Source organism: Trachypithecus francoisi, unplaced genomic scaffold, assembly GCF_009764315.1.
Source record: "Trachypithecus francoisi isolate TF-2019V2 unplaced genomic scaffold, Tfra_2.0 Lachesis_group10, whole genome shotgun sequence".
Lineage (NCBI taxonomy): Eukaryota > Metazoa > Chordata > Mammalia > Primates > Cercopithecidae > Trachypithecus > Trachypithecus francoisi.
The window spans coordinates 10,701,627-10,761,098 of NW_022681455.1; the positions used below are offsets into that span (position 1 = coordinate 10,701,627).

General features: G+C 43.1%; 3 protein-coding genes across 12 annotated transcripts; 2 read left to right on the forward strand and 1 right to left on the reverse strand.

Annotated features, from left to right (window-relative positions):
- Positions 1-862: 862 nt before the first annotated feature.
- Positions 863-24,059, reverse strand: CUNH6orf52 (chromosome unknown C6orf52 homolog). Of its 6 annotated transcripts, none has more exons than XM_033216201.1 (5): positions 17,680-17,710; positions 15,724-15,805; positions 15,203-15,293; positions 11,447-11,492; positions 863-1,043 (listed from the first exon to the last, which is right to left on the reverse strand). In XM_033216201.1, exons 2-5 carry the CDS (start codon positions 15,792-15,794, stop codon positions 901-903), a joined length of 351 nt encoding a protein of 116 aa, XP_033072092.1. In that variant the 5' UTR covers positions 15,795-15,805; positions 17,680-17,710; the 3' UTR covers positions 863-900. The 6 variants fall into 6 exon arrangements, with proteins under 6 accessions (XP_033072092.1, XP_033072089.1, XP_033072090.1 ...); XM_033216198.1 differs by having other exon boundaries at positions 15,203-15,383; positions 17,680-17,697; XM_033216199.1 differs by lacking the exons at positions 15,724-15,805; positions 17,680-17,710 and adding an exon at positions 23,947-24,059 and having other exon boundaries at positions 15,203-15,383.
- Positions 24,060-24,062: 3 nt separating this feature from the next.
- Positions 24,063-37,584, forward strand: PAK1IP1 (PAK1 interacting protein 1). Of its 5 annotated transcripts, none has more exons than XM_033216191.1 (10): positions 24,063-24,267; positions 26,505-26,667; positions 31,275-31,395; positions 31,471-31,545; positions 31,966-32,033; positions 33,077-33,222; positions 33,317-33,414; positions 35,933-36,032; positions 36,767-36,890; positions 37,046-37,584. In XM_033216191.1, exons 1-10 carry the CDS (start codon positions 24,184-24,186, stop codon positions 37,258-37,260), a joined length of 1,194 nt encoding a protein of 397 aa, XP_033072082.1. In that variant the 5' UTR covers positions 24,063-24,183; the 3' UTR covers positions 37,261-37,584. The 5 variants fall into 5 exon arrangements, with proteins under 5 accessions (XP_033072082.1, XP_033072084.1, XP_033072083.1 ...); XM_033216193.1 differs by having other exon boundaries at positions 31,981-32,033; positions 37,046-37,543; XM_033216192.1 differs by having other exon boundaries at positions 24,136-24,267; positions 26,502-26,667; positions 31,981-32,033.
- Positions 37,585-47,968: 10,384 nt separating this feature from the next.
- On the forward strand, positions 47,969-56,809 carry TMEM14C (transmembrane protein 14C). Its single transcript, XM_033216212.1, has 6 exons — positions 47,969-48,283; positions 49,916-49,979; positions 50,306-50,382; positions 51,262-51,363; positions 54,305-54,392; positions 56,293-56,809. Exons 2-6 carry the CDS (start codon positions 49,960-49,962, stop codon positions 56,342-56,344), a joined length of 339 nt encoding a protein of 112 aa, XP_033072103.1. The 5' UTR covers positions 47,969-48,283; positions 49,916-49,959; the 3' UTR covers positions 56,345-56,809.
- The last annotated feature ends 2,663 nt before the right edge of the window (positions 56,810-59,472 follow it).

Consider the following 59,472-nt stretch of genomic DNA (forward strand, 5'->3'; position numbering starts at 1 on the left):
CAGAGGAAGCTCCTTTACAGTGGCCACAGCCCTCCTGGCTCTCCATGTAGGATTCAGGTCTTTGAACCTGGTTAGCGCAAGGATTAGCATCTGTCAAGCACCTTCAGAGCAGAAGAGATGTCAGATTGCCTTTGCCCACAGTCTAATCGACTTGCTTCTAAGCAATCAGTCTTCTAACAGTCAACTCAGTCAGATCAGTCCCAGGGGTCACTAAAGTATCCATCCATAGCAAAGCAATAAAACAGGCCACAATGATCATCTTCAGGACAAAAAAAAGACATTTTATAAGGAGCACAGTCAATATACACATTGGCGGGCTTTCATGAGGGCCTAATTCCTCTGTCTTAGAAAGTTGACAGGCTGTTTGGATCAAGCAAATTTTTTTCCATGCTTAGGAATCTTTCTGTTCAATTGAGTTTCTACTGCCACATCTAGCTCTCACATGGGGCCAGGAAACGGAGATCAAACATCCAGTTCTAACTAACATTTTCTAGACAAGACACAAGCAAGAAACCATGCATTGCCTGTGGATACAATTTCTCTCCATGAGAGTTTGAAATTAGCGGAAGCAGCAAATCATATCAGAGTAGCCAATGCCACAATCAGTTCAGCTCAAGCCCACCTCATATTAAACCTGTTTCCAAGGGTTTTATGGCACAGTTTGCTCTACCATGATCACCACGTGAGCTCTTCTGGCACTTACTTAATATAACACTTCCAGGAACAGATGTGCTGGTAAAGTTTATTTACATTAATGTTCTCTCATGTCAATCACACGTAAGCCCTGGAAGTTGGTTTTTATATACAGAATCCAATGCCTTCCTGGGAGAACTACTTTTTTCCAAAACAAAAGAAGACACAATTAGTATGATAATTGCAGAGTTTAATGAACACCTTGCTTCACTTCAGGGTCTCATCTGGAATTTCGGAGTGAACTGTGTCCAGAGGCTGCCAGTGGCAATTCATGAGGGAGTTGTAGAGTTCTTCACTTTTCACCATGAACTCTTGGTTTGATTCCTCAATATTCAAATGAAGATGTGGATCTGCAGAAGCCAATAATGGATATGAAAAAGATTGTTTTTTACAGGACACATACTAGAAATAGTTTAAAATTAGAAAGATTTTAGAAAGCATTTGCAGGAAGTATTGCAGATAGTAAAGGTTAAAATTCCTAAATTGCGTATTTCCTTTCAATAAGACTTGAAAATAGAAATTTAAGCTATAAAAGTAGTAGTATCATCAAACTCAATGAGCATCCAGCTGACAGAAGAGATGGAGAAAAAAAATGGACAGATTTGAGATGCCTGGGGGATGGATTCAATTTGGGAGGAAAGGGAAAAAGGAAGGTCAAGAATGACTGCCATGTTTCTGGCAGGTGCCAGGTAGATACAATGCTAAACAATGAACCAAGCCAAGGGCTCCTTGGACAGGGGTTTGTAAAAATAAACATGCTACTTTAACTGCTCAGTTAACAGACTAATGTAAGTGAATAAATTTTATACAGCAACTAATTCAGAAACACAGGAGGACGTGGCCTTCCATCTCTGAAACCTGGAACCCTGTGACGAGATGGTGTTATGTTATTGCGAACGTATTAAACCTGGATTTTCAGCCCAAGTTGCCAGGTTTCCAGAGCTTTCCAAGGCTTTCAAGGTCATTAGTTTTTTTTAATGTAATCTACTTTTTTCCTCTCCTTGTACTGAACGTAATTGAAGAAGCCTTTTATGTTTTCCTTTGTAATTTTTGCAAGCCTCACTTCCTTGTGGATCATAATTTGCTTCCTAATACTCATATGGGTTCATGCTATTCATCTGTATGTCTATTAAGGACTAAATCTTTGCCCCACAAAATTCTTCTATTAAAAGCCTAACCCCCACAATGTGAAGGCATTTGGAGACAGGGCCTCTGGGAGGTTAGATGAAGTCATAAGTGTTGGGTGCTGCTCTGATAGAAGTAGTGCCCTTACAAAAAGAGACAGCAGGCAGGACACAGCAGCTCACACCTGTAACCCCAACACTTTGGGAAGCTGAGACCAGTGAATTGCTTAAGTCTGGGAGTTTGAGATCAGCCTGGGCAACACACTGAAACCATATCACTACAAAATATAAAAATAATTTTTTTTAAAAAAAGAACAGCAAACTTGCTCATTCTCTCCTACAATGTATGCATAAACAGGTCAAGTGTGGAAACAAGAAGGCTGCTGTCTGCAAGCCAAGAAGAGAGCCCTTGCCAGAAACCAAATTAGCCAGACCCCATATATTGGATTTCCAGCCTCCAGAATGGTAAGAAAATAAATTTTTGTTTAAACCACCCAGTCTATGGTATTTTGTTACAGTAGCCCTAGAAGACCAATGCAGTACCCTTCTGTATTTATCATTTTAGAACCAAAATGGTAAAATAGGCTTTAGTCATCATATTAATTTCATGAGCTACTTCTCACTTTTCTTCACTGGAGTCATTCATGATTGTGTTGTCTGATTCTTATTCTTTAGAGCTTCCCATCCCTTTTGAGTCATCTTTCCTTTGAGCATTTCTGGTCATAAAAGTAGATGTTTCCCTTTTTTCCCCCTAAACATTCTGAAATTTTCTTATACTTCTGTCCCCGGTTCCTTTCCTTTAGCGTTATGGGCAGTTGTCTGCTAATGGGTCCCTGACTGCATGCCCTGGGTGGGGAAAGAGGAGTTAGGATTATATGCTTATGAGCATGCTCTCCACTTAACCTGTGGCCAAGAAAACAGACACAGTGTGGTCAGCTCCAAACCCCGGATTATATGATCTCTACCCTTCCAGTGATGTTGACCAAAACTATAACAGAAGCCTATTCAAGACAAACTAATTATATTATCCCTAAACCTGTGCATCTTCTAGACCAGTGTTGTCCAATACAGTAGCCACTAGCCACATGCAGCTATTGAGCATTGCTGGCCCTCATTGAAATGTGATGTAAGGATAAAATATATACCACATTGAAAGCAGAATGGTGGTTGCCAGGGGATGAGGGAAGGGGGAGTGAAGAGTTGTTATTTAATGGGTATAGAGTTTCAGTTTATATAATGAAGAGTTCTGGAGATGAATGGTGATGGTTATACAACATTATGAATGTACTTAATACCACTGATACATTTAAAAGTCTATTGCTTCTTGGCCTTTTGGCTAAGATCAAGTGTGATACATTTAAAAGTCAAGATGATATGCATATTTCACCACAATAGGAACAACTTAAAAATCTGCTTGAAGGTAATGTCTGTATAGCCCTCAGAATAAGGGTCCCCTCAATCTGCAGGCGAGGGGGTGGCCATTAAAAGAAAAATGATAGAAGAAATATATGCTCCATTTCAAAGACTTGATGGAAAAAAAAGTTGTTTTTATATTGATTGCATGTTGGAATAATATTTTGGATACTGTCTTAGTTTGGGCTGCTAACAACATATCAGAGACTGAGTAGTTTGTAAACAACACACAGTTATTTCTCACAGTTCTGGAAACCAGAAGTCCAAAATCAAGGTGTTGGCATAATTGGGTTCTGGTGAGGACCTTCTTCTGGGTTGCACACTGCCCAGAAGTCGTATTTTCACAAGGCAGAGGGCAGAGAGAGGAATCAAATTCCCTCGTGACCCTTGTAAGGTCACCAATTCCATTCATGAGGGCTCCACCCTCATGACCTCACCTAATCCTAATCATCTCCCTACAGATCCACCTCCTAAAACTATAACATTGGGAGTGAGGGTTTCAACATATGAATTTGGCGAGGGGGAGGAACACAAATTCAGTCCATAACAGATATTAGGTTAAGAAACATTATTAATTTCACCTATCTCTTGAGTTGGTTAATTTGGCTACTAAAACATTTAAAATTACCCACACGGATAGCTTTGTATTTCTGTCTATTTTTTAATTTCTAAATTTTCAAACTGACAGAGAAAACTGTATTTACCACATATAACATAATGTTTCCAGTATATGTTCATTGTGGAATGATCAAATGATCAAATAACTACCTCACATAGTTATCATTTTTGTTGTGGAAACACTGAATATCCACTAAGTATTTTCCTTTATTTTTCCTTTTTTTTTTTTTAAAGACTAGTCAAATGCAGCAGTAAGAAAGAGTAGAACAAAAAATTCAGTCTGCAACTGACTGAACAACCAATTGCAATAACTCACCTTCGAATTAACCTGTATTTTTCACTATAATATTTCTTCATTAACTATAGTCACCATGCTATAATATATAGTATATATGTTATATATACTATAGTGTATATATACTGTATATTATATAATATATAATATACATATATATATATATAATATATATATATATATATATTTTTGAGACGGAGCTTTGCTCTTGTTGCCCAGGCTGGAGTGCAATGGTGTGATCTCAGCTCACTGCAACCTCCACCTCCTAGGTTCAAGCAATTCTCCTGCCTCAGTCTCCTGGGTAGCTGGGATTACAGGCGCGTGCCACCACACTCGCTAATTTTTTGTATCTTTAGTAGAGACGGGGTTTCACCATGTTGGCCAGGCTGGTCTCAAACTCTTGACCTCGTGATCCACCCACCTCGGCCTCCCAAAGTGCTGCGATTACAAGCGTGAGCCACCGCGCCCGGCCTACAATAAATCTCTTGAAAGGTGTTCCTCCTAGCTAACTGAAATTCTCTATCTTTTGACCAACATCTCCCTATCACTCTCTCCCTGCAACTACCCCAGCCTCTAATAACCACCATTGTATGTTCTACTGCTATGAAATAAGCTTTTTAAGATTCCACATGAGTGAGATCATATGGCATTTGTTCTTCTGTGCCTGGTTTATTTCACTTAACATAACGTCTTCCATGTTCATCCATGTTGCCACAAATGACAAGACTTCATCATTTTTATAGTTTAATAGTATTCTATTGTGTATATACATATTTTCCTTATCCACTCATCCACTTATGGGCACTGAGTTTGATTCTATATCTTGGCTATTGTGAATAGTGCTGCAATAAACACGGAAGTACAGATGTCTCTCTAACATACTAATTTCATTTCCTCTGGATATATGCCCAATAGTGGGATTGCTGGATCATATAGTAGTTCTACTGTTAATATTTTGAGGAAACGCCATACTTTTTATAATTGCTGTACCAATTTACATTCCCACCAACAGTATGCAAGGGCTCTTTTCTCCACATCCTACCCAACATTCATCTTTCGTCTTTCAGGCTGTCCTAGACCTGGTGAGCTCTTTCCGGGTTTGGCAAAGCCAGACGCTGACCGGGCTGAGGAGTGGGACCGGCAGCACTGGACCACCCTTTACCAAGCGCAGAGGTGCCCTACCCGCCGGCTCTCAACAGGGCGAGCGGCCCTTCCGCTGTGCAGAGCGCAACCTGGGGATCCCGGGTCCTTGTGCGGTCACTTACCTGGCCCCACCTATCCGCTGAAAACTGGGTGGACGGCCTCCCAGGGTCCCGGCCGATATCGCGCGGGGCAACTTGTGCGTGTGCGTTCACGCAGGACTGCTGCTCACCCAGCAGTCCACGATTAGGGCTATTTTTGTATTGTTAATAGAGATGGGGTTTCACCATGTTGACCAGGCTGCTCTTAAACTCCTGACCTCACGTGATCTTCCCATCTCAGCCTCCCAAAGTGCCAGGATTACAGGCGTGAGCCACCACACACTCGGTCATTTTTTCTTATTTCTATGAAGAATGCCATTGGTATTTTGATAGAGAGTACACTGAATCTGGCTGGGCACAACGGCTCATGCCTGTAATCCCAAAACTTTGGGAGGCCAAAGCTGGTGGATCACCTGAGGTCAGGAGTTCAAGACCAGCCTGGCCAACATGGAGAAGCCCTGTCTCTACTAAAAATACAAAAATTAGCGGGGTGTGGTGGGCACCTGTAATTCCAACTACTTGGGAGGCTGAGGCAGGAGAATTGCTTGAACCCTGGAGGAGGTGGTTGCGGTGAGCTGAGATCAAATACCACTGCCCTCCAGCCTGGGCAACACAGTGAGACTGCCTGAAAAAAAGAAAAAAAAAAAAAAAAAAAAAAAGCGGAGCACGGTGGCTCAGGCCTGTAATCCCAGCACTTTGGGAGGCCGAGACAGGCAGATCACGAGGTCAGGAGATCGAGACCATCCCGGCTAACACGGTGAAACCCCATCTCTACTAAAAAATAGAAAAACTAGCCGGGCGAGGTGGCAGGCACCTGTAGTCTCAGCTACTCGGGAGGCTGAGGCAGAAGAATGGCGTAAACCCGGGAGGCGGAGCTTGTAGTGAGCTGAGATCAGGCCACTGCACTCCAGCCTAGGCCACAGAGGGAGACTCCGTTTCAAAAAAAAAAAAAAAAAATTAGATTGCATTGATTCTGTAGATCACTTTGGGTAGTATGAACTTTTTAATAATATTCATTCTCTCAATCCATAAGCATGAGGTATCTTTTGTATCTTCAGTTTCTTACATCTACACTTTTTAGTGGTCAGTATAGACATCTTTCACCTCAGTTAAATTTATTTTTTTTGTTGTTTTTTTGAGACGGAGTCTCGCTCTGCCGCCTGGGCTGGAGTGCAGTGGCGCAATCTTGGCTCACTGCGAGCTCCGCCTCCCGGGTTAAATTTACTCTTAAGTTTTTGTTATAGGTATTGTAAATGGGATTATTTTCTTGTTATCTTTTTCAAATAGCTATTAGTGTATAGAAACAATTTTGTGTAGTAAAGTTACAGGATACAAAACTAATAAGTTTATTAGACCTAATAGTTTTTGGCAGAGTCTGTAGGGTTTTCTTTACAGGCATACCTTGGAGATATTGCAGGTTTAGTTCCTAACCACTGCAATAAAATGAATATTGCAATGAAGCAAGTCACATGAATTTTTTGGTTTCCCAGTGCATATAAAAGTTGTTTATATTGGCCGGACATGGTGGCTCATGCCTGTAATCCTAGTACTTTGGGAAGCCAAGGCTGGAGAATCACTTGAGCTTAGGAGTCCAGCCTGGGCAACATAGTAAGACCTTGTCTCTATTTAAAACAAAAAAAAATTTAAAAGAACAAATTTGGCCAGGCACAGTGGCTCACGCCTCTAATCCCCACACTTTGGGAGGCTGAGGCAGGCAGATCACAAGGTCAGGAGATTGAGACCATCTTGGCAAACATGGTGAAACCCCACCTCTACTAAAATACAAAAAATTAGCCAGGCGTGGTGGTGTACGCCTCTAGTCCCAGCTACTCGGGAGGCTGAGGCAGGGGAATCACTGGAACCCAGGAGGTGGAGATGACAGTGAGCAGAGATCGTGCCACTGTGCTCCAGCCTGGCAACAGAGCAAGACTCCATCTCAAAAATAAAAATAAAAAAACAAAAAGAATAAATTTGTTTACAATGTAATTACCTTAAGAAATAGTTTATTGCTGCCGGGCATGGTGGCTCACGCCTGCAATTCCAGCACTTTGGGAGGCCGAGGTGGGTGGATCACCCGACGTCAGGAGTTTGAGACCAGCCTGGCCAACATGGCGAAAACCCCGTCTCTACTAAAAATACAAAAATTAGCCAGGTGTGGTGGTAGGTGCCTCTAATCCCAGCTACTCAGGAGGCTGAGGCAGAATAATCGCTTGAACCCAGAGACGGAGGTTGCAGTGAGCCGAGATCATGCCACTGCACTCCAGCCTGGGTGACAAAGAGTAAGACTGTCTCCAAAAAAAAAAAAAAAAAAAGAAAAGAAAAAAATAACTTATTGTTAAACAGTGCTAACAAAATGAGCACATACTGTTGGGGAAATGGCACAGATACACTTGCTCAGTTCAGGGCTGCCATAAACTTCTAATTTGTAAAAAAAAAAAAACCATAGTATTTGTGGAACATAATAAAGTGAAGTACAATAAAATGAGGTATGCCTGTATATCACATCATGTCATCATCAAACAAGGACAATTTCACTTCTTCCTTTCCAACCTGGGAAACTTTTATTTCTCCCTCTTGCCTAGTTGCTCTGGCTAGACTATTATGGCTACTTCTATTATGTTGAATAGAAGTAGTAAAAGGGGGCATCCTTATACGGTTTCAGATTGTAGAGGAAAAGCTTTCAATTTTTCCCCATTCAGTGCAATGTTAGCTGTGAGTTTGTTATATGGCCTCTATTGTATTGAGGTACACTCCTTTTATACCTAATTTGTTGAAAGTTTTTATCATGAAGAGATACTGAATTTTGTCAAATGATTTTTCTGCATCTACTGAAATGATTGCCAAGTGCAGTTGCTCATGCCTGTAAATCCCAGAACTATGGGAGGCTGAGGCAGGCAGATCACCTGAGCTGAGTTCAAGACCAGCTTGGGCAACATGGCAAAACCGTCTCTACCAAAAATACAAAAAATTAGCTAGGCATAGTGGCATGCACCTGTGGTCCCAGCTACTTGGGAGGCTGAGATGGGAAGATTGGTTGACCCTAGGAGGCAGAAGTTGCAGCCAAGATCACACCACTGCACTCCAACCTGGGTGACAGACTGAGATCCTATCTCCAGAAAAAAGAAAGAAAAGAAAAATAATGTTTTTTGTCCTTCATTCTGTTGATGGGATAATGGGATGTATCGTGTTTATTAATTTGTGTATATTAAACCATCCTTGCATCCCTGGGATGAATACCACTTGTTCATGACAGATGATCTTGTTATTGTGCTATTGAATTCAGTTTGCTAGTATTTTATTGGGGACCTTTGCATCTATGTTCATCAGGAGTACTGGCTGTAGTTTTTTCTTGTTGTTGTGTCCTTTTCTGGTTGTGATATCAGAGTAATGCTGGCTTCATAAAATGAGTTTCAACGTATTTCGTCTTCGATTTTTTGGAGTAGTTTAAGGCGTGGCGTTAGTTCTTCTTTAAATGTTTGGGGGCTGGGCATGGTAACTGTAATTCCAAGCTGTAATTCCAACCCTTGGGGAGGCAGAGCTGGGAGGATCGCTTAAGCCCAAGAGTTTGAGACCAACCTGAGCAACAAAGTGAGACTCCACCTCTACAAAAAATAAAATGAAAAATAAATGTTTGGTAGAATTAAACAGTGAAGCCAGCCATCAGGACCTGGGCTTTTCTTTGATGGGAGACTTTTTGAGACAGGGTCTCACTCTGTCACCCAGGCTGACATGCAGTGGCACATTCATAGTTCACTTAAGCCTCGACCTCCTGGGCACAAGTAATCCTCCTGCCTCAGCCTCTCAAATATTTGGGACTACAGGCACATACTACTATACCCAGCTTTTAAAAAAATTTTTGGTAGAGATAAGGTCTCACTGTATTGCCAAGGCTGGTCTCAAGCCCCTGGACTCAAATGATCCTCCCCCATCAGCCTCCCAAAGTGCTTGGGATTACAGGCATCATCCACCAGGCCTGGCCTGATGGGAGACTTTTTATTACTGTTTCAATTTCTTCCTCATTATTGGTCTGTTCAGGTTTTCTATTTCTTCATAATTTAATCTTGGTAGGTAGTAGATTCTATGTGTCCAGGAATTTACTCATTTCTTCTATGTTATCCAATTTACTGACGTATAATTGTTCATAATTGTCTTTTATGTTCCTTTGTATTTACGTGGTATCAGTTGTAATGTCTCCTTTTTCATCCGATTTTGAGTTTCTTTTGTTCTTAAAGGTTTGTTGACTATCTTTTAAAGAAACCAACCCTTCATTTCGTTGATCTTTTGTATTGTTTTTCTAGTTTCTATTTATTTTCGCTATAGTCTTTATTATTTCTTTTCTCCTACTAATTTTGGGTTTACTTTGTTCTTGTCTTCTAGTTCCTTGAGGTGCAATTGCATTACATTTCTACTGACCAGTACTGTACCAGATTTATGACCAGTCAATACTTGAGTGGTTATCACATGGCAGAAGCTGTTTAACCACCTAAAAGTACTTTAGACCTAGCATGCCCACACTTCCTATGAGAAAGGTAACAATGTCCCCACTTTACAGAAAGTAAAGCAGACACACTAGAGATTAATTTGTCTTGAACTACAGAACTAGTAGGTGGGATCTGAACCCCGTGGCAGTCTGTATCCAAAAAGCAGACCTTTACCTCTATTATTTTGATAGAGACAGGGGACAGCCAAATGCCTAGGCAAATAGGGAAGGGTCCCTGAAGAACCTCCAACCTGCCCAAGTCATTGTGCACCGGGAGCTTGGCTAAACATGCCCACAGTGAAAAATTCCATCCCTTAACACATGTGCAGTAAGGGAAATAAATCAATGTGGAGTGGCTCAGACTAAGGGCCCACATGCACACTGGAAGAATGAGGAGGAGTCACCAGGAATTCACACCTTATGCAGGGGAGGGGCCTGGCCTTTTCAGTTTGTGTGTGGTAGCCTGGTATTCAATTTGTGAGGTGGAAACCTATGTTTTGGATCCCTCTTTTTTGTTAAGAGCTTTCCTTTTGCTTAATTAATTCCATTCTCCTCACCCTTCAATGTGTTCGCATGCCTAATTTTTCCTGGTCATGAGACAAGGACCCAGATTTAGCTGAACTAAGGAGGAAGAAATCCTGCATCAATTTTAATAAATTGCATAACTGATGAAGGCAGGAAGAGACTCACACTTAACCTGAAAGAAATCCCAGAAAGTTTAAATAAGCACCCTTTACTCATGTTTAAATCAAAGTACTAAAAACTAGAACTGCTCAATAGCATATAAAGATTTCTTTTCAACACCAATTTGATTTAAACACTGAGCACCTACCAACATGCAAACTCTGAATTAGTCACAGGGGCTACAAAGACTGATAACAACATGCTCCCTTCTTTGATAAAGTCATAAAGGCAGTGGGTGGGTTTGTCTGGTAGGGGCAGGGGTTTGGGCAAGAGACAGAAACGACACAAACATGTGATAAGACAGACGTGATAAGAAAAAGGCAATAGTGTTCTCTGTATTTCTCCTCTATTTTTCTTTCCCATTACTTAAAATAAAAGCAGCAAAACATTTTTTCCCTTCCTCAAATAAGACACATTCAGAGTGTTTGTCTCCAGGCAGACAAACTTTGTTCTTTCCAAAACAAATTGCGAAGTACAGGAAGCACCAAACAGACTGACACTACAGTGCTGTCCTGTCAGGTACCCCAGGATCCAATAATCCTGAGGCCACAGCAATTACCTCATGCTCTCCCCACTTGAAAAACAGAATTAAAGCATAATTTTCCTCAAAGTCTAAACTTACAGAGGAAATGGAGCTTAAGAAAAATGTATTGGCTTGTTATTGTTTGGGAATGTCCCCTTTTCTCAGTCCTTCAGAAAGACCCAAAGAGGTGGCTTAGCTAAAGTTGTTCCCATAGAACCAGTTTCTAAAAACAAGAGAAATTACTGAAGCATATGGCTTAGGCAACCTACATTGGAATTTTCCAATAGAACCTCCCAGTTTCTAGCAAGCTGAGTGAATGAGAAACCAGGAAATGGGGTTTTGTTTCCAACCACTTCTGTACAAGGTTTATGTTACCTTCTAGTGGGTCTTCATCTTGGTTTTCAGCTAGAGGTGTGGTTTCCTGCAACAAAAAATTATCTCATGAGAAAACAATTTCACTTAAAGGTCTAATGTCAATACATACTTTATTGGGAAAAACTCTAGCTCTCAAAAAAACTACCTAAAATAAAAATAATATTGAAAATTAATCTCTTTAAATCAACTTTTGAATTTGATTCAAAGAATCTTTAGGTGACAGTACAATTATGAAAGAAGTAAACTGAGTCACAGAAGAAATGTCACACAAAGAGAAGCCAGCCTAACAAGGGCCTCTGGCCCCTGGATTTTCTGGGACCTAACTAGCATCCTAGAGCCTGAGCTAGGAACCAGACACCAGGGACCCTGGTATCCAGGCTCCTTATTTCCTGTACTACATGCCTGTACCTAGAGTTCTGCTCCTCCTTCCAGAAGACAATCTGTAAAGTCTCCATGAACACGTTTTCCTCATGGTCTTCTAATCACGTCCTCAAACCCATGGCTCAGCTAAGAACCAGGACATTAGGTGCTCAAGAAAATGCAGAGGCTACAGCAAAGCAAACCAATCATATTCTTACATAATGAGAGAAGTAAACTGCAGAGGCACTCCTAAAGTAAATCTTGGTTGGTTAACCCAGACCCTATTGGCTCTACTGGGGCAGCATACGTTTTTATGATTCCTCTATGTAGACCTGTTGGGAACCTGTATTTTTAAGTATGGCCAGCTATTCCAAGGAATCACTCTATCAAGAAAGTGCTAATCTAGCTCCTGGCACCTAATTAAGCTTCCCCTGCTAATAATAATGAGAAGATACTAAGAGTCAAAGATCACTATCTTTTCAGTCTATCTGAAAGTATGCCTCCCCTTCACTCTGAAATATATTGAGGTTTGGAAAATAGGTTATATAGCTACCATAAATTTCAAAAGACAATCTGTGTCTGTTTTAAGACACCCGGCATGGTGGCACGCAGCCGGTAGTCTCAGCTACTTGGAAGGCTGAAGAAGGAGGACCACTTGAACCCAGGAGATCAAGACTGCAGTGAGTTATGACGGCACCACTGTACTCCAGCCTGGGCCAAAGAGCAAGACATCAGTTCCAAAAACTAGTTATATAAAAAGGAAAGAAAGAAATGGCTAAAACACCCGGAGTCCACACGTCTGTAAGTCCTTTCCCATGATACAAGACTAAGTAAGCTCATATTTCCTCCTTTCAATGTGTGTTCTGGTAAATGTGGATGCTCAATAACCAGGATGAGGGAAGCAGGAACTATCTGGAGACAAAGCATTCTCTCTGGTCTGAGGGCCACCTGCCAGTGTATGCAGCTGGCTGCCTTTAAAAAAAAACACATTTATAAAAGGCTTTCCTCAGCTAGAGATAGTCTGGGAAAGCGTGCTGATGGATCACAAAGACCTGAGAATCATTTTGGAGACACCCACCTCCACAATGTCAAAATGTAAAGGAGAGGACTGGAGATCCCCCCTTTAACCTGGGGAGATAAAGGTTATGGCCAGAGGCACAGCACATTGGGGGAAGCAGGGAATAACTAGGACATCTTGGAGAGGACACGCTTTATTAGAGAAGACCAAAATGGGGACGTGTGAGTAAACGAGCGCCACCACGGAGCCTTATCTTTAATTTTGCTCAGCAGCTTCCCAACAGGGAACACCCAGCAGGATGGCAGGCAGATGGCACAGTGGGGTCACCACAACCACAAAATATATTTATATAATTCTTGTATGAAAAAAATGCATATTATAGTAATAATTTGGCTAGTGGGTGAAATAAAGACCCCAGAATGTGCCAACAAAAAATGGACAGAGGAATGGAGAGAAAGGCTAGCCAGGTGAGAAAAAAAGGATGTTCATTTCTTAATTTTCTCAAGAGTGATGAAAAATCAAGAAATACTTTCATTTCTGAAGCTGATAATATACTCATTCCTATACTTCTCTATTTAATGATATAAGGGTAACCACCAAAAGACAGACCGTCTCCCAAAAAAGAGCAAAAAGGGAAGAGGCGAAAGAAAAAAAAAAAAAAAAAGAGTGCCAAAACCTCAGGCAATGTAGTGAAAGACTTTTTTTTTTTTTTTTAAGTGTTGCAATATCAAACATTTGTTAAAAGGGAAAAACCCAAATTGGGTCAAAAGGGGGAAAAAATGACAAGAAATCTAACAAGATATTTTACACAAGAGGCACACCTAAAACAGACTCGAGAAAAATTGAAAACGAAAGTTTGGGCAGTAAAATATCATAATACAAAGCAAATGTAAGTTTTAAAAGCCAAGGGACTAGATACAAAATTCAACTTTGGTTTTAAGGCAAAGATCATCACACAAACGGTGTCACTCCACATATTAGGAGACAAGCCAGGGTGGCGGAAGTCCGTAACATTTAGACTCCAAAGCGTTAATTTCTCTAACATGTGAATATCTTATGCAGTCAAGCAAGAGGGACACAACTCAACAGAAAAACTAGAAAGAGGATATCAAAGTCACAAGAACACAGATGCCAATAAACATTTCAAGAGGTATTTGCCCTCAATAATAGACAAATGCCTCTCTGCCCTATTAGATTGGCTAATCATACACAGACAAATGTAGAGTAGCAAGAACACCCACCACAATAACAAAAAGTGTAAATTCATGCAGATTTTAGGTAATTTGCTATTAAAAATTTTTAATGTTATATCCTTTAATCCAGCCCTTTCACATCCAGAAACATATTCTTGGGGGAAAAAAAAGCAACACTCAGACAAATGCTTGAAGATAAGTAAAAGAAAGCTTGTTAAAGCCCAGAAAATATTTAAAATTGTCAGATAACGGATGAGCTAAAAATCGCTCTATGTCTAAATGAGCTCGCTCTGTTGCTCAGGCTGGAGTACAATGGCAGAGTCATGGCTCACTGCAGCCTCAAACTCCCGAGTTCAAGCAATCATCTTGCCTCAGTCTCCCAAGTAGCGGGACTACCTGCGTGAGCCATCTTGCCCAGACCATAAGTGGGCAATTTTTTAAAGAAAGGTCTCCTTATGCAGAAGCAAGCAAAGAGCAAACCAGTATGTACTGCATAGCTCATTCTTGCCTAAATCATTCCCTAACCACCAAAACAGAAAGACGAACCACAATGATTTAGCAAGAGTACAGGAGAAAGATCTAGAAGACATAGATCCACTCCACAGTACTTTCTTCTAAGTGGGAAGGGAATGGGGATGAAGGAGGGGTGTGTGAGGAGGAACTTTTCCCTTACTTCAATACATCTCTGTGTGATTTGAGAAATATGTCACTTCAGTAATTCAAACTATTAAAATATCTTTTTAAAGTGTGTTTATGTCCAACTGCTATAAAACAAACCCCAAAACTACCTTTTGTCCTATATTAAGTGTTAAAGAGTAAAATATATTGAATTATGATAATCTAAAATTTAGTAGCAAGAATTTAGACAAAGACTTCATTAGCCTTTTGTTTTGTTTCTGGAAGAGAATGGGAAATTATCTGCAAGTGAACACTTCTAGGTTATACATGTCCAAACTCAGCAAATCATATAAATCAAACATGTACCGAGACTTTTTGTGTATTATACCTCAATAAAGCTATACAAAATTTTTCTTAGGCTATCAGCTTTACTCTCTAGTATTAAAACAGGTAGCAAAAGCCATGCTGTGGGAATTTGGATGACAGGACACAGATGTGTGAAGATAAGAAAGTGATGTTTACTATTGGGCACACAAATGACACAAGACTCATTCCAGCAAGGGATACCTTAGGCATAACCAGAGTTCCAGCTGTGTGTTCAGGAGTCTCATGTGCAGAAAAACAGTCCTGTCCATTTCCATCCACTGCACAGCCATAGCTGTAGCCAGAAAGAAGGTATGAGCTGTGCTGTCGCGCATACCAGTTGCCATAGAGGTAACCCTGGTTGGGCTGGAACTCCTGCGTCACTCTAATAGCAAAGGGGAGACTACAGGAATGAGAATCGTCACCAACCAATGCAGAATCATCCACAAACCCCCAAACCCTTTCTTTTCTCCAGGAAGTTTGCAATAAATTGAACATCTGTGTTCAAAGCCATATAGTTTGATACCTAACGTAGATGACGGGTTGATGGGTGCAGCAAACCACCATGGCACATGTATACCTATGTAACAAACCTGCACATTCTGTATATGTACCCCGGAACTTAAATAAATTTTTAAAAAGCCATAGTTTTTAAGTTACCAACAATTACGTAGTAAATAGAACAGTAACAGCTTTCCTTTTCAAAGTAGGAGAAAAACACTCACCTTTGCCAGTAGCAGTAATAGTTATTTTGTTGAGCTATGCCAAAACCTGTAAAACTCTCTCGTTGGGCCATTTATCCAGAAACTTTACAAAAAGAGAGCAGAATCCAGTTTTTATTCCTGCGTCAAAAATTCCAGCTTGCGGGCTAAAACCTCCCAACCCTGACAAGTCTCGCAACTACAGCTGAGATAATTACATTTAGTGGGAATTCCTGGTAGGCAATTAATTGCTTGACTTCCTGACAAATGGGGCACAGGTGTGGGTGGGGGAGGGGTGTACTGAGGCACCTGGGGGAATTTCTGGCTTCCACCTGCCAGCCCTCTGTAGCAACTGTCAGGCCAGGGGGAGTCAGCAGAACCCCAAAGAGGGACAGAAGGGGTAGGTGTGTTGGTCGACAATGAAGGATAGTCTCCACTCCACCCCTTACCATAACACGTAAAACAGGAAACTTTAGTAACTAAAACCTTAAGACAAATACGGCCGGGCGCGGTGGCTCAAGCCTGTAATCCCAGCACTTTGGGAGGCCGAGACGGGCGGATCACAAGGTCAGGAGATCGAGACCATCCTGGCTAACACGGTGAAACCCCGTCTCTACTAGAAAATACAAAAAAAAAAACTAGCCGGGCGAGGTGGCGGGCGCCTGTGGTCCCAGCTACTCGGGAGGCTGAGGCAGGAGAATGGCGTGAACCCGGGAAGGCGGAGCTTGCAGTGAGCCGAGATAGAGCCACTGCACTCCAGCCTGGGCGACAGAGCGAGACTCCGTCTCAAAAAAAAAAAAAAAAAAAAAAAAAGACAAATACATTTCTCTCCTCAGTTCCCTGCTGAGAATAACTACTGGAACTAGCACCTACTGGCTCTTTCTTTTTTTAATCCCATGCAGGTTGAAAGCATCATCCAACTAGCTGCAAAATTAAGATGCAGAGAAGAATGTGCTCCCTCGCTCCCTTCCCTCCTCTCTTCCTTTTCTCTTACACCCTACATTAATGAGAGTACACGATACAATTTTAAAGAAGTATTTATCTGGTTCAGTATTTTTTTTAAAAGCATGATAAAGCTTCCCAAACTTTGATGTGCATTCGAATGACCTGGACTTGTTTAAAATGTAGGTTCTCTAACTTGACAGATTTGGAGTGGAGCCTCATATTCTGCCTTTATTAGCCAGCTGCCACCACTTTAAGTAGCAAGGTTACACAGTGTCAAAATTCAGGATAAATTTTAAGTCCATATGGGGCACTTAGGGTTTGGCCATTTCCCTGCAGCTTGCTAATAACTAAGTTCTTAACGTATTTTCTATTTACCTGTACTGTGAAAAATAGCAAACGTGATGAATTCAAAACCTTCAGATCATTCATTCACCAGTTATTGAGCCATCACTACACTAATCCCTTCGTATCCATGGGAGATTGTTTACAGGATCCCCCTCAGATACCCAAATCCTTGGATGCCCAAGTATAAAATAGTGTAGTGTTTGCAAAGAACCTACACACACCCTCCCTCCCATAAACCTTAAATTCTGTCTAGATTACTTATAATACCTAATGCAATGGCTATATATTACTTCATGTGGCTTCACCAGTAGTATCCGGCATGTAGCAAATTCAGATTTTACTTTTTGAAACTTTTTGGAGTTTTGGGTTTTTTCTTTTCTTTTTTTTTTTTGAGATGGAGTCTCCCTCTGTCACCCAGGCTGGAGCACAGTGGTGTGATCTTGGCTCACTGCAACCTCCACCTCCCAGGTTCAAGTGATTCTGCTGCCTCACCCTCCCCAGTAGCTGGGATTACAGGCACCTGCCACCACGCCTGGCTAATTTCTGTATTTTTAGTAGAGACAGGGTTTCACCATGTTGCCCAGGCTGGAGGGCAGTGGCATGACCTCGCCTCACTCCAACCTCCGCCTTCCATGTACAAATGATTATCCTGCCTCAGCCTCCCCAGTAGCTGGGATTACAGGCACCCACCATCACGCCTGGCTAATTTTTAGTAGAGACGGGGTTTCACCATGTTGGCCAGGCTGGCCTCAAACTTCTGACCTCAAGAGATCTGCTTGCTTTGGCCTCCCAAAGTGCTGGGATTACAGGCGTGAGCCACCGTGCCCCGCCTCCCAAATATTTTCAGTCCATGATTGGTTGAATCCAGGGATGCAGAACCCACAGACTCTGAGGGCCGACGGTATCTGCAAGGCAAGGCAACTAGCATTGATGATATACTGGAGTTTATATGCAGTGGATTTCCCCATGTCTTCAAGGGAGATTTTACTGATTAGCAGCTGTGGCAGACATTGTTAAGTGACACCCAATATTGGTTTATTTTCTTCCTTAATAACAATTCTGATTTCACCTGGGCTAGCAATAGGCCCAAGCTAAAACACTACATTTCCTAGCTTCTCCCTTGCAGCAAGATGTGGCCAGGTGGTCAGTCCGGCTAAGAAGATGTAAACAGAACTAGTAGAAGGGAATAGGGGAAAGCTGTGTGGGAAAATGGTATTTGCTTAGCTGGAAAGGGGGCTTTCTGTCCTCTCCCCTCTCCCCAGGTCTGGTGCTATGATTACAAATACAATGGCTTGTGTCAGAATAACTGCAGCTGCCAGGCGCTGTGGCTCAGCCCTGTAATCCCAGCACTTTGGGAGGCCAAGGTGGGCGGATCACGCGGTCAGGAGATCGAGACCATCCTGGCTAACACAGTGAAACCCCGTCTCTATAAAAATACAAAAAAATTAGCCGGGCGTGGTGGTGGGCTCCTATAGTCCCAGCTACTCGAGAGGCTGAGGTAGGAGAATGGCGTGAACCCGGGACGCAGAGCTTGCAGTGAGCCGAGATCGTGCCACTGCACTCCAGCCTGGGGGACAGAGCGAGACTCTGTCTCAAAATTAAAAAAAAGGAATAACTCTGCAGCTATCTTGGACTGAGGTGACATCAGGGAAGAAGTCATGCAGAAGAATCCTGGGATCCAAGACAGAATGAGTCTGGGTTACTGATAACTAAGGACTCCTTCCACTAGCACTAGACTGGCCTACCGCTGGTTTATTTTACTTAATGAATGTCTTGTTTAGACCACTATCGTTATGTCAGGTAAAATACAATTCCTAACTACTATAGCTTAGACAGCCAATAAAACATGTCAGTTAAAGATTCTTTTTCTGTAACAGTTTTTTTTACTTCTCTCATTATAGGACTGACTTTATTTTACACAGAGAAAATCACAATTATGGCTATGATCAGGTAAGCGTTGAGGCTGCAGTTGGAAAGGAACGTGGAAGTTGAACACTGAGGAGGTGGTAAGGAGGCTGAGGAAGACAGAGGTCGATGTAATCATGTTAAACCACCTAGGAAGATGGCAGTAGCGATGGAACAGAAGGTTGTAAGCAAGATCCCAGGGTAAAGATGGACACTTAGGCCTTGGACATGACAGTAACAAGGACTCACAAGCAATGTTTTGCTCGCTAAAAGCGCCAAATGCAAACCTTCTGTTTCAATTAGATTACTCCCATGAAGCGGGTGAAGCAAATTTCTATCAGGGCACACTACTGGACAGGTTCAGGGCAAGTACAGCATTATCTCCACCTCCCTTTGTGCTGGGAAATGCAAAGGAGACCAAAATCTCCAGGAATACATTCACATGCAACCTCCATAGTCCTTGAATTTAAGAGTTGCTACCTGTCGCACTGAGAAAGGAGGGGAATTCAGCAGGAATATGAGAGTCTCGTGGTATTTCTAACAGGGCCTTTTCTCTACTGTATCCTGCTTTTACCCCAGGATATCCACCTTACCACCCTCGCCACCCAAGAAGAAAAACTAGCTTTTACTTTAGCAAACCAAAGCTAGGCACTCAACAAATACTTGTTGAATGAATGAATAAATCAGAGCATAGCTCAAGTGCAAAAATCTTTTCAATCAATAATTTAAAAACAAAGCTACAAAACAATATAATCCTCTCGTGCTTTAGTGTTGATTAATGAACTCTCAACATTGGTTGTTTCTTGGCAACTGCAGATTTGCACAAGAATGAGATTAAATGGCTTTTTACATCCTGTGTTTAGAAAGGGAACAGAAGGGTTTACAGGAAGTTATGCTCAGGTCAAATCCAGTTAAACAGATATATAATTCTCCATTGTCTTTCTTCAGACAATGAAAATCCACGATCTAAGATCTGAAACTACTGCCACAGCCATGCATTAAATGAAATGCTGCTGCTTTCCTCTCTGTAAAAGAGAATGTTCAAGGCCGAGGACACAGAAAAAAGAGCAGCATTACTGGCTCTGTTATTTAGCTGTGTTCTTGAAAAAGTCACTTCTCCAGACATATCTCAGCATTTATAACCTAAGACTGAACCTAAGAGTGAATCACTGCATTTTACCCTTAATGAGGGTTAAATAATTTTTTTGAAACAGTACTTAAATTGTAGCAGGACAAGCCGCAGACAAAACCCTTCAGACACAAAGTTAAAGAAAGAAGGGCTTTATTCGCCCGGAGCTTTGGCAAGACCCGTGTCTCCAACAACTGAGCTCCTGGAGTGAGCAATTCCTGTCTCTTTAAAGGCTCACAACTCTAAGGTCCGTTTGAGAGGGTCGTGAGAGATTGAGCAAGCAGGGGGTACTGCATGCATTGGTAATTAGAACGGAACAGAACAGGATAGGTCAGGGATTTTCACAGTGCTTTTCTATACAATATCTGTAATCTATAGATAACAGAACCAGTTAGGTCAGGGGTCGATCTTTGCCAGGCCAGGGTGCGGCGCCGGGCTGTCTGTGGATTTCATGTCTGCCTTTTAGTTTTTACTTCTTCTTTCTCTGGAGGCAGAAATTGGGCGTAAGACAATAGGAGGGGTGGTCTCCTCCCTTAAAATCGTAATGCGCTCCTCCAAAAATGCATATCCACATATTTGCATATAATTTCATGGGATTCAAAACCCCTGAAACTTATCCAGAATCCCCCCAGATTAGTAACACCTGGACTAGATGTTGTCTAAGTCGCCTGAGCTCTATAATTGGTTCCACTGATTTCTAAGTTTTTGGGGGTTTTCTTTTTTGTTTTTGTGTTTTTCTTTTTAAAGTAAAACCACTTTGAGTTATGTTCATGGTGCTTACACCATGGTTTCCATTCTAGAACCAACTATATTCTAAAATTCCTGGTTGGAACAAAAGTTACTTAAGCAAGTAAAAGTGTGACAGCCTGGTAACAGGTTCTAAATAATCACCTTTTTATGGTGATAAGCTAAAATTTATTTTTAAAAAGCATTAAACAAGTATTAATACTTCTCAAACAGCTGTTGAGATGTCCCTGGGGTAAGGAGACAGGGCACCAGGGACATTCCAGAAGTAACATAATATACAAAACATGATTTTGAAAGTTTTAGCGTTTTTAAAAAAATTTTTGCATTAAAATGAACAGATACATTGTGGAGTAAAATGCATAAAGGCACATTTTTAAAGATAAAATGTGAAACTTAAAATGTCCTGCAGGGCGCCGTGGCTCACGCCTGTTATCCCAGCACTTTGGGAGGCTGAGGCAGGCAGATCACGAGGTCAGGAGATCGAGACCATCCTGGCTAACACAGTGAAACCCCACCTCTACTAAAAACACAAAAAATTAGCTGGATGTGGCGACGGGCACCTGTAGTCCCAGCTACTAGGGAGGCTGACGCAGGAGAATGGCCTGAACCCGGGAGGCAGAGCTTGCAGTGAGCCGAGATGGCGCCACTGCACTCCAGCCTGGGCGACAGAGCAAGACTCCGTCTCAAAACAACAACAACAACAACAAGTCCTGCTTATTAATATCTAGTCTAACGTCCAGAGGACACTCACTTCACACTCCTCTAATCTTAGTGGTTCTCTGGTGGAAAGTTACACATTACAAAAAAGGTAATCTAAATCATAAAATAATTTGACTTTTTGTAACACAATGAAGATAACTAGCACAGAGTGAAAGAAAGAATGCCTTTTTCTTTCTTTTGAGACAGAGTCTCACTCTGTTGCCCACCTTGGAGTGCAGTGATGGGATCTCAGCTCACTGCAACCTCCACCTCCCTAGTTCAAGCGATTCTCCTGCCTCACCCTCCCGAGCAGCTGGGACTATAGGCACACACCACCACACCCAGCTAATTTTTGTATTTTTAGTAGAGAAGGGGTTTCACCACGTTGGCCAGGATGGTCTTGATCCTCAATCTCTTGACCTCGTGAAAGTGCTGGGATTACAGGCATGAGCCACTGCGTCCGGCCTTTTTTTTAAGACAGAGTCCTGACCTCAAGTGATCCGCCAGCCTTGGCCTCCCAAAGTGCTGGAATTACAGGCGTGAGCCACTGCATCCAGCCAAGAATGATTTTAGAAGGGTGAATTAATACAAGGATTTCCACTAGACTGAGAATTAGTTTGTCAACAGCATTTCAGTGTCTGAGAAGTGCTAACATTTGGCCTTGACAAAGCTGGCAGATGATGTAGAAAGTAAAGTTTCCTCTTCAAAGTTTCCCTTCTTGTTAAAGAATAAATCCTACGTGTTAGAAACAATAGTTTCTTTTAAAGACTAACTTACTTCAAGCCTCCTTGCCTTGTGCTAATAATAACTCTTTGTTAAGCCCTATCCTATGTAACTGTGGGACATGCTCACAGGCATGTTCCAGCTCACAGCCTATTTAGCAAATCGGGTATCGGTGTAAGATTATGAGGTCCAGCTCCAGCCAACGGATGCAGGACACAGCAGCAAGGACAACCCAAATGCGTAAGGTATGTCTGCTTTGCCTTTGTTCAGGTGTGCTCTCGCCATTGTTCCATCTGCAATGGAGCACCCTTTCTGCAGAAAGTAAAGATTGCCTTGCTGAGAGATCTTTTGTCTCCGTGTTGACTTTTCTTCATGGCACCGATTATCTATCTCTAACGATGACAAGGCCTTTCCTGCACTGCAATGACAACCAAAGCATCCCAAGTGAAATCATTTCCGCAAGACTCAAACCGGCCTCTATTAATTAACATGTACTGACAATTCAGAACACCACAGAAGAAAAGTTATTGGAAACAAAAGGGTCTAAGCGCTGAAGCATTGTATTACACTTGAAATGGAGGCTGAAGATTTGACAAGGATGGACTATGCATCTTGTTTACCAAATGACCTACTACAGTGTTTATGAGAACTATATGAACCAAGATTTACTCTATTGGGAGCTTGTGGGAAAGCTGTAATGTCTAACACAAACCTGAATCTCTAAACCTTATTAAACAACACTTTTTTTTTCTCTGAAACGGGGTCTGGCTCGTCCCCCAGGCTGGAGTGCAGTAGCGCGATCTAGGCTCCCTGCAGCCTCCTGGGCTCAAGCAATCATCCCACCTCAGCCTTCCGAGTTGCTGGGAACACAGGCGGGCGCCACCACGCCGGGCTAATTTGTAAACATTTTTGTAGAGACGGCATCAAAATATGTTGCTCAGGCTCACTCTATCTTCCTAACTTCCAAATGAAGGCTCTGGCCGGGCGCGGTGGCTTACGCCTGTAATCCCAGCAACTTTCGGAGGTCGAGGCAGACGGATCACCTGAGGTCGGGAGTTCAAAACCAGCCCGGCCAACGTGGAGAAACCGTTTCTGCCAAAAAATAAAAATTAGCCAGGCGTGGTGGCGCATGCCTGTAATCCCAGCTACTCGGGAGGCTGAGGCAGGAGAACTGCTTGAACCCAGGAGGCGGAGGTTGCGGTGAGCCGACATCGCGCCCCTGCACTCCAGCCTGGGCAAAAAGAGCGAAACTTCGTCTCAAAAAAAAAAAAAAAAAAGGTTCACTGCTCCCTCCCCAGGACGTGCCGCAACCCTGGATCACACAACCCCAGAGTTAGACAAGCGGAGCAAGCGGGCAGACAAAGTGTGCAGGGCGGGGATTCTGGCCCGGGCAGACGCGAACGCGGACACATCTAGCACACCGGGTCCGTCCAGGCAGAGTGAGTGCTGCGCCGCTGGAACAGGTCACCGAGAACCCTAATCCCACCCCTCCTTGCCCTGTTAGCGACAGAAAGGCTTGTTCCGCTGTTTCTTGAACAAAAACTTCTATCCTAGTAGTACATAGCCCACGACAATAGGCGATGCCTGCACCACAGACACTACCCACCCGGCCGGAAGCCGGCCCCGCCTCCTCCTGACGTCACGGAGATGAGGGGCTTCGCAGAGGAAGTCCCGCCCGCTCCCCTCAGGCCCAGCTCGCACCTTCCTGAGATATGCCTGCTTGCCCCCGATTTTTTTCTTCTTGCAGTGAGAACCTTCTCATGTGGCATCTTTACTTATTCTCCTCTTGGGAAATCTATGTGACCTCCTCGCGCTGAAAGTGTTTCCACGTTTACAGGCGACTTAAAGGCAGCCCTGGAACCTGACGTATAATTCGAGCGCCGATGCAAAAAGGACCCAGACCTTTTTTTTTTTTTTTTTTTTTTTTTGGCATCCGGTTCTATCACCTCCAGGCTGAGCCGAGCTGGCTGAAGAGGCACGTGCGCTGCTGAATGGAGCTGGTCGCTGGTTGCTACGAGCAGGTCCTCTTTGGGTTCGCTGTACACCCGGAGTCCGAGGCGTGCGGCGACCACGAGGTGAGATACCGCGTACCTAGACACAGTCGAGGCGGGGCCGGGAAGGTCGAGTTTGGTTCCTGCACAGCAGAGGTAAACATTGGAGCGCCTGCTGTTCACTGGATGATTTGATGAATGAAACCTAGGAGACTTAAGAGAAAAGCTAACCTTTGAAAACGTAGAATGGATATTTTATGAAAATGAGACAACATCTGCCTTTTCTAGTAGACAGAAGGTCCACGGGACACAGAGGAAACCGGCATTTCTGCATATGGACAAATGAGTCGTAGATTGTGGATTTAAGGATCGATCCCATAAGTTGACAGTATTCAGAATTTAATGAAAGAAGATCTCGCTCTTTTGCGGAATGTCTGTCCTGGAATTTTACAAATTACTAAATCTAGATTAGGATAAATCCCTTATAGATAAAGCGATACCAATTCGTTATTTGTTGGGAACTTATGGCGAGCTGGGCGGTGGAGATGCAAAGATGCTGGAGGTATGGATCGTGCCTTAGAGACGTTCCCTACATAAGGGGTGGCGGACTGAGGAGACACATAGATGGAGAGAAATTACAGCAGAATATGATATTACTAGATGTGTGAATAAATGAAAGGTCAAATAAATTGCCAGTAGTCAAATAGGTAGATGGGACTATACTCACGACTAGAAATCCGACCTCCTAACATCTAGCTCACTTTTATTCTCGAAGCAATTCTAAGCATTTTCTAGAAACTCGTTTTATTGAGTACAGTACTTCTTTATGAAGTCAAGGCGTCCGTCTTTAATTATCCAGAAAATTTGGAAGTATATATCACTTGACCTATTGCTTTTGTTTATTTTGTTTCCTATTCCAGTTATTTGCTCTTTGTCTTTGGCTGAAAAGTGACGTGTTTTTAATAGTCAAAGATGATACTATCTAATTTTTTTTTTGTAGTGAAATTACTTAACTATGTTCCAGACACACAGTAGGCCTCACAGCAACCCTCTGAGGAGGATGCAGTTATTCTCGTTTTGCAGATGAGGAACCAAAATGTTGGTCCTAGATAGGTTAAGTGACTGCTGAAGGCCACACAGATAATAATTGGCAGAGCTGACCCCAAAGTGTCAGGAGCCCCCAAGGGTCTCTGACATTTGAAACTCTGAACCATTACCCTATACTGCTACTAAATCTAAGCAGCAGCCTAGATAACCTGCAATATGTGGATTTTAAAAGGTTATTGTTTGATGTAAGGCCGTGGCAGCCCCGCGAGAATGCTTGATTCAAAGGAGGCCCCCTTGGTCTTAAATGATGGAAGGAGTATCTGTTGCTGTAATTATTAAGGACCCGATTTGCAGTAACATATGTTCAGAGAAGTCTGATGGGTTTTTTTCTTTTTCGGTTTGTTTTGCAAATACTTTTTGATGCAGTTCCTTCAGTTTAAGGAGTGTGTGTGTGTATTTTGCTGTCGTGCTTCGCACTCATCCAGTCAGACTTCCCATGGCAATAAGCACAGAGTTCCTGAGATTTCATTATTGGTGATTCTCTAGGGCTTATGTTGGTACTCATGGAAACATACCTTTACTCTGTTGGGTTTTCTTTATAAGACTTGTCGGCCGGGTGCGGTGGCTCACGCATGGAATCCCAGCACTTTGGTAGGGTGAGGAAGGTGGATCACCTGAGGTCAGGAGTTCAAGACCAGCCTGACCAACGTGGTGAAACCCCGTCTCTACCAAAAGTAGCTGGGCATGATGGCTAGTGCTTGTAATCCCAGCTACTCAGGAGGCTTAGGTGGAAGAATCGCAGTTCACTGCTATATATATCAACTGCTTGGAATAGTGCCAGACACATAGTAGGCACTCATCATTTGAAAGAATAAATTCAAATAAAAATTTGAATATCTGAAAAAATAAATTAAGTCTCACGTATAAAGTAACAGCATTAAAGAGTTAAAGCTTTGTGTAGGATCTAAAAGTCTTCCCTTGTCCAGTCTCCATTACTGTGTTCTAGAGTGATGATACCCGGTGTTGCCTGCCCACCTCCTTGCTTTACTTTCCTTATCAAGTCTCAAGTCCTTTGTGTAAACTACATGTCATTTTGTACTTTAACATGTCATTTTTCCCTTTATAGGATCCATTGATAGTTTTCATGAATCGTGGAACAGTTTATCTTTTCAGAAGCAGATAAATGGTTCCATGATTCATGAAAACTACCAGTGGATACTTGGTAGAACTGTGGTGTGACTGTGGCATTAATTGTATGTTTTCATCTTCAGCAGCAGTGGACTCTTGTGGCTGACTTCACTCACCATGCTCACACTGCCTCCTTGTCAGCAGTAGCTGTCAATAGTCGTTTTGTGGTCACTGGGAGTAAAGATGAAACAATTCACATTTATGACATGAAAAAGAAGATAGAGCATGGGGCTCTAGTGCATCACAGTGGTAAGAAAATTGTATCTCTTAAGATGAGAACATGGAGGTGTTCTTTACAATTTGACTTCAGTTGAACAATTTGTTTTGTCTACTTTATAGCAGATTCTGTGCTAGAAGATAGAAGAATGTTTTAAAAAATGATTTCTTAGCCGGGTGCAGTGGCTTACACCTGTAATCCCAGCACTTTGGGAGGCTGAGCGAGTGGATCACCTGAGGTTGGTAGCTCAAGACCAGACCTGTCTCTACTAAAATACAAAAAAAAATTAGCCAGGTGTGGTGGCACGCACCTGTAGTCTCAGCTACTCGGGAGGTTGAGGCAGGGGAATCGTTTGAACCCAGGAGGCAGAGCTTGCAGTAAGCTGAGATCGCGCCACTGCACTCCAGCCTGGGCGACAGAGTGAGACTCTGTCTCAAAAAAAAAATCGTTTGTTGCTCTGGGTTGGCTTTCGGTCTGTATTGGGAGACAGAAAGGGGGCATTTAACCCAGTCAGAGAGTTAGGGAGTCACAGTGAGGTTTTCACTGAAACCTTCCTTAAAATGACACCTGAATTATCTTAAAAGAGAAATGTCAGTTGTTAGGCAGGTAAAGTTTGCAAAGAGGGAGAAAGGACATTCCAGGCAGAGGTGGCAGTATGAGGAGCACAGGTAGTAGCATCATAGCAATATCTAACTTTATTGAGGGCATATTAAGTACCCCTCTGTGTGCCAAGAAAGTAGAAGAGAACACCTAGTTTCAAAGATGTTACTTGACTTGCCTGAGGTCTCAAACAGTGGAACTAGAACTTGCACCTAGGTCTGGAGCCCATGCTTTTGACCGCTGGTGTTCATGGGGAACTGTAAGCAGTTCCGGATTATGAGAAGGTTAAACTGGGAGTTTGAGTGGCTGGAGAAGTAGATGGGACCAGAGCCTGGAGTCCTTGAGAGAGCCAGGTAGAGACTGAATTGGGAAGGAGGGAGAGGGCAAGCTAGCGAATGAATGACGTGGGCCTGAGGAAAGTACTGGCAGTTTGTGTAGGAGGGATGCTGACTGAGAACCCCAACAGAAGGACTGATGAAGGCCTGCGCCATTGGAATTGGCAGCTACAGACTGAGTAACATCAGTTCGCAAGATGTTCTGAGTTTCTTCAGTAATAAGCCACAGACATTTCCCTAGAGAGGGGAAGGTTACTTGTGTGTGCGGTAGAAGGATTGAGTTACAAAGGAATTAAGAATTTTGGTGAAGGAGTGGATTAGGTTGTCAGCATAGAGAAAATGTGTTGTCAAAGGCCAGGCGTGGTGGCTCACACCTTTATCCCAGCACTTTGGGAGGCTGAGGTGGGCTGAGCACGAGGTCAGGAGATGGAGACCATCCTGGCTAACATGGAGAAACCCCATCTCTACTAAAAATACAAAACCTTAGCTACGCGTGGTGGCACGCACCTGTAGTCCCAGCTACTCGGGAGGCTGAGGCAGGAGAATCGCTTGAACCCGGGGAGGCAGAGGTTGCTGTGAGCCGAGATTGTGCCACTGCACTCCAGCCTGGGCGACAGAACAAGACTCTGTCTCAAAAAAAAAAAAAAAGTGTTGTCAAGGGCCTGGAGATCTCTGAAATACAAAAGCAGGTGGAGTGTGAGTGCAGGACGGCGTGAAAGGGATGGGAAGATGTGAGATTGTGGTCAACAAATAGGTTCCTAGAGGTCAAGTGTTATACCGTGGAACAGCTCTATGTGGTAACGACGCCCAGCCTGTGGGTATAGGGGACTGAAATGCAGGGGAGGCAAAGGTCACTGGAGTTGAAGTCAAGAAGTAGTACCACAATACCCAGCTTGTGGTTTGGTTTTCCACCCTGGTGGTCAAGTTACCCAGGATAGTGGCACAATCAAGGGAGAGAAAGACTGAACAGGTAAATTTTTTTCTTCAGTACCAAACATTTTATGCTGATTTTATTGCATTTTCCCAGGGGACAGAGAATGAGGAGTAACTCAGCTAAGAAAGTTGGTTTTCTGCAAAGAAAGGCAGATAAAATAGGTACCCGTTTCCTACCCAATCTTACATGTATTTCAGAGGATCCACACCAGGCGCTGGTTTCCAGCAGTAAATTTGCAGCCATAAATGGCTTCCTTCTATTAGATTCCCTTAGTTTATTCAGACTGCTATAACGAAATACCTTAGAGTGAATAATTTATCAATAATAGAGATTTATTTCTCACAGTTGTAGAGGCTGGGAAGTCTAAGATTAAGGCACCAGCAGATTTTCATGTCTCATAAGGACTGGCGCTCTGTTGTTGTGTCCTCATATGGTGGAAGGGCAAAGCAACTCCCTACACAATTTTGTAAGTTCAAGCTTGAGAGTTGGAGCCAGTTTTAAAAAAGCAAACAAACAAAAAAAACTTTTGGGGAGCGGGGGGGCGGGGTCTCGCTTTGTCACCCAGGCTGGAGTGCAGTGGCGCGATCTTGGCTCACTGCAACTTCTGCCTCCTGGGTTTAAGCGATTCTCCTGCCTCAGCCTCCCAGGTAGCTTGGATTATAGGCACCTGTCACCACACCCAACTAATTTTTGTGTTTTCAGTAGAGACGGGGGTCTTACCATGTTGGCCAAGCTGGTTTTGAACTCGACCTGAAGTGATCCACCCGCCTCAGCCTCCCAAAGTGCTGAGATTACAGACGTGAACCACCGCGCCCAGCCAAAAAAAACTTTCAGAAGGTTGCAATCCTCTAATCCCGTTCCTTGGGGCTTGCCCTCATGACTTAGTCACCATCACCTCTTAAACTATCACATTGGCAACTAAGTTTCAGCAGATGAATTTTGGGGGACACTTTCAGACCGTGGCAGACTGTCCATTGCTGCTTTGACAGCTGTCTTGCTCTTCATCAGAAGCTGTGCTTTGAATGATTCAAATATACATTCTTTTTTTCTCTATCTCCTAGTCCTGGTTCATACAAAGAAGTCTTCTCCCTAAATTTGACCTGCCCAAACCCATTAGTACAAGAGTACAACAATAAGAAAAGGAATTACGTAAAAGGAGTTGAGATTGGGGGGTGAATGAAGTAGGGCTCTTAGTTTCTTCTGTTTCTTGTATAAATCTTTTTTTTTTCCTTTTTTAATTCTTTTCTGTTTTTCCTTCAACTTTTAAGTTTAGGGGTACACATGCAGGATGTGCAGGTTTGTTAGACAGGTAAACATCCCACGTTGGTTTGCTGTACAGATCATCCCATCACCCTGCGTCCATTAGCTATTCTTTCTAATGCTCTCTTTCCCCCAACCCTTCCGCTGCCACAGGCCCCAGTGTGTCTTGTTCGTCCCCTGTGTGAGAACATGCAGTGTTTGGTTTGGTTTTCTTTCTTTTTTTTTCTTTCTTCCTTTTCTTTTTTTTTTTTTTTTGAGATGGAGTCTTGCTCTGTCACCCAGGCTCGAGTGCAGTGGTGTGATCTCGGCTCACTGCAACCTCCATCTCCCGGGTTCAAGCGATTCTTGTGCCTCAGCCTCCTGAGTAGCTGGGACTACAGGCACACACCACCACATCTAGCTAATTTTTCTATTTTCAGTAGAGACACGGTTTCGCTGTGTTGGCCAGACTGGTCTTCAACTCCTGACCTCAGGTGATCTGCCCGCCTTGGCCTCCCAAAGTTCTGGGATTACAGGCACGAGCCACATTGCCCAGCCAATGTTTGGTTTTCTCTTCCTGCATTAGTTTGCTGAGGATCATGGCTTCCAACTGCATCCACATCCCTGCAAAGGATATGAGCTCATTCCTTTTTATGGGTGCATATATCCTATTTTAGAGAGTTGCTAATAGTAAGTTTTTTTCTAGAGAAGCAGATGTGGGAAAGCAAACTTTCCAAAGTGAGAAAGGATAATAACGAGAGGAAAATATGAAGAAATGAATGCGAAATGTGTGGAAATGGATCAAAACAGGTCTGAGTGATAATGATTGGATTGTGGCTGATTGGGTAGCTCATTCACTGTTTAGAAAGTGGAAGTCATGTGGCAGTACACCTGGTTTGTTCCCCAGATTAGCTTGTTAGCTGGTTAGTTTTGTTTACTTCTGCTCAAACTTTCCTAGCCAGCCACCTTCTAAATTTATAATTTGAAGAGGTAAAGCAAGGACGTGAACTGATTTGTTCAAATGTGTATCTAAACTGGAGATACTCTACTGAAAATATTTGCATAGATTTGAACAACTGTACTTATATGAAAAAATTTAAGGTATATTTTAGTAATACTAAGACATTGAGGCCAGGCACAGTGGCTCACCGCCTGTAATCCCAGCACTTTGGGAGGCTGAGGTGGCAGATCGCTTGGTCCCAGGAGTTCAAGACCAACCTGGGCAACATGGCATGGTGAAACCCTGGGTCTACAAAAAGTACAAAAATTAGCTAGGTGTATTGATGTGCACCTGTAGTCCCAGTTACTCAGGAGGTTGAGGTGGGAAGATGGCTTGAACCTAGGAGGCAGAGGTTGCAGTGGGATAAGATTGTGCTATAGCACTTCAGCCTGGGTAACAAGAGTGAAACCCTGCCTCAAAAAAAAAAAAAAGAGACTGAGTGTTTTACTTAGCATAGCATAGCCTTCGAATCAGAAATGGAGTTTGCATTTAAAATGAATATTATTTTTGCCTATATTGGTTTTTCCATAGGTACAATAACTTGCCTGAAATTCTATGGCAACAGGCATTTAATCAGTGGAGCAGAAGATGGACTCATCTGTATCTGGGATGCAAAGAAATGGGAATGCCTGAAGTCAATTAAAGCTCACAAGTGAGTTGGGCTCTTTCCCTTTGGCATTCTCGATGTGCCAGTCAAGTTGGGGACTAACTGTTGGTTTCATTATAGAGGACAGGTGACCTTCCTTTCTATTCACCCATCTGGCAAGTTGGCTCTCTCGGTTGGTACAGATAAGACATTAAGGTAAGTCATTAATGCTCAAGAGCATTTTTCTAAGGTGTATCTTTTACTACAGCTCTCCACCATTTAAAAATACTGTGATACAAGGGAAATGTCCAAAGCTGGTGAACTTTTTCACAGTGGTAGGATAAAAATGAAAAACTATTTTCAAACATGCAGCTATGCTGCAGTCATCATAGCTGTGAATTGAAGATTTTAGAAAGGGAAACCTTTTGAAAATACAATGGATACGGCATGTTAAAGGGATATGAGAATAGAGCAAGTCTTATTCCTGCCTCATAATATTTCAAAATGTTGCTGTAAGAAAGATAGCAGGTCTTTTAAATAGTCAATATTTACTAAAATTGTCACGTGAGTAAGCCTTCATTATGCTTGTTCTTTTACACTTAGTAAAAGGTAGTCGGTGATCACACCATAAGTAAGCTTCCTGTTTTGCAGAACGTGGAATCTTGTAGAAGGAAGATCAGCATTCATAAAAAATATAAAGCAAAGTGAGTATTTTTGTTTGAAATACAGGTTGAGCATTCCTAATCTGGAAATCTGAAATGCTCCAAAATCTGAAACTTTTTGAGCACTGATGCGATGCCTCTAGAAAATTCAACGCCTAACCTCATGATGGGTCACATCAGAACTTTGTTTCATGCACAAAATTATTTAAAATATTTTGTAAAATTACCGTCAGGCTAGATGTATATGAAACATAGATGAATTTCATGTGTAGATTTGAAACATGAGTTTCATGGGTTTTATCCTCGAGATATTTCATTGTATGTATGCAGATATTACAAAATCCAAAACAGTTCTGGTCCCAGGTATTTTGGATAAGGGATACTCAACCTGTATGTTTTACAGTGACTTATGGAATATGAATATAGATACACATTTTTACATGTGTGTATGTTACATATTTATTTCTCTGCATGGTGGTGGTTAACTCCGAGCAAATGCCTTGGGTTTCTTTCTTTTCCCATTTTAGATCCAGATTCTTGTTGTGGCTCTGCCACCTGCCTTTGATTTGATTTGATTTGATTTGATTTGATTTGATTTGATTTGATTTGATTTTTTGAGATAGAGTCTCACTCTGTCACCCAGGCTGGAGTGCAGTGGTGCTATCTCAGCTCACTACAGCCTCTGCCTTCTGAGTTCAAGTGATTCTCCTGCCTCACCCTCCCAAGTAACTGGGATTACAGACGCGTGCCACAATGCTTGGCTAATCTTTTGTATTTTTTGGTAGAGATGGGGTTTTGCCATGTTGGCCAGGCTGGTCTCAAACTCCTGGCCTTAAGTGATCCGCCCACCTTGGCTTCCCAAAGTGCTGGCATTACAGGTTTGAGCCACTGCACCTGGCCAACCTTTGACTTTTTGAACCTAGATTGTTTTCTAAAAAACTTAACTTGTAAAATGTGTTATGAAGATGAACTAGGATAATAAATTTGAAAATACACAGTATAAATATTTTCTATTTTTATTATTGCTATGATCATTTTATGTTTTATTTACAAAATAAGTAAACTTCATTTTTTTCCACTTATAGATGCTCACATAGTAGAGTGGTCCCCAAGTGGAGAGCAATATGTAGTTATCATACAGAATAAAATAGACATCTATCAGCTTGACACTGCATCCATTAGTGGCACCATCATAAATCAAAAGAGAATTTCCTCTGTTAAATTTCTTTCAGTAAGTAATCAGAAATCAGTGACAAAAGTTGGTGGTGATGGTTGGAACTGTTGATGACATTCTGGATGTTATTACTCTTTTTCCTCTCTCTTAGGAGTCTGTCCTTGCAGTGGCTGGAGATGAAGAAGTTATAAGGTTTTTTCACTGTGATTCGCTAGTGTGCCTCTGTGAATTTAAAGCTCATGAAAACAGGTATTTTTACTAATCTCTGGTGTATATGTCTAGTCTTAGTAAATGGTATATATGCAGTAGTTTCATAAACCAGGTTATATGTTTTTATTGACAACTGCAGAAATAATCAGACATCTCTACATATACAGTATATGGTATCTGGAGTCTAATAAGATGGGAAAATGTTATCTTCCTGGCCTTTAATAATGCAAAAGTGGGCCGGGCGCAGTAGCTCACACCTGTAATCCCAACACTTTGGGAGGCGGAGGCAGGCGGATCAGGAGGTGAAGAGATCGAGACCATCCTGGCCAACATGGTGAAACCCATCTCTATTAAAAATAAAATAATGGATGTGGTGTTACGTGCTTGTAGTCCCAGTTACTCGAGAGGGAGAGGCAGGAGAATCGCTTGAACCCTAGAGGCAGAGGTTGCAGTGAGCCAAGATCGCACCTCTGCACTCCAGCCTGGTGACAGAGTGAGACTCCGTCTCAAAAATAATAATAATAATGCAAAAGTGATGAAATTGTTTTCAGGACTCTCATTTGCACAAGATATTTTTTAAATGTCTGTTAGACTTGGAGCCTGAAATCAAGCATATTTGAACAAACAAAAGACTAAACAGTCTTGAGCTTTGCTCCCTTCTACTTTTGTCCTTTTATGTAATTCCCTTTGCCTACTTCTTCCCCTTTTCCATGTGATTTTTTTTTTTCCTGCAGGAGAAGTGAATTGACGTTATTGAGTTCCTATTTTGTGCCAGTTTTTATTAACTTTTAATGCTTTCTCTATTTCTAGCGGGTGGATAGTCCCAAAGTAAGTAGTTAAGTGGCTTGGCCAATATTACCCCACTCTTAGGTAATGGAGCTGAGAGCTGAACCTGGTTTTATCTGACTCTTATATCCTTGCTTTTTCCAGTAATTTTGAAAAAGGTGATCTAATATACAGAGTTAGAATTTAATGTGTTCCCTTTGCATGTTCTATGTCTCAAATGAGTCTTAGTTCTTATTTCTTAAACAGTAGTTAAGTTTTAAGAAATCTGTAAGAGTACTGCAGTCAGTAGTATAAAGGCCTTACTCTTCTCCTATATTGGGAAGTAAACATATTCTTCAAGGTCGCCCATTCCAGATGTACTAGTAACACTTAAGATATTTGACCATTCATTTATTTAACAAGTATTCATTGAGCATCATTATGAAATACTACACGAGGTATTTAATGATGAACAGAAAAGACGGGAGCTTGTGCTCTCATGGCTTTTATATTGTAAGGAGGCAACAGATTATAAACAAGCAGATCATTATGACAGGATGGAAATAGAAAAGTAGAGTGATTAAAGATGAACAAGGGTAATTGGTTTAGATAGGATGATGAGGGAAGAAGATGTGAGACCTTAGGAATGAAAAAGGAGCTAGTTTTTAAAAGAAGAGAGAGGCACAGGTGCAAAGACCCTGAGAGAGAACAGAGCTTGGTGTATTTTAGGAGCAGGTAGAAGAACTGTGACTAGGTGAGAATGAGCAAGGAGAGGATGGTGGAAGCCAAACGGTGCCCATAATCATCATCATTTTTCTTACTAGTTTAAGGTGCTAACCCCTTAAGACCCACCACCAGCTTTAGCAGCTGTCACTGTGTGGCCAGTCTTGCTTCATCTATATGCCTAGCCACTTCCTCCTCTCCCATGTTATTTTAAAGTAGGTCCCAGTTTTGTAGGGTTTTAAGCCTGGAAGTTACAAGATTTGATTTACATTTTTAAAAATTGTTGGCTGGGTGCAGTGGCTCACGCCTATAATCCCAGCACTTTGGGAGGCCGAGGCAGGCAGATTACAAGGTCAGGAGTTTGAGACCAGCCTGACCAACATGGTGAAACCCCATCTCTACTAAAAATACAAAAATTAGCTGGGCGTGGTGGTGCACACCTGTAATCCCAGCTACTCAGGAGGCTGAGGCAGGAGAATCGCTTGAACCCAGGAGGCGGAGGTTGTTGTGAGTTGAGATCCCGCCACTGCACTCCAGCCTGGGTGAGAGAGCAAGACTCCGTCTTAAAAAAAAAAAAAAAAAAATTGTTAAGGGGGAAAATAGAAGCAGAAAGGCCAATTAGGCTACTTCTGTAATCCAGAGGAAAGTAATAGCGGCTTAGACTGACAGTGGCAGGACTGGAGATGAGGGCAATGGGTGTGTGGAGAGGCCTTGGTTCGTCATTTCTGTTGTCTTTTCTCTCCTTACTGAACTTGGAGTTTCTTGCGGTGATGGGCTTTGTTTTTCTCATCTTTAGTTCCTTTGTAATAACCTGATTATAGTTATCTGTTTATCTTTTCAGCTTTTCCTTCAGATATATAGTTGGCAGTTGATTTTATCTTGTATTTTGGGCCTGAATATATCTCATTAATGGGAATGCGAAGCATAGTTACGTTTTAAGGCACCTTTCATTGAGCAGTTTGGAAATACCTGAAACACTGCGAAAGCACTAGTCTGTGTGTGCAGTTTTTAACAATATTAGACTTTTTGGAGGACAAGATCTTTTATGGTGTTAATATTTCTCTCCTAGGGTAAAGGACATGTTCAGTTTTGAAATTCCAGAGCAACATGTTATTGTTACAGCATCGAGTGATGGTTTCATCAAAATGTGGAAGCTTGAGCAGGATAAGGTCAGTGCCTTAACACAATCTAAATGTACTTTAATACAAGTCTTGCTCGTAAGTGAGGTGGAATATTTTTTAAGGGTCATAAGACATAGATCTTTAAATAAACAAACTTTTAAATCTCTTCCAGGCATGATTGATATTAATGGTTTTAAAATTAAGGTTCCCATGGAGCTGCCTTGATGGTTGTCATTTCTGAGTGTGAGCTGGCGGCTTCCCAGAACTCGCACTGCTCTTTTTAGTCAGAGAAGCTCTACTTTCCTCTCTCTTGAATATTGGAGTTCTCTGGAAGCTCTTAGGTAAAAATACTGCCATTGCTAAAATAATGTGGAAGCTTCTGATCAGTTATGAAATTAACAAACCATTTGAACCAGACAGTTTGGAAAATTAAATTCCCTCCTGTAGTCTCCTTACAGTCTCTCTTGGTTTATTCTTTATTCTCTCATAAACACATTCTGTGAATATGGTTTGTTGAATGTCTCTTTTTCCAAGGTTCTTTGTTCAACCCTGGAAATAAGACCTGATTCCTTTCTTTAGAATTTTCAAATTCTGAATACTTCTTAGAAATTGGCTCTGTGAATAACATAGTCAAACTAACCGTGAGTGAACATTATATGTTGCTTCTGAATATCATATTTTGTATTCAAGAAAATACAGGAAGTTTTAAATTAAGGTAACTTGATTATGGAAAAAGAAATTCTTGAAAATGCACATTATGAATGTTTGTTTCTTCTGTTTAGAAAGTTCCCCCATCTTTACTCTGTGAAGTAAACACTAAAGCCAGGCTGACGTGTCTTGGAGTGTGGCTAGACAAAGTGCCAGACACGAGAGAAAGCTTTCCTCCAGCAGCAGAGCCTTCTCCTGGTAATCGATTTTGATTGTTTTGACATTTTGAATAATCTGGTATCTCTTAAATTGTAGAAGTGGAGGAGATCCAGATAATTTCACTTTATTGACAGCCTGTGTTTATTTCATTCAAAGGGGAAAACAGTCTAAAAGCACTCTCTTTTGTGTTGTAGTAAGTAAAGAACAGTCCAAAATTGGCAAAAAGGAGCCTGGTGACACAGTGCACAAAGATGAAAAGCAGTCAAAACCTAACACAAAGAAACGCAGTTTAGCAAGTGAAAGTAAGAAAGCAACAAAAGAAAGTGGCCTGGTATCAACCAAGAAGAGGAAAATGGTAGAAATGTTGGAAAAGAAGAGGAAAAAGAAGAAAATAAAAATAATGCAGTGAATCCCAGATGTCTCCTGAAAGAACTCTTTTAGATGAAATTATTCTACTCAAATGTACATTAATTTTCCTTTTTTTCCCCTGAGTAAAAGCAAGAAATTTCTTCCTTTGGAGAAAATATACATATTGAAAAACGACTTTTAGATGGGGTTTTTTTTTTTTAAAAAAAAAAAACTGGTAAAATTACTTTTGGCAGACAGTGTTTTATGAATTATGTATCATGTTGATATATGTTAATGTGTCATGCAATTTTTGTACAAAGCAAATAAAGATCTTTCTCAAAATATACTGTAAAATAATATCAAATATTGAACACATTCTTTATCAGATTTGGATGAAGGAGTCATTGTTCAAAATTTTCTCCTAAATGGGGAAGAATTTAAGAACTGCCTTTGGCCTCTTCAAATGGTAACTAGTAATTTTAGATTTTCATACCAACAGGACAAACTTAAAAGATGACACATATATAAGATATATATGTATGAAACAAACATGCTTAAATGTAGGACCGCGTACCGAAGATTGTAGAGAGATTGCCAGACTTCTTGAAACTACTTTGCTTCCAAGCAGTTGATGTACAAAATAAGGATGGGAAAATGATCTTTTTTTCTTTTTTTTTTTTGAGATGGAGTCTTACTCTGTTGCGCAGGCTGGAGTACTGTGGCACAATCTCAGCTCACTGCAACCTCTGTCTCCCAGGTTCAAGCGATTCTCCTACCTCAGCCTCCCAAGTAGCTGGTAGCTTGAGCCAAGGAGTTTGAGACCAGCATGGGCAACATAGGGAGAACCTGTCTCTCCCAAAAAATCAACTGGTGTGGTAACATGCTCCCAGCTACTCATGAGGCGGAGGTGGGAAGGATGGCTTGAGCCCAGGATGTGGAAGTTCCGGTGAGCTGAGATTGCACCACTCTACTCCAGCATGGGCAATGGAGCCAGACCCTGTCTTAAAAAAGAAAAAGACATTATTGGGGATCCATAGGTTTGAATTAGCCAGGCAGATACTAGATACCTGAGGCCATCAGGAAAATCACTTGTGATTAGGCAGAAGAAGAACAGGCACTGGAATTACCACTCCATAGGAATAAATTGTCTAGGAAATGAACCAAATTGTGTGTCTTAACATCAGTCTACTCCTTTGTTAGCTTATTTCATAAGCTATTACCATAAATGTAAGTCATTGACTTTGTTTTGTCAATTCAACTTAAAAATTTTGAGGTCATTGTAAGAAATATATACTTGTAAGAAATAACAGAGAGACTCCACCCGGTTTTCCTGATGATAACATCTTGCAAAACAAGGGCAATATCACAACCAAGCCAAGATATAATAGACATGATAAGATCAAGATACAGAACATTTCTATCACAATGATCCCATTTGTCCTTACAAGCCATACTCAGTTTCCTCTTGTGCGGGTATAGCTACTCCCACCTTCGTAACCTCTGGTACCGGTGGTCTGTTCTCCATCTCTGTAATTTTGCCAAAATTATGATTGGATTATACTTCCTTTTGGGATTGGCTTTTCATTCAGCATAATCTGGGCATTGATCCAGGTTGTTGCATTAACAGTTCTGTTTTTAGTACTGAGTGGGATGTCTGTATAGAGGTACCATAGTAAACACCTGTAGAAGGACATCAGGAATGTTTCCTGTTGTTAGGTATCAAAGTTGCTGTAAACATTTGTGTGCAGGTTTTTATGTGAACAGGAGTCTTCATTTCTCTTGGATAAATGCCCAGGAATTCCAAAGTTTTCCAGAATAGCTGTATGATTTTACATTTCTACCGGTAATGTTTGACTGATAGTTTCTCTGCATCTTTCCAGCATTTGATGTTAGTCTTAGCCATGCTGGTAAGAGTGTAGTGATACCTTACTGTGGTTATAACTTACATTGCTCTGATAGCTAATGATGTTAATAATCTTTCTTTTTTGCTGTTGAATTCTGAGAGTTCTTTTTTTTTTTTTTGAAATGGTGTCTCGCTGTGTCACCCACCCAGGTTGGAGTGCAGTGGCGTGATCTTGGCTTACTGCAGCCTCCGCCTCCCAGCTTCAAGCGATTCTCCTGCCCCAGCCTCTTGAGTAGCTGGGATTACAGGTGCATGCCACCATACCCAGCTAATTTTTGTATTTTTAGTAGAGGTGGGGTATTATCATGTTAGCCAGGCTGGTCTTGAACTCCTGATCTCTAGTGATCCACCCTCCTCGGCCTCCCAAAGTGCTGGGATTACAGGTGTGAGCCACGGCACCTGGCCAAGAGTTCTTTATATGTTGTAGAAACTCAACCTTTGTCAGATAGGTGGTTTGCAAATATTTTTGCCTAGTCTGTAGCTTGTGTTTTTATCCTAACGGCCTTTTGCAGAGCTCAAGTTTTTTATTTTGTTGAAATCCAGTTCATCAATTTTTCCTTCCATGGATCATGCTGTTGGTGTGAAGTCCAAGAGACCTTTGTCTAGCCTTAGATCCTGAAGAAGTTCTATATATTTTTTAAAGGTTTTGTGGAGTTTTACATTTTACATTTAGTATGTGATCCATTTTGAGTGTATAAAGGGTGAGGTTTAATTCCAAGTTTTTTTTTTTTTAGCTATGGATATCAACTTGCTATAGCACCTTGTTGAAAAGACTGTTCTGGCGGCGCGGTGGCTCAAGCCTGTAATCCCAGCACTTTGGGAGGCCGAGACGGCGGATCACGAGGTCAGGAGATCGAGACCATCCTGGCTAACACGGTGAAACCCGTCTCTACTAAAAAAAAAAAATACAAAAAATTAGCCGGGCGAGATGGCGGGCGCCTGTAGTCCCAGCTACTCGGGAGGCTGAGGCGAGAGAATGGCGTAAACCGGGAGGCGGAGCTTGCAGTGAGCTGAGATTCGGCCACTGCACTCCAGCCTGGGCGACAGAGCGAGACTCCGTCTCAAAAAAAAAAAAAAAAAAAAAAAAAAAAAAAAAAAAAAAAAAAAAAAAAAAAAATGAAAAGACTGTTCTTCCTCTGTTGAAATACTTTTGCATCTTTGCCAGAATTCAATTGAGCGTATTAGTGTGGGTCTATTACTGGGCTCTCTATTGTGTTCTATTGATCTCTGTTCATCTTTTTGCCAGTACCACACAGTGTTGATTACTGCAGCTATATAGTAAGCTTTGAATTTGAGTAGAAGGATTCTCCCCCTTTTCTCTTTTTCAAAATTATTTTCACTATTCTAGTTCCTTTGCCTTTCCATATAAAATTTAGGATAATTCTATCCTTCTCTACAAAGAAAAGAGTACAGTCATGTGTCACTTAATGACAGGAATACATTCTGAGAAATGCCTCATTAGGTGATTTAATTTTGTGTGAATATCATAGGGTGTACTTACACAAACCTGGATGGTAGAGCCTGCTGCATACCTAGGCCATAGGGTATAGTCATAATCTTGTGGGACCACCATTGTATATGTGATCCGTTGCTGACCAAAATGTCATTATGCAGCACATGGCTGTACAGATCTTTGATTTTTTTTTTTTTTTTTTTTTTTTTGGAGACAGTTTTGCTCCTGTCACCCAGGCTGGAGTGCAGTTTTGCAACCTCAGCTCACTGCAACTACTGCCTCCTGGATTCACGCAATTCTCCTGCCTCGGCCTCCCGAGTACCTGGGATTACAGGCACACACCACCACACCCGGCTAATTTTTGTATTTTAGAAAATAGAAGAGATGGGGTTTTGCCATGTTGGCCAGGCTGGTCTCGAACTCCTGACCTCAAGTGATCCATCTACCTTGACCTCCCAAAGTGCTGGGATTACAGGCGTTAGCTACTGCACCCGGCCAGATCTTTGATTGTTTTTATCAGTGTTGTGTAGTTTTCACATACAAATCTTGCACATGTTCGATTTATTTCTAAGTAGTTGGGGCAGGGGAATTACAAGTGATTTTTTTTTTTTTTTGAGATGGAGTCTTGCACTGTCTCCTGGGCTGGAGTGCAGTGGCGCCATCTCCGCTCACTGCAACCTCTGCCTCCTTGGGTTCAAGTGATTCTCCTGCCTCAGCCTCCCAAGTAGCTGGGATTACAGGTGCCCACCACCATGCCTGGCTAATTTTTTTGTACTTTTAGTAGAGACAGGGTTTCACTATGTTGGCCAGGCTGGTCTCAAACTCCTGACCTCCTGATCCGCCCACATTCCCAAAGTGCTGTGATTACAGGTATGAGCCACTGTGCCTGGCCTACAAGTGATATTTTTAATTTTGGTGCCCACATTCATTGCTAATATATAGAAATACAATTGATTTTTGTGTGATCTTACATCCTGCTATCTTGCTGAATTCACTTATTCTAGGAATTGTTTTGTTGGGGTTTTCTATGTAGACAATTACGTTATCTGCAAATATAGTGTTATTTCTATCTGTATTTTCTCCCATTTTCTTGCCTTATTAACTGACTAGAAGATGCAGCACTGTGTTGAATAAGAATAGTGAGACATCTTTGCCTTGTTATGATCTTTGGGGGAAAACATTCAGTCTTTCACTGTTAAGTATAATGCCAGCTGTAGGGTTTTCGTAGATATTCTTTGTCAAGTTGAAGAAAGCTCAACTCGATATCCCGTTTCATTCCTGATATTGGTAATTTGTGTCCTCTGTCTTTTCTTTGTCAGTCTTGCTAGAGCTTTGTCAGTTTTATTATCTTATCAAAGAACCAGTTCTGCCGGGCGCGGTGGCTCACGCCTGTAATCCCAGCACTTTGGGAGGCCGAGGTGGGCAGATCACCTAAGGTCAGGCATTCGAGACCAACCTGGCAAACATGGTGAAACCCTGTCTCTACTAAAAATATAAAAACTAGCCAGGCGTGGTTGCAGGCGCCTGTAATCCCAGCTACTTGGGAGGCTGAGCCAGGAGAATCGCTTGAACCTGAGAGGCGGAGGTTGCAGTGAGCCAAGATTGTGCCACTGCACTCCAACCTGGGCAACAGAGTGAAACTCCATCTCAAAAACAAAACAAACAATCAGTTCTTTGTTTCATTGACTCCTGTTTTCAATTTCATTTTCTTCTCTCGTCCTTATTTCCTTCCTTCTGCTTGCTTTGGGGTTTCTTTTGCTCTTATTTTTCTAGTTTCTTTTTGATTTGTTTTATGATTTTTTAGAGACATGGTCTATGCTATGTTGCTCAGGCTGGCCTTGAACTCTTGGGCTCAAGTCATCCTCCCACCTTGGCCTCCTGAGTTGCTAGGACTACAGGTGTGAGCCACCACACCTGGCTTTTTTTCTAGGTTCTTGAGGCAGGAGCTTATATTATGTGAGTTTTTTCTTCCTTTCAAATGTGTGCTCTTAGGGATTTTAGCACTGCTTTTGCTACATGCTGCTGTTTTTGTATGTAGGTATGTATCTATCTATTTAAAAGAGACAGGTTGTGCTATGGTTGCCCAGACTGGTCTCAAACTTCTGGCCTCAAACAGTCTTCTGGCCCCAGCCTCCAAAGTATCAAACACAGTTTGGTTTTTTTTTAATACTTTGAGATGTAATTCACACAACATACTATTCACCCATCAAAAGCATACAATTCAGTGTTTTTCAGTGTATTCACAGAGTGCAACTATCACAAAAATCAATATTAAGACATTTTAATCACTCCAAGAAGAAATCTTGGACCCCTTAGCAGTCATTCCCCATTTCTCCCTCCCAACACCCCTAGGTTTATGCAACCACTGATCTATCTTCTGTATGTATAGGATTTGCCTAGTCTAGACATTTCATAGAAATGGAATTCCATTTGTGGTCTTTTGTGATTTCACTTCACATATTGTTTCAGAGTTCATCCATATTGGTTTTTTGTTGTGTTTTAGATGGAGTTTCGCTCTTGTTGCCCAGGCTGGAGTGCATTGGTGTGATCTCGGCTCACTGCAACCCCCACCTCCTGGGTTCAAGCAATTCTCCTGCCTCAGCCTCCCGAATAGCTGGGGTTACAGGTGCCCGCCACCATGCCCAGCTGATTTTTGTAGTTTTAGTAGAGACGGGGTTTCGCCATGTTGGCCAGGCTGGTCTGAAACTCCTGACCTCAGGTGATCCGCCTGCCTCGGCCTCCCAAAGTGCTGGGATTACAGGCGTCAGCTACTGCAGCTGGCCAGGGTTCGTTCATATTGTAACATGTTATCAGTATTTCATTTCTTTGTATTGCCAAATAACATTTCATTGTATGGATATAACACAATTTGTTTATTCTATAGCTGATGCATACTTGTTTCCTCTTGGCTAGTATGAATAATGTTGCTTTGAAAATTCATTTACAAGTTTTTGCATGAACATATGTTTTCATTTTTCTTGGGTACATATATACCTAGAAGTAAAACTGTCGAATCAGATGGTTATTCTTATGTTCAGCCTTTTGAGGGAGTACCATACTGTTGTAAAGCAGTCACACCCTATATATTTCCACCACCAGTGTATGAGTGTTCCGATTTTGCCACACCTTTGCTGACACTTGGTTTTTTGTTTTTATTATAGCCATTCCAGTGGGTGGGAATTAGTAGCTCATTGTGATTTTGATTTGCATTTCCTGATGGCTAATGATGGTGAGCCTCTTACCTCTTTTGAAAAAATGTTTATTACTACTGACCTCAGGTGATCCACCCCCCTCGGCCTCCCAAAGTGCTGGGATTATAGATGTGAGCCACTGCGCCCGGCCCTGGATTCAAATTCTAATCCATTGATTTATATGCCAATCTTTATAACAGTACAATACAGTCTTGATTACTATAGGTTTGTAGTAAGTTTTAAATAAGGAAGGGTGAGTCTTGCAACTTTATTCTTTTTGAAGATTATTTTGGCTGTCCCTTGAATTTTTATATGAATTTTAATATCAGTTCATCAATTTCTGCAGAGTCCAGCTTGGATTTGATAGGAATTGCATTGAATATATAGATCAATTTGAGGAATATTATAACCTAAAAAATTTGAAATCCTCCAATCCACAAACAAAGGACATCCTTTTATTTAGTTAGTTATTCTTTCATTTCTTTCCACAGTGTTTTTTTTAGCTTTCAGTTTATAAATTTTGTACTTATTAAATTTATTTCTGAGGGTTTCATTCTTTTTGATGCTATTGTAAATTGAATTGTTAATTTCACTTTTGGTTTATTTGTTGCTACTAAAGCTATATATTTTAATGTGTTGTATTTTCATTTTATTCAGGATAATGCACTTTTCTTGGTGGGGGTGGGTGGCAAGGTCTTGGTCTGTCACCCAGGCTGGAGTGCAAAGGCGTGATCTTGGCTCAGTGCAGCCTTGGCCTCCTAGACACAGGCAATCCTCCCACCTCATCCTCCTGAATGGCTGGGACTACAGGCACACACCACCACGCCCAGCTAACTTTTTTGTATCTTGTAAAGACAGGGTTTCACTATGTTGGCCAGGCTGGTCTTGAACTCCTGGACTCAAGCGATCCTCCGGCCTTGGCCTCCCAAAGTGCTGGGATTACAGGCATGAGCCACCATGCCTAGCCTTTTTTTAATTTCTAGAGACACACGGATTTTTCTCTTTGACCCACAGATTATTTTAAAATGTGGTTTAGTTTCCAAGTGTTTGGAGATTTTCTTGTTATCTTTCTGTTACTGATTTCTAATTTGATTCCATTGTTGTTGGAGAACACATTCTGTATGATTTCCATTCTTTAAATTAGTTGAGATTTGTTTTATGGCCCAGGATATGATCTCTCCTGATAGATGTTCTGTGGACACTTGAATATGTATCTTGCAGCTGTTGGTTGTAGCATTCTATAAATGTCTATTAGATCCTGTTAGTTGATGTTATTGGGGTTTTCTATATCCTTCCTGACTTCCTGTCTACTGCTTTTATCATTTCGAGGAACTGAAGCCTCCAACTATAACTCTGGATTTGTCCATTTCTTATTTCAATTCCTTCAGTTTTTGTTTCACATCTTTTGCAGCTCTATTGTTAGGTACATACACATTTAGGATTTCTGTTTTCTTGATGAATTTGACTCTGAAATCTTTATACTATGTCACTGTCTCTGGTAATTTTCTTTGCTCTGAAGTCTGACATTAATGTAGCTACTTCTGATTTCTTTTGATTGTTTTCATGATATATTTTTTCCATCTTTTATTGCAACTTGCCTGTATCCTTATATTTGAAGTGAATTTTTTGTATGCAGCATATAATTGTGTCATATTTCTTAATCCATTCTGATAATCTGTCTTTTAATTGATGTATTTAGACCATTTACATTTAATGTCATTAATGATATTTTAAGACTTAAGTCGGCCATTTTTTTGTTTTGCTTTCTGTTTGTGCTGTTTTTGTTTTCTTTTTCCTACTTCCTACTTTCCTGTGAGTTATATAAACATTATTTAAAATGCTGCTTTTCTTTATTTACATAGTTTTTTTGTTTGTTTCTTTGTTTTTGAGATGGAGTCTTGCTCTGTTGTCCAGGCTGGAGTGCAATGACATAATCTTGGCTCATGGCAACCTCTGCCTCCTAGGTTCAAGTAATTCTCCTGCCTCAGCCTTCTGGGTACCTTGGATTATAGGGGTGAGCCACCATGCCTGGCTAATTTTTGTATTTCAGACCTTACTTTAAACAATAGCTGTACCACTGACAAAGATTGTAGATAATACAATTCTCTGAGGTTTAGTTTCTTCAAGTATAAGGTCGGGGGTAGAGTGCGGGAATCATGGTGGATGATCCTAATTAAGGTTTGAGGCTTGCGCCTGCATAGGGAAGAATGAGTCCCTAAAGCCATTCCCTGCAGGTTAAGACAAGTCTCCTTATTAATTGTTCAGGAAAGTCTTCAATTAAATTGAAGGTCTGGCATACTGCAACTCCTGCAAGTCCTTAGTCATTATCAGCTTTAGCTGGTTAGAATCCGCTATGATAAACACATGCTTCAATTTTGCTATCTGGAAGGTAGGTGCTGCTGCAAGTGGAAAGTCTGTCTTTAAGAATATGCACTGCAGCCGGGCGTGGTGGCTCACGCCTGTAATCCCAACACTTTGGGAGACCCAGGCAGGCGGATTGCTTGAGGTCGGGAGTTCAGGACCAGCCTGGCCAACATGGTGAACCACCGTCTCTACTAAAAATACAAAAGATAGCCCGGTGTGGTGCTGCTCATCTGTAATCTCAGCTGCTCAGGAGGCTGAGCCGGAGAATCACTTGAACCTGGGAGGCGGAGGTTGCAGTGAGCCAAGATCCTGCCACTGCACTCCAGCCTGGGCAACTGTTAGAAATGCTTGTTCCCCGGCAACGCAAAGAAATAGCACTCAAACATAAATTTAAATCTCTCAGAAAGACCATTTTTACTTTCTGCAGAAAGGGTACGTCTCACAGATGGAACAATGGTGAAAACCCACTTGAACAAAGGAAAAGCAGACCTATTTATGCCTCACACATTTGGGTCGTCATTACTGCTGTGTCTTGCATCCATTGGCTGGTGCTGGACCTCACAGTCTTAAACTGATACCTGATTTGCTAACATCCTGAAACTTTCCTAAATAGATAAGTGCAAGGGAGGATAAAGAAGGAGAGGAAGTTGCTTATGAAAGGTTTAAGGAAGCAATAACATTTCCAAATAAGGAGGAGCATAAGCTATGAGCTGAGACTTGCTTGGGCCTCTCCAGCCATGCCTGAGTAAGCCAAAGCAAATAACTGGCCTAAAGTGTAAGAACTGACAGTTGATAGGAGGCTTTAGAGTAAGAAGTGATTATTCTTAGTGTCTATTATTTTATTTTTAAACCAAGATGAGCTTTGAAGAGGAACTTTTCTACTTTCTACAGCAACAGAGTGAGACTCTGTCTCAAAAACAAACAAACAAAAGAATATGCGCTGCAAAAGCTGGCACGGTGGCTCACGCCTCTAATCCCAGCACTTTGGGAGGCCAAGGGGTGGGGGGCGGATCATGAGGTCAGGAGTTCGAGACCAGCAGGGCCAACATGGTGAAACCCCATCTCTACTAAAAATACAAAAATTAGCCAGGCATGGTGGTGTAGGCCTGTAATCCCAGCTACTCAGAAGGCTGAGGCGGGAGAATCAGTTGAACCTGGGAGGCAGAGGTTGCAGTGGGCCGAGGTCGCACACTGGACGCCAGCCTGGGCAAGAGCGAGACTCCGTATCAAAAAAAAAAAAAAAAAGACCGCGCTGGAATTTGCTTTATTCAGTGACGATTATATTGATCAGATTTGTCTATGTTGATACTTGTAGGGGATGAAGGAGAGGGAGAAGTCAACGATGACAGCAAATTTTAGTGTAGAGCAAATGAGAGAATGGTGGTGCAGGAAACACAGGGAACAGAAGCGGCTGGGAAGTGGAAATGGAGATAACATCATGCTGTGGACATTCGGGATCCACAGAGCTGGGCAAAAAGCAGGTTTAACTTACTCCTTATCCCCCTTTAAGATGCTTCTCAAGTAGCCTCACTCCTTAAAACAAACATATTTGGCATTGAGCCACATTATTCTGCAGCCGCCATGTTTTCTTCCAGGTAGAAGGCAGGCCCTTCCTGGTGTAAACAAACAAGATCGGGCTTGAATGACACTCCTCCCTGATGACCGGCATCTGGTTTATACCCTGTAACTTGTCCCTCTGTTAATGGGGTTCTTCAAAATCCAGCCTCAGATGCCCTCCTCCCGCAGCGGTGGCCTCCACCTCTGGCCTGGCGAGCTCACGTGGTCCAGCTTGTGCAACTCCGGGTTTCCGGCTTTTGGCCACTCAGGGTTGGACCTGGGACTGGTGCTGGTCGGCCCTGCAGGCGCTGTGGACTGGGAAAGCACAGAGATTCCCCACCTCGTTCCCGGGACTGGGGCGCTCGCCACGATGCCCCGCCCCACTCCTCACCCCCTGAATGCAGAGGGCGCTTGCTGCTACTCGGTGGCTCAAGCACCGTCCTCATTCTCTGCCCGCCCCTCTCCCGGGACACTGCGCACGCACCACAGAGCCGCGCCCCTCGCCTCACCCCGCCACCGGGACGCAGAGCGTCAGCCGCCGCGTTTCCGGCGACATCTCGCTGTCATCACCGCGGCTTGCGCGCCCTTGTAGACAGCCCGGGCCTTCGTGAGACCGGTGCGAATTATTTGGGATTATTCTTATTATTTCTGCCACTTTTAACTTTTAGGGATTATTTAGGAGTTTCACGGCCGTCTGCTTTTCGTCCCCCCGATTCAGCCGGGCCTTTAGGCCGTGTGGGCGGTGCTTTTCTCATTGGGTATTTTCTGCTTTTCTTTTTTTTTTTTTTTTTTTTTGAGACGGAGTCTCGCAGTCGCCCAGGCTGGAGTGCAGTGGCCGGGTCTCAGCTCACTGCAAGCTCCGCCTCCCGGGTTTACGCCATTCTCCTGCCTCAGCCTCCCGAGTAGCTGGGACTACAGGCGCCCGCCAACTCGCCCGGCTAGTTTTTTCTATTTTTTAGTAGAGACGGGGTTTCGCCGTGTTAGCCAGGATGGTCTCGATCTCCTGACCTCGTGATCCGCCCGTCTCGGCCTCCCAAAGTGCTGGGATTACAGGCTTGAGCCACCGCGCCCGGCCTTTTCTGCTTTTCTTAAAAGAAGTTGTGGACGCGCGGAGTCCCTGACCTCCTGAGCAAAGGCTTACCCATGTAGCATAGTGTTGCCTGGTTTCTTGGTGGTTTTGTTGCTCCATCTCTTTAAAAGCCTCGCTAACTCAGTGCCGCCTCCAGTTAAGAACTGTGGGCAAGATCCCAAGCCCCCTGCCCTTCCCTGTTTTGTGGAAACTTAATTTTTTTTTGTTGTCCTTGAGGGAGGGTCTCACTCTGTCGCCCAGGCTTGAGTGCAGTAGCCTGAATATGTCTAATTGCAGCTTCTGCCTCCTGGGCTCAAGCCATCCTCCCACCTCAGCCTCCCAAGAAGCTGGGATTACAGGCGCATGCCACCATGCCCGATTGCTTTTTAAATATTTTTTAGTAGACAATGGGTTTCACCATGTTGGCCAGGCTGGTCTTGAACTCCTAACCCCAGGTGATCCGCCTGCCTTGGCCTCCAAAGTACTGGGATTACAGGCGTGAGCCACTGCACATGGCCTAATTCTTTAAACAGAATAAACGGGGTGTGCATTGCTTTCATCTTGTTAGGCTCGCTGCATGCTGGATACTTTCTGTAGGAAAATAGGAGCTGTTTTTCCAAGGGTGCAATGTCACATGTGAATATGACGTGTTTCCGTATATTTTATCCTACCCTTCTGCCCTACTAACGAGAACTGTGAGTTGGACACAGAAGTTTCTAAAAAAGTTGAGTATTGAAATTGGCTGTTGCAGCAGGGACGAAAAGCAGCAGTCCTACCTCCCCTCAAAAGAGACATTAAGGTAGTTGGATTAAGGGCACAGGAGTATTTGCTTTTCAACTTTGTGGTAACGTGGGTAGCTAATGAAGTGACTAACGCATCACCTGATTATAGAGCTGTCAGTGGATCTTGCTGAGTTTCCTGTGGGCCTATGTGATTAGAACTAAGGTTTTTGTGACAATGGTTGGCATCTGTTCAGCGTTTATTATGTGCTAAGCACCTTTACATGTGACATCCACTGAATAGTCGCAACAGCCCCGGGAAATTGGTACCAGTGTTATCCTCATGGTACGTGAAGGATACTGAGATTTAGGTTGCGTAGCTTGCGGGTTGGACACACTTCTTTCTGACTGCTGGAGAGCTGTGCTTTTAACCACCTCTGATCCAGCTTGTTTTCTGCAGGTGCAGGCCTGGGGTAGTCTCCCGTCTGGACAGAGAAGAGAAGAATGCAGGACACCGGCTCAGTGTGAGTGGACAGGAAATGGGTATGGAGTAGCCAGGAGCTTCTGGAAACCAGAGTTCCTTTCCTCAGCTGAAAAGAACCCTAAGAGTAGACTGCCTAGGATTGCGTGGGGGATGGGAGGATCACTGAACCTGTGGGCCAGAGACTTGGGTTTGAGTCCCAGCTCTGGCTTTGCTGAGATGTGTGACTCTCAGAAAGTCATCCAACCTCTGTGGGCCTTATTTTCAGTGATAGAACCTGTGGGGAATGATTACCTTTTAGTCTCATCCTATACAATATGGTTTGTTTTTAAAGCCAGGTTAGCACTGACTTCTCTCTCGTGTTTTCAGGGTGCCTTTGCATTGGCTTGGCTTTGGCTACGCAGCACTGGTTGCTTCTGGTGGGATCGTTGGCTATGTAAAAGCAGGTATGGTTTTGTTGTTACTTAGCCTCTGAACATCTTCACGTTGTTCCAGTGAAATGTGAGTGCCCGGGTCCCTGAGAAGCAAGCTCGTTTGAGTCAGGTTTGCTGTAGGTCCCCAAGTGGAGTGCAGGCTTCCTTGTCAGTGTTGCAGCTCCTGCACTTGCCTTCTGGTTATCTGGCGAAGCTGAGCCGGGCCTCTTGTGGAATGACTTGTTTTTGCCTCTTTATCTAAAGATAGGCAGGGGTGGTTGTAGTTTGTTATTATCATTGACTACCGTGCATCAGCCACGACCCCCAAGTGCCATCTCTGGGCTCAGGTAGGAGGAAACCTCTGGTCTACACAGACTGGTATTTTGAAGTCTCTTCATTATGCCAGGCAGGGGTGTGTGAGTGGCTGTGCTTGTTTCTGCCCCCTAGTCCTTGCCTGCATTCCCACCCCAACCCCTGCACCAGAATTCTTATTCTCCAGGTCTTTGTATTTTTATTTAATTGACTGACCCTATTTCCCTCTCCTTGTGTGATTTGCTGGAAGTCCTGCATATACACAGTTCCAGCCCTTCACGATTGATCAGGCCTGTTTAGAAAGAAGGCCTAGCCACTAGCCATAGTTCCATCTAAGGAGGGAAGATGGCCTTCTTTCCTTTCCTTAGATGGAAGTGCCCTGCCTGTTAGAGGAGAGAAAAATGGGGTGGGAAGACCCTGACTTCTCTGAGAAGATAGCACACTCCCCGAAACATCTTCCTGCTTGAGTCCACCTTGGCTGTGAGCCGTGTTGAGAATTCTCTGTGCTGTCCTCCTTTGTAGGGATGGGGGTCTGGTGGATTCCGTGAGTGAAATAAGTGCCTCATGTTAAAAATGCGAGCTGTGTTTGCTTCCCTTTAGGCAGCGTGCCGTCCCTGGCTGCGGGACTGCTCTTCGGCAGCCTAGCCGGCCTGGGTGCTTACCAGCTGTCTCAGGATCCAAGGAACGTTTGGGTTTTCCTAGGTATGTCTGCTTCAGCGGCTCCTTAGGGCAGCTGTGTATCCAGAATACTCTTTTCCAAACGACCCTGGTTTGGTGGGATGGGGTGAGGTCTTCACACTTAACTTATGACAGTTTCACTTCTTCTACCAAGTCCTCAGAAAGTTTTAAAATGAGGGTGCAGAGGCAGGATTTGTGCTGGTTTTTATCTTTTATGTATAGAACATGGAAGGATTTCCATACCTCGTGAATGTATTTACCCAGTAGCATTAAACTTCTATAAGGCAAATGTGTCAGCCGTTGAGGTTGCCCATGGAAGACCACTGGCCTCAGCATCCCTAAGACATCACACATCTGGGTTAGGTTAGCATCCGAGTTGCAATTTCTCCATTTGAAAATCACCTCTGGGCCGGGCACGGTGGCTCAAGCCTGTAATCCCAGCACTTTGGGAGGCCGAGACGGGCGGATCACGAGGTCAGAAGATCGAGACCATCCTGGCTAACACTGTGAAACCCCGTCTCTACTAAAAGATACAAAAAACTAGCCGGGCGAGGTGGCGGGCGCCTGTAGTCCCAGCTACACGGGGGAGGCTGAGGCAGGAGAATGGTGTGGACCCGGGAGGCGGAGCTTGCAGTGAGCTGAGATCCGGCCACTGCACTCCAGCCCGGGCGACAGAGCAAGACTTCGTCTCAAAAAAAAGAAAAAAAGAAAAAAAAAGAAAATCACCTCTTTAGCAGTTAGCTAAATGTGACTGCGGTGGCTCACACCAGTACTCCCAGCACTTTGGAAGGCCGAGGTGAGCGGATCACAAGGTGAGGAGTTCAAGACCAGCCTGCCCAACATGGTGAAACTCCATCTCTACTAAAAATACAAAAATTAGCTGGATATGGTGGCAGGCGCCTGTAGTCCCAGCTACTTGGGAGGCTGAGGCAGGAGAATCGCTTGAACCTGGGAGGCAGAGATTGCAGTGAGCTGAGTTCACGCCACTGCACTCCAGCCTGGGAGACAGAGCAAGACTCGGTGTCAAAAAACAAAAAACATGGGCATAGAATCAGAACTGGAAAGTACCCTGTGAGCGGCATGGACAGTGAGTGGAGTAGGGGACCGAGGAGTCCTCCTTATCAGGGTGGCTTTCAGCACATTTCTCTGGGGCGCCACCCATGTGTCAGACGCTGCTAGGAGTGTGGGTTCCTCACTGTCTCCACAAACCCCGGGTGAGAATGAGTGCCATGTGGGAGGGAGAAGCCGTGTGATCTGTACACATCAGCCGGGTTGGGAAGGGAGGTCAGTGATGGCTCATGGGGTGTGCTGAGGAAGGAGGTGCGTCCAGGTCCCCGCTCTGCCTAACAGCTCCCTCCCTCATGCTCCAAAATGACTTTCAGCCTCCATTTTTCCTTTCTCTGATCCTGCTCCACTCAGCAAATGACCTCATGCCTACTTCAGGGAAAAAAATAGCAGCCATCAGGTAGGGACTCCCCGGAGCCTTTAATCTCCAAGCCTCACCTCGTCCTGTTTTCCCTCCTGTCCAACACCAGTGTCCTCCTCTGGGCTTCGGATGTCTTCTCCCTGACCTTCTCCAGACCTTGACACCGGCAAGGATCCTGTCTTGTATTTGTAGTTCTCCTTTTAGGTGGATCCACTCATTGATACTCAGATGTACTTGTCTCCTTCCCCTTTGTAAACTTCCCTTTTTTTGAGACAGAGTCTCACTGTATTGCCCAGGCCAGAGTGTAGTGGCACAGTCTTGGCTCACTGCAACCTCCAGCTACCGGGTTCAAGCAATTCTCCTGTCTCAGTGTTCCGGGTAGCTGGGATTCAGGCGTCTGCCAACATGCCCGGCTGATTTTTCTATTTTTAGTAGAGACAGGAGTTTCACCATGTTGTCCAGGCTGGTCTATAACTCCTGACCTCAGGTTTGGGAGGCCGAGGAGGGTGGATTGCCTGAGCTCAGGAGTTCGAGACCACCATGGGCAACATGGTGAAACCGGGTCTTTAATAAAATAAAATAAAGTTAGCCAGATGTGGTGGCGGGTGCCTGTGGTCTGAACTACTCAGGAGGCTGAGACTTGAGAATTGCTTGATCCCGGCAGTTGCAGGTTGCAGTGAGCCAAGATCACACCACTGCACTCTAGCCTGGGCGACAGAGCGAGAATCTGTCTCAAAAACAAACAGAAAATGCGACTCTGTTCATGTATCCTTCTGCTTAGTAGCCTTTAACGGCTTCTCATTGCTCTTAGGATGAAAACCCAATCCCTAGTATGGCCTTCAAGGCTCCATGTGGTCTGGCCCCTCCTACTTGACCTCTGTGCCACACTGGCCTTTTAAGGTGAATGTGCCATGCTCCCTGTCACCACAGGGCCTCTGCATATACTGTCCCCTCTGCCTGGAATAGGCCTTCCCATCCTTCAGCTCATTAATTCCTGCCGTAATTTCAGATCTCAGCCAATCTTCACTTTTTTGGCTAAGCCTTTTTATTTGTGTGAGTCTTTAAAGTCTGTCCCATCAGACCTGAAGCACTGTAAAAGGGCAAAGACAGTTACGATTACCTTTTTATTCTCCAGGACCTAGCACAGCGCTTGACATGTAGTAGGTGCTTTGACAGTTACCCAGTGGGAATTGCGTGCAGGGTAGAGGAAATAGCGTCTGCAGGGCGTGAGAAACAGCAGCATTTTGGAGAAAACTAACACATTGATGGCTAAAGGGGGGGGGTTGCAGAAGATGAGTGGTAAGAGATGAGGCTGGAAGGGCAGGCAGGGCCCAGGCTGTGAAGGGCTCTATTTGGCCAGCATTGGTACTTGGACCCATAGGATGTGGGCACCAGTAATCTCCCCCCACTTGGAGAAGGAGGAATAAGCATAGGGTGAGGTGTGAGCCTTGAGAGATGGGTGGGGCTTGGCCCACTTCTGATTCCCCTGCGTAGAAGATGTAATGAGTTTTAACCCCTTCTTTATATTTTTTTCATCAGCTACATCTGGTACCTTGGCTGGCATTATGGGAATGAGATTCTACAACTCTGGAAAATTCATGCCTGCAGGTTTAATTGCAGGTGCCAGGTACTTTCATTTGTTACTCCTCTTTACCATGTAGAGTTCAGTTTATTCCCCAGGATACTATATGCATTCAAAACCTAACTTGTTTCAGGATATCTGATGCTATGCATCAACTGACATTTGATATATACACTCATAGGAAATGTTTCAAAAACAATAGCTGGTTTAATGTCAAAATGGCATGAGTATATCCATTCACTGTGGAAATGGGTTTGTTCGCATGTTTGCTTTCCGGTCCATCCTGGCTCCTCCCTATACGGTGGCAGAAGTTTTCCTGCAAAGCCATGACTGCAGCCTTTTGTGTGACTTGCATGGAAGATGCGGGGACCCCATATTTCTTAGATGTGTAGATGTCTTTTACAGAAAATTTTGCTAAAAGGGAATTTTGATTGAATCCTCTTTTCTAATTTTTTTTTTTTTTTTGAGACAGAGTATCGCTTTGTCACCCAGGATGGAGTGCAGTGGTGTGATCTCTGCTCACTGCAATCACCATCCGCCTTCCGGGTTCAAGTGATTCTCATGCCTCAGCCTCTGGAGTAACTGGGATTACAGGCGTGCACCACCACACCTGGCTCATTTTTGTTGTTTTGGTAGAGATGGTGTTTCACCCCGTTAGCGAGGCTGGTCTCGAACTCCTGATCTCATGATCCTCCCACCTTGGCCTCCCAAAATGCTGGGATTACAGGCATGACCCATTGCTCCCGGCCCTGTTTTCTAATTTTGATTATAAAACCTAAACCAAATTGTGGCTTTTAAAAAATTTAGTTGTGGCCAGGCATAGTGGCTCACGCCTGTAATCCCAGTACTTTGGGAGGCCGAGGCTGGCGGATCACCTGAGGTCAGGGGTTCAAGACCATCCTGGCCAACATGGTGAAACCCCATCTCTATGAAAACTACAAAAATTAGCCGGGTGTGGTAGTGGGCACTTGTAATCCCAGCTACTCGGGAGGCTGAAGCAGGGAGAATTGCTTGAACCTGGGAAGCGGAGGTTACAGTGAGCTGAGATCATGCCACTGCACTCCAGCCTGGGGGACAGAGCAAGAGTCCATCTCAAAACAAAAAACAAAAAAAATTTAGTTGTAGGCCAGGTTTGGTGGCTCACGCCTATAATCCCAGCACTTTGGGAGGCCAGAGCAGCCAGATCACTTGAGGTCAGGATTTCAAGACCAGTCTGCCCACATGGTGAAACCCCATCTCTATGAAAAAATACAAAAATGAGCCGGGCGTGATGGTGCACACCTGTAATCCCAGCTACTTGGGACACTGAGTCAGGAAAATTGCTTGAAACTGGGAGGCAGAAGTTGCAGTGAGCCGAAATTGTGCCGCTGAACTCCAGCCTGGGCAACAGAGGTGAGTGAGACTCTGTATCAAAAGAAAAAAAAAAAATTTAACCTTCTTAAAAACAAAAAATTTAGTTGTTAAGTATTATAAAGACATCCTGAAGGCAGGGGCATTTTTAAAAATCTGTTTTGGAGAAAAATTGCATACTCTGATCATAGTCGTGATGCTACCAGTATAATGTTACACCTGAAGCAAAAGAGTCAGTGTGGAGCAAGGTCTAGAGCCGTAAACTGAGAGGCTGGAGATTTGACCACTAATCAGATCCCTGAGGGTGGGGCGGCCTTGCTCTCTCTTGCCTCCGTTTCTTCATCTGTTCAAATTATTGGCAGTTGGATTAGGATCCAGCTCATGTGTGCTATTTTAAGACCTCAGTATGAGACTGTCCCTTGGCTTGCTTTTCCTCTGGTTCCTCCAGGGATGGAAATTTTACCTCTGACCACTCTTGCCTTAGTACCTCCTCCCCCACGCAGTTGTGAGGAACGTGCAGAGTTTAGTTCCTTAAAAACATAGTTGCCTGTTCTGTCCTTTACCTGACGTTTTCTGTCTTGTTTCTTTTAAACAGTTTGCTGATGGCCGCCAAAGTTGGAGTTAGTATGTTCAACAGACCCCATTAGCAGAAGTCATGTTCCAGCTTGCACTGATGAAGGATTAAAAATCTGCATCTTCCACTATTTTCAATGTATTAAGAGAACTAAGTGCAGCATTTTTGCATCTGACATTTTACCTAAAAAAAAAGACACCAACCTTGGCGGAGGGGTGGAAAATCAGTTGTTACCATTGTAACCCTACAGAGGTTATAATGAGGATGTAACATGAGCATGTGGAGACCCTCATAGAGCTCGATTCTTGTGTATCGATGTTATCTCTTCTTTCTGTATCTATAGGTAAATCTCAAGGGTAAAATGTTAGGTGTTGACATTGAGAACCCTGAAACCCCATTCCGTGCTCTGAGGAACAGTGTGAAAAAGTCTCTTATGAGATTTAGAATATCTGTTCTTTTGCTCATCTTAGACCACAGACTGACTTTGAAATTATGTTAAGTGAAATATCAATGAAAATAAAGTTTACTATAAATAATATTTCCTGTGGGGTCTTCATTGCCAGAGCTGTCTAGTTCATAGAATGAGATGTTGCTAGCAGCAAGATATAGAAACTTGAAAGTATTTTGTTAATATTTAGAAATTACCTATTTTGAATAACTTAAGGACCAAGGAAAGTTATTTGATTGTACATTGCATTGAAACTTGTTTCAAAAATGACCTCTGAGGATTTTTTGTTTTTCAAGAGACAAGGTCTTTCTCTGTCACCTAGGTTGGAGAGCAGTGGTGCAATCATATGTCACTATAACCTCAAACTCTTGGATTTAATCATCCCACCTTAGCCTCCTGAATAGCTGGTACTACTGGTGCATACCACCACACCCGGCTAATGTATTTTATTTTTTTTGTAGAGATGGGGTCTTGCTCTGTTGCCCAGGCTGGTCTCAAACTCCTGGTCTCAAGTGATCCTCTCACCTTGGCCTCCCAAAATGTACTGGAGTAATAAGCATGACCTGAGGTTTTCTTCTTTCTTTCTTTTTTTTTTTTGAGACGGAGTTTTGCTCTTGTCGCCCAGGCTGGAGTGCAATGCCACAATCTTGGCTCACCACAACCTCTGCCTCCCGGGTTCAAGCAATTCTCCTGCCTCAGATTCCTGAGTACCTGGAATTACAGGCATGCGCCACCAGGCCTGGCTAATTGTATTTTTAGTAGAGACGGGGTTTCTCCATGTTGGTCGACCTGGTCTCAAACTCTCAACCTAAAGTGATCTGCCTGCCTCAGCCTCCCAAAGTGCTGGGATTACAGGTGTGAGCCACCATGCCTAGCGGCCACTGAGGATTTCTAAGGTTAGGACTGTGGGCCGGGCACGGTGGCTAACTCCTGTAATCCCAACACTTTGGGAAGCCGAGGCAGGCAGGTCACAAGGTCAGGAGTTCGAGACCAGCATGGCCAAAATGCTGAAACCCCATCTACTAAAAAATACAAAAATTAACCAGGTGTGGTGGTGGGTGCCTGTAGTCCCAGCTATTCGAGAGGCTGAGGCTGGAGAATCACTTGAACCCAGGAGGCGGAGGTTGCAGTGAGCCAAGACCGCGCCACTACACTCCAGCCTGGGCGACAAGACTCCGTCTCAAAAAGAAAGGACTGTGTAGCAAAATCAAAAGCTGATTTTGTTGTTGTTGTTGTCGTTAATTAGTTCATACATAAATGTGACACTAGAATACACATCTAGAGCTTGAATCATCTAGTTTGGTGTCTGCGTTGGACACGTTGACTGGATACTGGTACTGTTTCAACATGAAGAAGTAACTCAATCTGCTACCTCTTGCTTTAGTTTTCATTCCCTCTTTAAAAAGGAAAGCATACTTAACTACTGTTCTCTACCCTAACTGTTACTGCTTTAGAGTATAGTTCAGACACTTTATGTATTTGCCTAAGCCCCTTGAAAGTGGTCCTAGTTTTCCATCTATTTTTATAGGACTCTGGACAATTGAGGGCACTTGTGTTGCAGTGGTAGAGGCATCAGAAGGCCATAGACCATCCAAAGCTACCAGCCTCCCAGGCTTCCATAGCTAAGAGTTTGAAGCACGGTGTTGGCCCTGTTTTCATCTATCATGGAGTGTTTCCAAAGGGCACACATTTTTGCCACCTTCAGTCCTAGAGGAGCACCTGAATCCTGAATGACAAGGTTCCCTGAAGGTGGGAGTTAGTTTAGGTGCCAAGTAGATCCCTGTGTGACTATTTGGTCCTCAGCAATCAGCCTGGAAAATTCTGAGGCAGCCCGCAGATGAGAGGCAGGAGGTCTTCATAGCCCTTGCCAGATCCCCTTGTCCCTGCTTCTCTGCAAAGGTCCCGGAGTAGTTACTGCCTAAGGGTTGCGCTGGGTCCTAGCAGTGCAAGGAACAAGCCATGGTGCTTGCTCTTCTGGAGTCTACTGGAGGAGGCGGACGTCTAAACAAAGGCAGTACAGAAATAAGTGTATAATGGAGGTAGATCTCTATGACTGTGGGGGCACACGGAGGGGAGTGGGCATTTCTGTTTAGGGAGTCAAGGTAGGCTTCACAAAGGAACCAATAGTTAAACTGAGCCTTGTCAGCTGATTCACAAGTCAGTTGATGTGAACTCCTTTTGTAAGTTGTCTGTGAGGATTTCATAGACAAGGACAGGGGCAAATGTGTCATGTAGATGGAGCAATACATAAGTGCCTCGAAGGCATGAAACTATGTACTACAACTGGGTTCAACCCTTTCCTTAGAGATCTAATTCTTTTTAATGGCTTTTAAGTTGTATGGATGTTTACTATTTACCATTCCCCTACTCATAGAAATATGTCTTATTTAATGCCTTTGATAGCTGGGCGCGGTGGCTCATACCTGTAATCCCTGTACTTTGGGAGGCCGAGGTGGGTAGATCACGAGGTCCAGAGATCGAGACCATCCTGGCCGATATGGTGAAACCCGTCTCTACCAAAAATACCAAAATTAGCTGGGCGTGGTGACGGGCACCTGTAGTCACAGCTACTCAGGAAGCTGAGGCAGGAGAGTCGCTTGAACCTGGGAGGCCGAGGTTGCAGTGAGCCGAGATCACGCCACTGCACTCCAGCCCAGGTGACAGAGCAAGACTCTGTCTCAAAAACAAAAACAAAAAACAAAAACGGCCGGGCACGGTGGCTCACGCCTGTAATCCCAGCACTTTGGGTGGCT

Bases quoted from the DNA above. Each gene is read 5' to 3' on its own strand.
- CUNH6orf52 (XM_033216195.1), bottom strand. From the start codon at position 15,794: ATGGCCCAACGAGAGAGTTTTACAGGTTTTGGCATAGCTCAACAAAAT. The intron at 15,402-15,723 runs GTGAGTGTTTTT...TCATTCCTGTAG, and splicing joins TATTACTGCTACTGGCAAAG to TCTCCCCTTTGCTATTAGAG. The intron at 11,493-15,202 runs GTATCCCTTGCT...TTTTTGTTGCAG, and splicing joins GAACTCTGGTTATGCCTAAG to GAAACCACACCTCTAGCTGA.
- PAK1IP1 (XM_033216190.1), top strand. From the start codon at position 24,184: ATGGAGCTGGTCGCTGGTTGCTACGAGCAGGTCCTCTTTGGGTTCGCT. The intron at 24,268-26,501 runs GTGAGATACCGC...TTTCATCTTCAG, and splicing joins AGGCGTGCGGCGACCACGAG to CAGCAGTGGACTCTTGTGGC. The intron at 33,415-35,932 runs GTATTTTTACTA...TTTCTCTCCTAG, and splicing joins TTTAAAGCTCATGAAAACAG to GGTAAAGGACATGTTCAGTT.
- TMEM14C (XM_033216212.1), top strand. From the start codon at position 49,960: ATGCAGGACACCGGCTCAGT. The intron at 50,383-51,261 runs GTATGGTTTTGT...GCTTCCCTTTAG, and splicing joins CGTTGGCTATGTAAAAGCAG to GCAGCGTGCCGTCCCTGGCT. The intron at 54,393-56,292 runs GTACTTTCATTT...TCTTTTAAACAG, and splicing joins GGTTTAATTGCAGGTGCCAG to TTTGCTGATGGCCGCCAAAG.